The 72089-nt window shown below is 38.2% G+C and overlaps 1 protein-coding gene and 1 long non-coding RNA gene across 4 annotated transcripts; one reads left to right on the forward strand and one right to left on the reverse strand.

The window, feature by feature from the left end:
- Positions 1–16172: 16172 nt before the first annotated feature.
- LOC132157688 (uncharacterized) lies at positions 16173–19370 on the forward strand. The gene is made up of 3 exons (XR_009437594.1): positions 16173–16310; positions 17126–17232; positions 19234–19370. It is a non-coding gene; the product is annotated as an uncharacterized LOC132157688 (long non-coding RNA).
- Positions 19371–19558: 188 nt separating this feature from the next.
- LOC132158096 (catenin beta-1) lies at positions 19559–34734 on the reverse strand. Of its 3 annotated transcripts, XM_059567369.1 has the most exons (17): positions 34559–34734; positions 27390–27434; positions 27043–27267; positions 26478–26731; positions 26156–26394; positions 25738–25939; positions 24762–24906; positions 24574–24677; positions 24445–24471; positions 23695–24033; positions 23412–23570; positions 23114–23233; positions 22297–22447; positions 21873–21994; positions 21524–21584; positions 20538–20763; positions 19559–20310 (listed from the first exon to the last, which is right to left on the reverse strand). In XM_059567369.1, the coding sequence occupies exons 2-16, from the start codon at positions 27400–27402 to the stop codon at positions 20555–20557; spliced, it is 2370 nt and encodes a 789-aa protein (XP_059423352.1). In that variant the 5' UTR covers positions 27403–27434; positions 34559–34734; the 3' UTR covers positions 19559–20310; positions 20538–20554. The 3 variants fall into 3 exon arrangements, with proteins under 3 accessions (XP_059423352.1, XP_059423353.1, XP_059423354.1); XM_059567370.1 differs by lacking the exon at positions 24445–24471; XM_059567371.1 differs by lacking the exon at positions 20538–20763.
- Positions 34735–72089: the final 37355 nt, after the last annotated feature.

A 72089-nucleotide genomic window follows, 5' to 3' on the forward strand; every position in this document is an offset into this window, starting at 1 on the left:
GATTTCCAGTCAGGATTTAGACCGTATCATAGTACTGAGACTGCTCTTCTTAGAGTTACAAATGATCTGATCTTATCATCTGATCGTGGGTGTATCTCTCTATTAGTTTTATTGGATCTTAGTGCTGTGTTTGACACAATTGACCACAACATTCTTTTGCATAGACTTGAATACTTTGTTGGCATCAGTGGAAGTGCATTGGCATGGTTTAAATCATACTTATATGACCGCCATCAGTTCGTAGCAGTGAATGAAGATGTATCCTATCAATCACAAGTGCAGTATGGAGTACCTCAAGGCTCAGTACTAAGGCCGCTACTCTTCACGCTTTACATGTTACCCTTGGGAGATATCATCAGGAAACATGGTGTTAGCTTTCACTGTTATGCTGATGATACTCAGCTCTATATTTCTTCGCAGCTCGGTGAAACACACCAATTTGAAAAACTAATGGATTGCATAGTCGATATAAAAAACTGGATGACGAGTAATTTCTTACTGCTAAATTCTGAAAAAACAGAGGTGTTAATTATAGGACCTAAAAACTCTGCTTGTAATAACCTAGAACACTGTCTAAGACTTGATGGTTGCTCTGTCAATTCTTCGTCATCAGTTAGGAACCTAGGTGTGCTACTTGATCGCAATCTTTCCTTAGAAAGCCACGTTTCTAGCATTTGTAAAACTGCATTTTTCCATCTCAAAAATATATCTAAATTACGGCCTATGCTCTCAATGTCAAATGCAGAAATGTTAATCCATGCATTTATGACCTCAAGGTTAGATTATTGTAATGCTTTATTGGGTGGTTGTTCTGCACGCTTAGTAAACAAACTACAGCTAGTCCAAAATGCAGCAGCAAGAGTTCTTACTAGAACCAGGAAGTATGACCATATTAGCCCGGTCCTGTCAACACTGCACTGGCTCCCTATCAAGCATCGCATAGATTTTAAAATATTGCTTATTACTTATAAAGCCCTGAATGGTTTAGCACCTCAGTATTTGAATGAGCTCCTTTTACATTATAATCCTCTACGTCCGCTACGTTCTCAAAACTCAGGCAATTTGATAATACCTAGAATATCAAAATCAACTGCAGGCGGCAGATCCTTTTCCTATTTGGCGCCCAAACTCTGGAATAACCTACCTAACATTGTTCGGGAGGCAGACACACTCTTGCAGTTTAAATCTAGATTAAAGACCCATCTCTTTAACCTGGCATACACATAACATACTAATATGCTTTTATTATCCAAATCCGTTAAAGGATTTTTAGGCTGCATTAATTAGGTAAACCGGAACCGGAAACACTTCCCATAACAACCTATGTACTTGCTACATCATTAGAAGAATGGCATCTACGCTAATATTTGTCTGTTTCTCTCTTGTTCCGAGGTCACCGTGGCCACCAGATCCAGTCTGTGTCCAGATCAGAGGGTCACTGCAGTCACCCGGATCCAGTACGTATCCAGACCAGATGGTGGATCAGCACCTAGAAAGGACCTCTACATCCCTGAAAGACAGCGGAGACCAGGACAACTAGAGCCCCAGATACAGATCCCCTGTAAAGACCTTGTCTCAGAGGAGCACCAGGACAAGACCACAGGAAACAGATGATTCTTCTGCACAATCTGACTTTGCTGCAGCCTGGAATTGAACTACTGGTTTCGTCTGGTCAGAGGAGAACTGGCCCCCCAACTGAGCCTGGTTTCTCCCAAGGTTTTTTTCTCCATTCTGTCACCGATGGAGTTTCGGTTCCTTGCCGCTGTCGCCTCTGGCTTGCTTAGTTGGGGACACTTCATCTACAGCGATATCGTTGACTTGATTGCAAATAAATGCACAGACACTATTTAACTGAACAGAGATGACATAACTGAATCCAATGATGAACTGCCTTTAACTATCATTTTTGCATTATTGACACTGTTTTCCTAATGAATGTTGTTCAGTTGCTTTGACGCAATGTATTTTGTTTAAAGCGCTATATAAATAAAGGTGACATTGACATTGTGTGTGTATATATATTTATTTATTTATTTATTTATTTTTTGATTGTTATTTTTATTTTTTTTATTTTTTTCACTTCCAATATAAAGTTTTATGAAACACACACACACACACACACACACACACACTCACACACATATATGTATATATATATATATACAGTACAGACCAAAAGTTTGGAAACATTACTATTTTTAATGTTTTTGAAAGAAGTTTCTTCTGCTCATCAAGCCTGCATTTATTTGATCAAAAATACAGAAAAAAAATAATATTGTGATATATTATTACAATTTAAAATAATTGTTTTTAAATCTATTATACTTTAAATTATCATTTATTTCTGTTATGCAAAGCTGATTTTTTTAGGATCATTATCACATGATCCTTTAGAAATCATTCTAATTTGATGATTCGTTATCAAAGTTGGAAACAGTTCTGCTGCTTAATATTTTTTTCAGAACATGTGATACTTTTTAGGACACTTTGAATAAAAAGTAAAAAAAAGAAAAAATAGAAGCTATGTTTTTAAAATATAAATATTTGTTTACTGGTCAGTAATTTGGGGTCAGTAATTTTTTTCTTTCTTTCTTTTTTAAATAAAATCAATACTTTTATTCAGCAAGGATGTGTTAAATTGATAAAAAGTGATAGTAAAGAAAATATATTATTAGAATATATAGTATTAGAATTTGTTTTTTATTTTGAATAAATGCAGTTCTTTTTAACCTTTTATTCATCAAATATATTAGACAGCAGAACTGTTTCCAACACTCATAATAAATCAGAATATTAGAATGATTTCTAAATGATCATGTGATAGACTGGATGTTACATGTGACACTGAAGGCTGGAGAAATGATGCTGAAAATTCAGCTTTGCATCACCGGGGAATAAATTATTTTTTTTAAGTATATTCAAATAGAAAACTATTATTTTAAGTTGTAATAATATTTCACAATATTACTGATGAGCAGAAGAAACTTCTTTCAAAAACATTAAAAATAGTAATGTTTCCAAACTTTTGGTCTGTACTATATATATATATATATATCTATATATATCTATATAGATATATATATAAATATATATATATATATATATATATATATATATATATATATATATATATATATATATATATATATATATATATATATATATATATATATATATATATATTAGAGCTGGGCAATGGTTAAAAAAAATTACTCACGAATAATAGCTTGAGTTTAGCTTGAGTTGTGATTAAAATGTACGATTAATTGTGATTAAAATGTATATATTGGAGGTGAAAGGATGCAATTTGTTATTTTAGCTGTAAAGCTGATTAAATTATAATTTTTTTACAATCATTTTAGGGTTGGTGATGTGTTTTCATAGCAACTAAAATGTTAAATTGGATATAACCTTACAGAGAAAGGGTAGTAATTTAATGTTTACAAATTGGCCCCATTAATTTACATTGTAAGTGCTTTGCTGTAACTTAGAGTGATAATAGGAAAATAATTATTGTGGAAATAACCATTTATGCCGCAGTTGTTGTCAATTGAGCTTAACTTGTACTTTTCTAAATTGGCAATTTTAGAAAAGTTAAAGTTAATGGCTTTTATTTCATGCTGCATATTGCCGTCATACCCCTTAATATTATTAATTAATACCCCTTTAGACCATACTGACTGTTGCCTGCATCTGATGACAGCATTAAAAATCTGAAGTGTGATTGAAGCCATCAGTATAGTTTAGATCTCACACATATAGCATGTGATTCACTCCCTCCATCTCTCCAATCTTCTTATATTTTCCACTGTCCTTGTCTCGATTACTCTTTCAAGGTCTTTCTCTCAATATATCTTGTCAGATTTCATTGTTCTTGTCACACTGCAACCCTTTGTATCTGAGCTGCAAGATTCTGTGTCCAACTCCGGGGAAGGCCAACATTACGTCTTGCATTTAGTCAGACTGCTCCAGGCATGTTGGGCACATTGAATTGCACAGAGGGGCTGTGAGTCTATCAGCTGCTGAGAAACAATTTCAGCAGCTATTTAAAGTAGCTCCTTCTAGGTGGCTGTTCCAAAACATTCTCCTCATCCGCTATCTGGTGGACATTTGAGGGCTTTCCAGGGAGAGCTTGTTTGTGAGTCATGTGGCTTCTCTCAAATTAATTGCTGGCAGGAGGAAGAGATTTTCTCAGAACAAAGCTTTGTTTCCAGCTGGTCTATATATAATATATAAAAATCATAATTAAACATAATAACGCCTTGAAGATAATGGTATAAATTGTGGCTAGAGGAGGAAAACATTTGTGGTATAAAGAAGGAACATTAAGAGTCATTTTATTTTATTTTTCAAAACAAGCATTATTCAAAGTGTTACACAGTGTTGAAACATTTGACAAGCAGGGTTCTAGAGCCTAACAGTTGCATACCACAGTAATAATACAGAATAATAATCACAATTACAAAAAAATATATTTTAAACAGCTGCTAAATTTAATTTGAAAACAAGTTAACTCTGGTTTGTCATGTCATTAAATAGTAATTATATTCATAGGAGAGCTTTTTTAAAATGATTATTAATCTTATTGATTCTGTATGTATAACTACAAGAAAAAAAGTTTGCATATATGTATAGGAGAATATGGAGCTCATACTTGAGGAGGAAAAAGCACCTTAATCTTATTCAGAGACCCAGACTGAGCAGTTTGGTGCAGTTGCTAATATTTATATGGCAACAAGTATTCTAAAAGCTTGTAATGTAAATAAGTGAGATTTACATTTGCATTTAGTCATTTAGCAGACACTTTTATCCAAAGCGACTTACAAATTTTAGAATTTAGATTTTTATAACAGTATAGTCAAATCAAGTCAACTTTATTACTATAGAACCAGTGATGTCACATGGACTGTTTTAACGATGTCCTCACTCCTTTTGACTATGGTATTACCCTTGCTGTCTATGGAGGGTCAGAAGGCTCTCAAATTTCATAAAAAATATCTTCATTTGTGTTCCGAAGATTCCAAAGGTCTTATAGGTTTGGAACAACATAAGGTTTAGTAATTAATGACAGAGTTTTCATTTTTGGGTAAATTTTTGCAAGATGCAATTCAGCTGTAAATAAGCTCATATACAGAAGATGATAATAATACCATCATCCAGCTTCATTCAGTGCAACATCTGTTTGTAACATCAGGGGCCGGATTCAGTTTATAAGAATGTACTTAAGTGCAATTGAAAAAAAGAAAAACATTTTTTGAAAAAGTTCACAAATATGTTCTTAAGAACATCTTAATTTTTTTTTTTCTTAAGTAAAAAATGACAGTATTTATCTGACTCAATACATGGCTGAAGACGCACTGATAAACTTACACTTCAAGGATTGTCTTTTTGTGTTTCCTGCAGATTACCCTAATCATCATAATAAGCATTTTTGTCACAACCAGCTTGACTGGGCTTGGTTTCGCATTTTTAATGTGCAATGTTTTTCTTTAACAGTTGCTTTTAACAGTTAACAGTTTTGCTTTTAACAGTTAACAGCTTTTAACAGTTTTTAACAGTTAACAGTTGCTTTTAACAGTTGCTTTTAACAGTTGCGGGGAAGTCGTGGCCTAATGGTTAGAGAGTCGGACTCCCAATCGAAAGGTTGTGAGTTCGAGTCCCGGGCCGGCAGGAATTGTGGGTGGGGGGAGTGCATGTACAGTTCTCTCTCCACCTTCAATACCATGACTTAGGTGCCCTTGAGCAAGGCATCGAACTCCCAACTGCTCCCTGGGCGCCGCAGCATAAATGGCTGCCCACTGCTCCGGGTGTGTGCTCACAGTGTGTGTGTGTGTGTTCACTGCTCTGTGTGTGTGCACTTCGGATGGGTTAAATGCAGAGCACAAATTCTGAGTATGGGTTTGCGTATGTTAAAACATTTTGGGAATCTGCATCTGAAATAGCATGTATTTATACAGTTTATGTATCTCAGAGGGCATATGGATGCATTTAAACTGCAGATACAGATGTATAAATACGCCTTTTGTTTTTAACATAAAACATTGAATACTGATATTTGAAATAATTTAAAACATGAAAAAAAATAGTGTATATGTGAAATTAAAATCACCAGTAGGTGACAGGAAGTGAATGTTAAAGAGTGAGTCATTGTAATTCAACTGATTCGTTCAAAAAGATTATTCATTCAATAAGTGAACACCGTTGCAAAGAGACGCAAAACTATTTTCATTAGCGAAACTGAGCAAAAACAAGCAATATTATGTGTAAAAGTAATTTATTTCTTTATTGAACTTGTATCAAATTATTATTTAATGTTTTCATGCATCTGCAGAAAAACTGTACTATGAACTGTACTATGTACTATAAACTTTGTACTATGCCTACATTACATTATATAAATATAAAAAGCATACAGAAGCACTTTTGCCATCTACAATTTAGAATGCCAGAAATTATGAGTTTTAATAGACTAATAAATCAATGTGTGTGCACTCTGTGTCTGATTTGGCAGATTGGACATGATTAGAACAACACTTACCATATTATCACAGACAATGCTGAGTATTGCACACCCCAGACTCAACTTGAGTGGAAAATGAAATCATCCGTGGTTGTGGTTAACAAGGGGCGCACTTGTTTGCACGTGAGCAAATGTGTTTTTATGAGACTTAACTTGCAAATGCCAGACCACTGATTCGTCAAATCTGCTTCCCTGCAGTCTTTGTCCTTCGACTATTATGTAGTAAGTAATGAATATCTGTAGGGGAGATGTATCGGAGTAAAAGTATACATTTTAATTAGGAAATGTAGTGGAGTAAAAGTTGGCTGAAATATAAAAACTCAAGTAAAGTACAGATACTCTAAAAGCATACTTAAGTATTGTAACAAAGAATTTTTACTTTGTTACATTATACCACTGCACATCATTAGTTGTTAGTGTGTAACTAGTTCTCTTACGAGAGTTCTCTCGTACTGCGTCTTAGCTAAGACGCTACGGGAAAAGTCTCTTTTCACGAAATACTGAAGCAAAAAATTATCCTTAATTTTAATTTTTGTAAAGCGCATTTGCAGCAGTACACAGCCATAGGCGAGACGGCTCGCTCGCTCATTGGCTGCTCTGCAGCAAGTGCACAGCCTATCGAGCGCAGGCTGATGCAATATCAGACCAATTAGGACGCTTCGCGCCCATCACGCCACTTCCCGCCGAAACGGGTGTGGCCCAACCCTATAAAAGGAGCTCGAAAAGGCTGACTCACCTGATTTTTCATCTCTTCAGCGAAGCTCACGCATTGCTGGATCACGGAGGAAGCAAGCGCCGTCTGAGAAGCATATCAGCGGGACGAGCCATTCTGAAGCTGCTGGCCTCGCCGCCTTCCACTGCCGTTCCTGCTGCGCTGTCCGGCGCCTATATCCTTTATATCCTTGTGTGAGTTCGCCCTGCGATGCACACTCATAAAAGAGCTGCGTCTTTTTAAAGATGCCCTCGTGCGGCTCGTGCAGAGCCCCGCTCAGCGAAGGAGATCGTCACGTCATCTGCCTCTCCTGCCTGGGTGAGGACCATGCAGCGCTCGCTGACGGCGGCTGCCCTCATTGCGAGTTAATGCCTATGGTGACTCTGAGGACTCGCCTCGCGTTCTTCTCGAAGCCTGCATCATCCGCTGCGCCGTAGCGCCGTAAGAAGCGCCGCTCGCAGCGGCTACCGGAACTGCCTCCACCTCTGCCGAGCTCACCGGTTCCCTCCACTTCACCGGCCTCCCCTGCATAGCTTCCCGATGGTCAGCGTCCGCTGTCTGCCGCCGCGTCATCGCAGGAAGTGGATCTCAGGGCCGCGTCGGAGGAAGGCTTGCTTGCTTCAGGCAGTGAGGGTTGGGCGAGCTCCGTGGATCTCGCGCCTTCTGCTCAGAGGCCCAGCAGACGGGCGGATATTGATAAAGAGCTGATGCGAGTGCTCACGCTGGTTCATCTGTTTCACCAGCATTCTCCACACTGGACGATGCTAAAAACAGAGGCTACCTGTCACTTCCGCCGGTGGAACAGGCTACAGCAGCGCACCTTTGCCCGCCCTCTGCTGGACGGCGGACTAAGGCGGCGTTGCCATCCAAAGCCTGCCGCATGACGTCATCGTTGCTCACACGGATCTTCTCTGCTGCTGGGCAGGCTGCGTCTGCGCTGCACACCATGGCCACGCTGCAGATTTTCCAGGGCGATCTCCTCCGCAAGCTGGATGAGATGGGGCCTGAAGCGATCTGTCTCGCGGATCTGTCTCGCCGGTGTATGAGTTCCGCTGCGGCCGAGCTCTCACCCAAGCGCGCCGCTGTTGCAGTTCCAAGAATTGTGACTTCTCAGCATCTTCTGCAATGCGCAACCCTGCACGAGTGCCCGCTTGCCTGCACACAAAAGCCATTATCACGGCTGCCCAGATATTTCCCGAAAAGAGTGTTATTTCTGGTGTTCCGGCCACGGCCGATGGTGCTATAAATGTAGTGACGATGCCCACTGCTCAGTGCCCATGTCCGCATACAAGCACAGCCCTTCACACAGGGCTCGCGCCCATAGAAACGACTCAGATCGGTCACGCGCACTGCATATTGAACGTGCCCACTCCTCAGTGCCCACAATCACTATGTCACACGCGTCATGTGGTTTCTGTAAAAACGAAACCCGTGCACGCTCGTCCGGCCACGGCCGATGGTGCTATAAATGTAGTGACGATGCCCACTCCTCAGTGCCCATCTCCGCATGTAAGCACAGCCCTGCACACGGGGCTCGCGCCTATAAGATCGACTCAGATCGGTCACGCGCACCACATAGTAAAAGTTCCCACTCCTCAGTACCCACAAACACTATGTCACACACGGCGCGTGGTTTCTGTAAAAACGAAACCCGTGCGCGTACGCTCTGCCCAGGCAGACAGCGAGTCAAAAGCAGTGAATGTGCACATTTGCAGCCCACAGTTACTCGCAGACATCACGAGTCCTATGGGACCCGCTCAGCCCTCCCCCGATCGGTTAAGCGCCGGGATGGGGTCGAGGAGGAGCGATCTGTCCGCTGTGATCAGCGCGCTCCCCGCCTCAAATGCCACAGGCGTGACGCCCAAGTTACAGCACACCGAAGCACCGCCGTTGCCCAGGCAACAGAGTGCGCTTCGCATCCAGCCCTTAGCCATTCATGCAGATGCATGGTCAGCGCTTACAGGGGTTTCGGATTGGGTGCTAGGCATTATAAAGAGAGGCTACTAGCTACAGTTTTCTCGACGTCCTCCGCACTTTTTAGCGCGCGTCGAAACCACGGTAAAAACAGAAGTAGCACACCTACTTCGGGCCGAAATATCAAAACTGTTGAGCAAGGGGGCTGTAGAGCCTGTGTCTCAAGCTCAAAGCGAACGGGGGCTGTACAGCAAATATTTTCTGATGCCCAAGAGAGACGGGGGTCTCAGGCCCATATTGGATCTAAGACAGCTGAACAAGGCATTGGTGAAACGCAGTTTCAGAATGCTTACGACCAGGAAGATCCTCGCGCATATTCGCAGAGGAGACTGGTTCATGTCAATAGATCTGAAGGACGCGTATTTTCAAATACAGATAGCGTCAAATCACAGGCGATATTTGAGATTCGCCTTCGAGGGCCAGGCATTCCAGTTTACAGTCCTGCCGTTCGGCTTGTCCGTAGCTCCTCGTACGTTTACAAGGTGCATGGACGCAGCGCTCGCTCCTCTCAGACTCAGAGGCATGCGAGTGCTGAACTATTTGGACGACTGGCTAATTCTGGCTCAATCAAGAGCGAAGCTCGTGGAGCACAGGACCGTTTTACTCGATCCCCTCGAGAGACTCGGTCTCAGTGTCAACTGGGCGAAGAGTTCGCTGAACCCCAGTCAGACGATACTGTTTTTGGGTTTAGCTCTGGACTCACGTTCCATGACGGCGCGGCTGTCACCACAGCGCGCGTTGAGCATGCAGCGTGCGGCGAGTTCTCTCCGCTGCGGCGTGACTGTTTCGCTCAGAGAATGTCAGAGGATGCTGGGTCTCATGGCCTCAGCATCTCCGGTTCTGCAGCTGGGCCTGCTCCGCATGCGCCCCCTGCAGTTCTGGCTGAAGGCGCGGGTACCGCACGGAGCATGGATATCTGGTCGACTGCGTCTCAAGGTCAATCAAGGCTGCGTTACAGCCCTGAAACCCTGGACAGTAAACGACTGGTACCAATCAGGTGTAAGCCTGGGGACTTCCTCGAAAGTGAAGATGGTGTCGACGGACGCCTCCACTTCGGGATGGGGAGCGCTGCTCGAGGGCAGACCGTCCTTTGGCCTGTGGTCAGAACGGGAAAAGCTCCAACATATCAACTGTCTGGAAATGCTGGCAGTGGAGAACGCGCTGACGAGCTTTTGTCCTCGAATCAACGGCCACCACGTCTTAGTCCGTTCGGACAACATGTCTGTGGTGTCCTACATAAATCGCCAGGGCGGTCTTGGGTCCCGAAACCTCTACAGGCTGACAGAACGTCTCCTGGTTTGGGCTCAGTGCAACTTGCGCTCGCTGAGGGCAGTTCATGTGCCTGGGCTACAAAATCTGGGTCCAGACAGGCTGTCCAGGAACAACATTCTCACGGGAGAATGGTCTCTACACCCGCAAACAGTCCGGCTGTTGTGGGAGAGATTTGGCAGGGCGGAGGTGGACCTCTTCGCGTCCAGCGAAAACGCTCACTGCCCCGCGTTCTTTTCCAAGAACGAAAGCGCGCTGTCACGGAGATGGCCGTGCCGCCCGCTTTATGCTTTCCCTCCCGTCTCCCTCCTTCTGCAGGTGATAGAACGGGTGAAAGAAACGAGATGTTCAATACTACTTGTAGCACCTTTTTGGAAGAACCAACCATGGTTCCCAGATTTGATGCGGTTAGCAGACATCGCCCCGTGGCCAGTGCCGTGGAGGAGGGACCTCCTCTCGCAGGCCAGGGGCTCGATTTGGCACCCTCAACCGGAGTTGTGGTCCCTCCATGTGTGGGCGCTCAACGGTTACCCGCTGATCTCTCAGTGGGAGTGCTAAATACCATCACTCAGGCTAGGGCTCCATCGACGCGACGGCTGTATGCCTTGAAGTGGTCGGTGTTCTCCAGCTGGTGTACAGCTCGGGGATGTTCACCCCTTAGTTGTGAGGTGACGGAGGTTCTCTCCTTCCTGCAAGAGCTGTTGGATAAGGGCAGAGCCCCATCCATGCTCAAAGTTGGAGGCCATCGCAGCGTTTTCTGAAACAGCGGTGGGTAAGTCAATAGGAAGGAACGATTTGGTCATCCGCTTCCTTAGAGGAGCTAGGAGGCTGAATCCTCCCTGACCTCCGTCAGTCCCTATATGGGACCTCGCGACGGTTTTGGAGGCCATGAAGGGTCCCCCTTTTGAGCCTATCCATTCGATTAGCCTCCAGCATCTGTCGTTCAAGACGGTATTCTTGTTGGCTCTCGCTTCAGTGAAGCGTGTGGGTGACCTGCACGCGCTCTCGGTGAGCCAGTCGTGCTTGGAGTTTGGGCCTAATGACTCGAGGGTCATACTCAAACCTACGCACGGTTATGTGCCAAAGTCCCTCAATACGCCGTTTCGGGCTTAGGTTATTGCCCTGTCTGCCCTGTCAGAGTCAGGAGAGGATGGAGACTCGAGTCTTCTTTGCCCTGTTAGGGTTTTAAGAGTGTGTCTCGCTCCGCTGTCTTTCGACAGACTGAGCAGCTGTTTGTCTCGTTCAGTGGACGTTCCAAGGGAATGGCTGTTTCGAGACAGACTCTATCCAGATTTATAGTTGACGCCATAGCGTTAGCTTACGTATCAGGTTAGCTTTCGGCTATACCTGATACGGTATAGCCGAATCAGGGCCCTGATGGGAATTCTGAGTTCGTGAGCATTATGCGCTACCGACTGTTATATGGGCAGTATTACGTAAGACCCGCATTGCCACATTGGTCAGGCCTTGCCTCGACTGTGTGATGATTGTATTGCCGCATCTACGGGTGCTGCTAGATATGGGACGGAAGGCTTTCCCCCCCTCTCCTGTCCTGGGCTCTCTGTGAGTCCCTCGGGTGACTGTGCACTGTAAATCCTGGGCGTTGCTTCAGGTTTATTGGTGTGTGATCCCTGCGCGCACTGCGTTTTACATGGGGTTCCCGTAGCGTCTTAGCTAAGACGCAGTACTCGGTTACTAACGTAACCTCGGTTCTCTCTAGAAGAGGGAACGAGTACTGCGTTCTCTGCCGTGCATACGATTCACTCTGGTTCGCTTCGGCGATTAAATAAATGAGGTGAGTCAGCCTTTTAGAGCTCCTTTTATAGGGTTGGGCCACACCCGTTTCGGCGGGAAGTGGCGTGATGGGCGCGAAGCGTCCTAATTGGTCTGATATTGCAGCAGCCTGCGCTCGATAGGCTGTGCACTTGCTGCAGAGCAGCCAATGAGCGAGCGAGCCGTCTCGCCTATGGCTGTGTACTGCTGCAAATGCGCTTTACAAAAATTCAAAATTAAGGATAATTTTTTGCTTCAGTATTTCGTGAAAAGAGACTTTTCCCATAGCGTCTTAGCTAAGACGCAGTACTCGTTCCCTCTTCTAGAGAGAACCGAGGTTACGTTAGTAACCGAGTACGTGTTGTTGTATTGCTTAAATATAACAATTTGTAATAACCCAATAAAATAAAAAACAATTAAGTTATAAAATAGGAAGAAAATGGTAGTTAAGACTTTTTTTAAGAATGTTTTTTTAATGCGGCCCCAGGTGTTAATGTAAGTAAGACTCTAAATGTATTGCCACATGTATAAGTAAATTAATGACTGAATGAATGATTCTTTTGTAACACTGTTCAAATAAATATACACTTATACTTATCCCTCTGTCAAGCCTCTTGGAAGAGCTGCATCTGTCACTTAACAACAGTTTGGTTGCTAACCATGTGATTTTGTAGCATAAATTTGGATACGTCCATTTTAAATGGGTGAATAGGTAGTGCCTTGCGTATTGGGGAGGAAGGAAATGAACTAAGGATAAAATGACTTGTTCAGCCGGGTACATAACTCTGTTGCCTAGTAACGAGTGCATATTAAGGTGGGCAGGCGGGCTGGGGTGATGACATCAGAGATAAAGAGAACAAGCGTGTGTGTTCTCGCACAAGACATCAGAGTCTTCAGAAACGTGAAGATCCCACCACCCTTCTTATTACAGACCCCTCCTCATACTCAGGGGTATAACCCTATTTCTTTATCAAAAGTGTCTTTGAAATCTAGAAAAATTAATCAGAAGATTTGTCCCTTAGTGTCACAGGAGTTTTTCCAGATAGCATTAGTTTTTCAGACAGTGCTTTTGTGCAAAAGCTGTCAACCTGGTGTGTTTTGCCTGGTTGTGTTGGAAGTAAAGGGAGCATTTTCTGAATGTGCCGTCACAATCTGTGGACTCCTTGCTTATATGTGGCTCAGCATGAAAGAGTGTGTGAGACATAAACACAGAATAAGACAAACTTCTTAAGTGCCAGTTGATCCCAGTCTGTTCTGGACTTTGGCGTAGTGTCTGAACATGATAGTTCTGTTTCAGCTCTGTGTGCTTCTGTATAGTAACTTTATTGCAGCTGCATACAGTTTTCAAAATGACCTTTTTACTATATCTGCCAATGAACTGATACATTTTTCCCCTCATACTTTTAATATTAGTTGGTAAATATTTAGAAATAGTTTTCATTTAAAGGGGTCATACAACGTTGCTAAAAAGAACATTATTTTGTGTATTTGGTGTAATGAAATGTGTTTATGCAGTTAAAGAAAAAAAAACACTTTTCCATATAATGTACATTATTGTTGCTCCACTATGCCCGCCTTTTTGGAAATAAAATAATGACTTATACTGTCTTTTTACATGTTGCGTTGCATATCGAGCTGCATAGACATAAAACAATGTCTGCATTTGTGATCGGAGAAACAACAAACAAGTGCTTACACTGCTCAAAACTCACGTTTGAATCAACAGTGGCAAATTCTTTAAATATAAAAAAAAGTACTTACAGGCTGTGAGTCAGAAGCGCCAGAATGTCCTTGCAAAGTTGGAGCTGCCTCACTTTATAGAACAACCTTTGAACACAGACACATTGTAGGCTACTCTCACAGGAAACTGTCCTCATGCTCCATAAAATGCACTGTACACGTCTGAATATTTAGGTTCTGGGACAGTGTTGTAAATACAACTTAACCACTGATTTCTAGTTGTGTCCTCTTTTGGAAGGCCAAACAAAGTAGCTTCTCTTTCACAACTAAACACACAGCGTCTCCACAACATGGAGGCGGTGGCAACAGTAAAAGTTACGCCGCTTTTCTTTGCGTGAACATTTGGACAGTGTTATGGGGGCGTGTTAGAACAAGGCATTTTAGGAAGGCGTGGTTGACACTTTTATTTAAAAAAATCTCTTTGGATTTGAGACTTTAGTCTTTGCAACTTTATAGATCTTCATTATGCACTGAGAGCTTGTAACTCTCCATAGAAAAATAAAAACTTGAAATCGCATCATATGACCCCTTTAAAACAACCAGTATGCCATTTGGTCATATTCCACAAACAAGTCAAGCTACTCTAGAAAAAGTAGTTTAAGCTTTTTAAGAGAACTACATTTTCATTTATTAAATATCACATTGTATAACAAGAAATCAGAGCAGTATTTATCTTGTATAAAATTGTTAGGATTTAAATTAGAACAGCAGCCTCAGCTGAACACATTCATTTATACGCACAATGCAGAAAAGCACCCTGATTATTTAACTGAACTGAAAATGTGATTTTAAATTGATAAATTAAAGACTTAGTTCCCCCCAAAAATACACATTTTGGCAAGATTAACTTAGTCACACCAAACGTTTTCGTTCATCTTCAAAACAGTGAAGATATTTTTAGATTTCTGTCCCTTTGATACATTGAGCACATCAAATACAGTAAACTTAAACTGAATCTCAAACTTGATTGACAAGCAAGAACCATTTTGTTCTCACACATCAAGCTACAGTTGAACTAAATTTTTTGATAAACTACTCCATTCATATGGATTTCTTTCATTATCTCTTTCTTAACTTTTTGGTTTTAGTTTTAATGGACATTCAATGGATGAAATTCTCCACAGGAGTTTATTGGAGTGGTACTGAGTGATGACTCTGTTTATTTATTTATTTATCCCTACACTATGTATCCCCGACCTGTTTTTTAATTTAATTTATTTGTATATTGATCATAGCTGAGTGATAGCATTGCTTCAGGTATGTATTTCATAAATCTATATTATCCTGTCTGAAAGATGCACCACAGACCCTGTGAAGTAGTGTTTTGTTCCACTGTACGTGGCAAAAGAAAATACAAAAAAATAAATATATATATATATATATATATATATATACGAAACAAATTGCAAAAATAAATGTTACAATTAATTACTTCCCAAAATTACCCAGAGGGAGTTTTTTCTTATTTATACATTTATTGTTTTCTTATTATTGAAAAGAGTTGTGCTGCTTTATATTTTTGTGGAATAATTTTGTTGTACAATTTTTCAGCAGTCTTTGATAATAGAACATACGAAAACAGCTTTTATTTAAAATATAAATATTTTTTAACATTATACATGTTGTAACTTTCATGATTTATTCATGATTCCAAACTTTTAATTGGCTGTGTGCGTTCTTGTATTTAAAAAGGTTTTATGGTCTAGTGATTTTCCTGATGACTGTTATTAGTTACTTTTTTCACATACAGTATATATTTTTACTATCAAAAGATGGCAGGTAGATTTGTAGCAGTACGTGAGTTACGAAGGAAAAAGTTACAAACGGCCTTCCCAATTTCACAGCGTGTGTTGTACATCTGCCAGTGTGAGGAGCAGGATTCACCGAGAGCTCTTAAAAAGATGAAGTGTCTGTCCTGTGCTGTTCATCAGAGGGGGCTTTCACTGACCCTCATTCACTCAGATGAAGCATCTCATCTGTGAGACGCCATCGAGATGACATTGTAATGGACTCTGTCACACTGAAGTGCGGAGAGCCGCTAATTCTAAAAACAGACACGTCAAATCAGCGGCAAAGTACTCGAGTGTCGTACAGGTTACCATTCATGCTATTTTCAGCCTGTTATGATAGAGCCGAGCTCGTGGAGTGCGTTAAAGTGACTAAATAGGTTTCACGCTGCTTCTGGTTGACATCGTACGAAAGTGTGTCGTCTGTGAGCATGTTTCCTAAGGTACATTTCATCTTCTTCCCGTACAAATGAGTGCGGTTGGCAGCTCCTGTTGGGGTTCTTCACGTGCTGCAGAAACTGGCGCTGCCTACTAGGTGAGTTAATGGACATGGGCTCCTCATCCAGCACCGCATGGGCCCCCGGTTGAGTCTCTAAGTGTGACCCTCATATTTGATCCATTCATGTCGCCGGCTGAGGCGTAGGCCTCTGTTGAGAGCTTCCTTGAGCACAGGCCTCACCCTCAGATTGATACAGGCCTATTGTGGCTGCCTGTGGGGGCAGGACCCCCCTCTTCTTCCTTCTGCTGAAATGAGAAGGAATCCCTTTGAAGTTGCCGAGCCAAGCTCGGGAGGCAAAGCTACAGCAATATTAGGTTCTTGGCAAAGCAGAGACGAATTATTGAAAACAATGCATAACTGAATGATGAGCTTTCCACTCCGGAGGCCCTTTGAATAAAGTTTTAAGAGTATTCCAGCTGCGATTTAAGATCTGCTCAAGCAACATTTTTAGTTACTTCAAAAAATTATTTCCATTTTCCTCAAGTGTAATTGTGATTTTCAAAATATTATATAATATACAATATTCAAAGCCGAATGCATGGCCTTTCAAAGTATACTTTAATAGAATATGTGGTTGATGTTTGCACATAAAGTTTTATCAGCTAGAGTTTTATTAATGTGAGTCAAAATCATCACAATTAAAAGAACCAAAAGAATTAAACTACTTCCGTCTGTGTGCATTGAATTTATTTAATACACGAGTTTCACAATTTGAGTTGAATTACTGAAATGAACTTTTCCACGGCATTCTAATTTATTGAGATGCATCTGTATGAACAAAAGTGAATGTGACAAAAATGCAATTGCAAGCATCCTTTCATCTTTGACCTCTTTCATTGTGTTTTCACAAGATTCGTACCTAAGGATTCTGCATACTAAGTCCAATTCTGTGCTGGCTGTGCTACCAAGCAAGCTTGTGATGTCCGAAAGCAAAACATGGAGCTGTAATCATAACAGTGTAAGAAAACGATTTCAAGTGCTCACTGTTTTACTGTCTCTAGTGTTCATTTCTGTTGGAAACTGCAGTGATATGTACTTATTGATAGGTATTTTGCGTGTTGCGGAAAAATTCCCACAGGTAAGTTTTTATCATGAGATCAGTTCCGTCCATATATTAATAAAAGCCCAATTCTCCAAAACTTTTAGAAGATAAGTTTGTAAAATTAATGCATTCCCATATAAACACTAATCAGTGCACATAAATAGAGCATGTTAAATATCAATGGAAGCTTAAACGCACAAGAACCAGTGAAGATGTTTCTTGCACGTCAAGTACATTTGAGCTTCTGTTTACCATGTTTGATGTGCTCTGTGTATGTATTGATCAGTATGTGAATAAAAGCCTACATTAAATCGGTTCATTGTGTAAAGTGATTGTGTCACTTCTCAAAAAACTTTTTTTTACACTGCTTGACTCATTTGGATTATTATTTTAACAATGTCTTTATGAACCAGAACCAGCACTTTCATTGGAGAGAGAAATCTCTCAGGTTTTTTTATTTGCGTTGCGTTTATTTGCTTAATTTTTGGGTAAACTAACGCTTTAACTTGTATTAAACCATTTAATGTATATGCAGATGGAGTTGGATATGATATAATAGTCTTTTTAACCCCAGTTAAAGGCCATTTTAACCCGTTACACATAGGTCAGATTTTTTTTTGATTTTTTTTTAAATCAGCAGATAGATGCTTGAAGAAACAGGGCTTACTTTAATATATATATATATATATATATATATATATATATATATATATATATATATATATATATATATATATATAAAATCTGCTCCACAATACATTGTAAACTTGCATTCTGATCTGGCAGCCTTTCTAATATAGAACACTCACTTCATGATCCACTCAATTCGCAATGGTACTGCTTGTTTTAAAAAACATGATCTTTTCTTAACATTTTCTTAAAATGTGTCGAGTGGGTTTCATGTCGTAGAGCAATACTCTGCAGCGTTAGTTTCAACCGAATTCTGTCTTGCTAATTAGTTTTCTTGCTTGAGGGTATATCGGACAGACAATGATAAATACACCTCAGAAAAATCTATCTACTTGATTTTTAAATAATTCATGTGCAGTAGTGGCACTTAAAGGAATTGAATTAGCTTAGGTTCAGGTTACCTCTCAATTTTAATTTGGAGAAATATTGAAAGTTTTTAAATTAGTAATTAATTTAGGGTGAAATGCACAGTGTTTGCATCAATAATATATGTGGACACAGCACTGTTATCTTATTTAAGCAAGTCTGTACATGGCACTGCTCTCTAATTACCATATTTATGAAGTAAACAACCACTGTGAAAAACTTTTGGCTATAAGTTAATGCACTATATGTATAATACATTTAAATGATCTAGTTAAATTCTGGGACAAAAATGCTCCCATCTCATATACAGGTTAAAAGTATCAATTTCCAAGCATAAGCTGATGTGCTTCTTTATGATGTCCTTCAGCTAACGCTCAGTCCATGCTAGAAGACTGGAAATTGTTGCCTTGCATGTTTTTCCAGCTTAGAATGCATTTTCAGTCACAGCGAAGTTCATTTTTTATGTCAAAAAACAACATGGAGGATACTGATTTGTACAGAGCTGAAAACATGGATGAGAGTGTGCTTGGGGAACAGTTTGATGTTTATTTTGCTTCTGCATCCCAGTGCGTCACTTTTTTAACATTATGTTGTAACTGCGTCGTTCATCAGGACAGTGTAACACACCTGACATCATTTGCAGCATCTCACAAGTGTCCACACCAGATAAGCCACTGTGACGGACAAGGGCTTCTGGTTACCAACAAGCTTGAGACTTGCACTGTGTACTTGTCACAAGTGAATGGATTTTTAACACACAAGTTATTGACCACTGAACTGATGAAATTAAGTCCTTTGTTTCGGTTTTGGAACACAAAAACTCATGTGGAGTATTCAAACCAGTTTTTTCTTTTTTTCCAGGTGTCAAACAGACATGGCAGTGGAATCACTAGCTGCAGAGATTCTGAAGGGCTTTGGGTTCCAGGCTGAACTCAGAGCCACAGAACAGAGTTTCACCTGGTATTTAATGTGTGTGTGTGTGTGTGTGTGTGTGTGTGTGTGTGTGTGTGTGTGTGTACTCTCATTTTGTCTCTGTTACTGTGATTTATAAGTAGCATTTTGCTAGACACTATTGAACTCTTGTGACAGTGGTTGTAAAATGTACTCTGTAATTCAAGAATGATTGCTCTACTTAAGCTAATTTAAAATCACATTTGGTGTATTCCATGAATAAAAATGTCCACAATTATATAAATTTAAAGTCCATTTTATTGTTTAGCCAGGTCATTACCAAGTCTCAAACCAACAATCGCAGGCTACAATAATTAGGGGTTCATTTCAAAACCATTCTAAAGCTACCATCAAAAAAATAGATCAAGACAGGGCGGGTGGGGGGAACAAAAAAGTAAAACTGGCCCCAACTGATTGCAAACCCTTTGGAACATTTGTGATTTCTTTAAAGCAAGAGAGCTGATATTTGGACTTCTCCAATTCTTGGTTTTATACAAAAGCTACACAATGTTACATTTGATAAGAATACAATTCAACTGATTAATTAGTGTTCTACACCATAAACTCGATAAAATCTTAATGGATCATTACCACTATAACTCAACACTATGAGAGCGAAAGAGAGAGACAGTCGAAAGGAATACAAAGTTCTGCAAAATAAAAGACGAGTATCATAAAGCAAGCTAGATAAGTACCATTACAGACTCAAATATCCTTTGAAAAATAAAAAGTAATAAAAAGTACAGGCAAGGCTAAGGTTGAAAATTCCATCTTAGGATTTGCATTTTGGGCTTTCTTCTGTCAATCACACCAAATTCTGACCGACCAAGACCAGAACAAAAGTTACTTCCATGTGTTCCCATAGGAAACTCAGCTTGTATTAGTGTGTCAGGCACTTTCAGAGAAACTAGCCCACTCTCTTGAGCCCGCTCAGCAACTCTACAGGCCAAAATCACAATGCAGGTTCATTCAGATCAGACGATACAGCTGCAGCAGAGAGAAAAGAGGGGACAAACAGATTAGAATCCCACTCAAGGGGAGAAACATGCACACATATGGGACTGTAATGAATTCAAAATGCAGCTCAGATTAGTTCTGCTACCGGCGTGCTTTACTCCAGCCTTTCAAATCTCCTACACACAGTGCGGTTAGCACAGATCAAACACAACTGGCCATTTGCATCGAGTGTACTTTCGGGTGTCTTGGTGCCTCACCTAAAAAGTCATTGTATTTACAGATCGGTATCAAACCAGGCCAGCTGATTGCTGTCGCCCGGCGGGAGCCCATCGATCAGGTCCTGGGCGTGGCCGAGGTCGGGCAGGCCATCTACGGGGTAATCTGGGCCCGGGTGGTGCCCGCCCATCTCGTGCTCCATCATGGGATCCATGCCCATGGCATCCTGCCCGTAACCTCCAGAGTGGAAGGAGCGGTAGCTTGGGTCTGGAGGACGAGGGGAGTGGATGGGAAGTGGAGGGAGCACACACACACACACACGTACGTTAGAGGAAGCATTTAACTGGCAGCTCACAATTGCACAACCTCAGACCCACAAGACCAGCAAAAGACCTGGAACTCGACATTCTCTAGGAATATGGTGCCCTCTTAAGAGCTTGGATGGATTATCTAAAATAAATCTATCCTAGAATGGTAATAGCCAATCTCTATATTAAGAAAGATGCAAAATGAAAAACAAATATAAATTTTGTTCAATTTAGTCATTTCAGTATTATTTATACATTTAGACTGATGGTTAAGCACCTTTTTCTAACCATTTGTTGAAATCAGGGCTGGGGGAAATATTTTAAAGAGATAAATCCCACAAAAAATTAATTCAGTCTCATAAGGTTACAAACTCATATGATGGATTTTTTCCATAAACCACGAAATATGTTAAGCAGAATGACATGAATTAATCAAGGCACTATTCACTTTCTTTGCACAGAAAAGGAAAACGAGAGAATGGTGATTTAAACTGTCAGATCTAACCATTATGCCTAACATCTAATTTCTTGAGAAAGTCTCACAACATGGCAATTTTCAATCCTCAAAGAGTTCCAGGCCTTATTTAGTGCCCTGTCTTAATGGCAAGCGCCAGGCGTGTCTCTAGGTTTGGTGGGTGAAGGCTGATGAAGCAGTGGATTAGTGAGTATCACACCCAGATGCTGAGAGCGAATCTCATTTGTAAAAATGATTAACTTACCGTCCTGCCTATAGCCCAGAGGCTCTCCCTGTACACCTATGTCCAGCCCTAGATCTCCAGTCTGCAAAGACACATGAGAAAAAGATGCATAATTGAAACGCTCACTTCAGGCTCAAATTCTGCGTATATCATGACCAAATCAGTAACGCTAATGCTTTCAGAATGCTCGAGGCTCATAAAAACAATAATGCTTTGTTAGAAAGAATCCCCTGCCTAGTAAATTCACAAATATAACACCCACATCTGCCATAACACATTCTGTAATGTGCTGGGAATTTATAGACTTAATCTACAGCAGGGCTCTGTGCCAGCGTTGATTGCAGGATTTCGCAGAGATGAGCCCCCTTACCTCGTTCCAGGTCATGGGCTCAGTTCTGAACAGAGAGCTGGTGAGCTCCACAGACAGTCGTTTCTTGTAGTCCTGGGGCTTATCCTCAGACATGCGGAACAGAACTGCAGCAGCGTATGTGGCTGTGGGTGAGAGATAGCAACGTTAGTGTGACCAAGAAAACATTTGAGCCAGTCCTGCTCACCCCAGCCACTGCCTCCAGTGGAAATCCATGCATAGCTGGGAAAAAAAAATCTGCATAGTGTTTTGTATTCATACTTGCTTCTGTGTTTATTTTGTGTAAGTTTAACTTGTTTAACTCAAACTTTATATTGTGACATCGGGAGGCAGTGACAGTGTGCTGCCATTATTTATATGTAATTGGTGTCTTTCTACATTATTCTATGGTGGTTGTGCTCGCGCACACACACACACACACACTTACCAACTCCCTCGTTTCTGGAGTGGAGGAGCTCTGTGAGAGGAGCCGTGGCTCCTTCTGCCTCGATGGCCTCAGCTGCCTCCTTATCCTGAGCCAGCTCACACAGCACACCTGCAGCTACACGCTGGATGTTCTCAATAGGGGAATACAGCAACTGCAGAGAAAGAGAGAGACAGACATGTCAGACAGGATCAAACTAAAAGTTAAGGGTCATCCAAACTTTAATTCTTAATAAGAAAATAAAAAAAAAGAATAAAGGTCTTTGCACAGAGTCTGAAATTCTCATCCAAAATGTGCACACATTAAAAAATAAATATGGCCTGACACGGTGTCAATCACCGTTTAACAAGCATACATTCTAACCAAGTGATAATCAATAGACAGCTTAAAAGGTAAATAGAAAAAAAGACAGAACAAGCAATATATAGAACTAGACTGATAGAACGACAAACCAAAGAATAATCAATAGAGAAATAGAAACAGAAATAAAAACAGCCATAAAACAGAAAAACGAACAGAACACATGACCGAGAAAATGACAGAACAATATACAAAACAAACAAATGATAGCTATAGATTGAACAGTAGATAGAACAACCAGTGAGAGAGTTGAAAGAGTTTGACAGAACAAGCTAATTAAAGACAAATCAATAATTAATGAACAAATGATAAAGTTAATCTATAGATAAAATGACAGAACAAACAAACACTATATCAATAGCTACAGAAGTCAGCAAAATGAAAGATAACTTAAGCAGAGCATTTTAGACACTAGAACAGATGTCACAGAGACAGATAATGTGAGAACTCAGTGACTGACCTGAACAAACAGTGGAATAGTGTTGAGTCCTCTGATGACGATTCTGTTGTGAATGTCTCTTGCTAGAATGTGCAGAGCTCCAGTGCAGCCCTCCACGATCTCCTCCATACGCACACCCTCCTGAACACAACACAAACATGAAAACTTCATTCACCTATCCATCCTGCAAGAAAACTCCTCGATACCTTAACTTGTGTGCTTACATAGATTAATTAAGTATAAGGCTTTCATTTCAGATGAATGGAATTGCACAATTCAGCAGACATAAAATCCAGACCATCATGTGACCATGACTCACCACAAACTGCTGCTGTGTTCCACCCATGGAGGTGCGCCTCTGAGTGTCCTGATGGGCCCTGACCAGAAGCTGCACCAGGCGGGGAATGGCACCTTGCTCCCTGAGCGGGGCATGGTTGGCGGGGCACAGTGCCAGGTTACGGATCAGCCCGACTGTGGCCTGGGAGAGGAAACAGGCGTTTAAAAAGTGGTAAAATATACCTTAATGAAAAAAATAAAATCCTCTTCATGCACAATGAAAGCCACTGAAAGACATGAGTGATGATCTCATATCACTTCCATACCTTAATGAGAGGCCAATGTGAGGGAGGGTGGAGCAATTTGACCACCACAGGCAGCCCATAGTGCAGCCGCACTGCATTCTGGGCCATCTCTGCATCCTGATGTCTGGATGTGAGGTGACGTAGAGCGCAGATAGCAGGCTCTGTGATGTCCTCTCTGTCTCCGGCACGAAGTACAGTGCGCACAAGGGCCTCGATGCCGCCCACTTGGCACACCATCATCTTGTTCTTGTAATTGTTGCAGGTGAGGTTGGACAGGATTCCAGCAGCACACGTCACCACGTTGATGTCATCTGAACCGAGCAACTGGACTAGGGTGCCCAAGAGCCCCTCCATGCCCTCCTGTAGAACAGAAAGACTCAGAGTTGAGATGCACTGCTTTATGCCACCCAGAATTTGATCCATGACAAACTCGATCCAGGTTTTTTTTTTTTTGTCCCGCACACGACCACCCACAGCCATTCGTAACATTTTACTACACGTTACATGAGGTTGTAAGCCTACAGTGAGTGGGTAAATGGTTAAAGACACAAAATCATTCCAGAAATGTTTTGATAATTCAATAATTCTGATGCCACAACAACAGCTGGGTGAAATGTACACATAGCGCAGGCATTACAACCAAATGTAACATCCATTCATGCTCCATCGACACTTTTTTTCTCTCCACAATTTGATGTCCTTACTGTGGGGGGTCAGAGCTGGCTACAGCCCCTAACCCCCATCACAGAAAAAGGCAGCAATGACTGTTACCTGCACATCTACTTCTGCTAAAGACGTCTTCTCCATGGAAACAATGGGGAGACAGAAAGAGAGGGCTCATGTAGGAAGAACAGAAGACAGTCTAAAAGAGCTGAGGGAAAGAGACTGATGGATCAATACCTGTTTGGTGGCGGCGTCTGAGAGATTCCTCAAAGTCCACAAGCAGTTCTGTACCAGTCGCTGACTGGGGTCTGTGAGGTGAAGGCCAAGTGCTTGCATGCCACCTGAATACAACAAAGCTTTCATGGTCAACCAATCTTAAATGTTCAGCTCCAATTTTCCACTAAATTCAAGGTAAATGGACTCACCAGCCTCAACGATGGCAGGTTTATTACTGGAGCAAACTGACAGCACTTTGAGCACTCGACTGGTGGTCCACAACAGTTTCTCATATGTGTAGGTTCTCATGATGTTGACCAGAGCCTGTGGGCCTCCGCTGGCCAGAATGATAAGCTGAAAAAAAAGCAAGCAAATTATTGGAGTTAACCCAGGTTAACAATATACCATTGATACTGCACAGCTGAGATGGGTGTAATGTTAATAATGACCAAAGACGTTGTGTAAATGCAGCAATATACAAATGTACTATAATAGTGTTGGGATATAATACCGTAAGCTATATAATACCGTAAGCTAATATTATAACTTAGTGCGATTATGAAATCACAATGACTGATTTAAATATATGCACGGCATGTTTCACATTTACACACAAGCTCATGATCCAGTGTTCTCTGTCTGTTGGTTCAGAGTTAATGCTGCATCTGCTCGGAGTTTGGGTCGCTTGTAACATGCATTTGGCAACAACATGCACCAACAATCTTCTTGGTCTTCTCAGCTGTTGCCAACAAAAGAGGAACCTTAAGGTCTCTATGTGTTTTTACCCCCACCAAAACAAAAGATGGCCTGTTTAACTATAAACAAAATATATATTGTTTATTATTAATAGTATTTACTAATGAATATCATTATAAATATTAGTTACTATTATTAAAGCCAAATTGAATTTGGCTTGTAATTCAAAAAGAGCAAACGTAGAGCTTTTTTTTTTTTATCTCTATTGTTATCTGAATAAACAGCCCTATAATACAAACATCCAGTGCCAAAGAAAAACATCAAGGTGCAAATCAAAAACACTTCAATTCCAAATATAGCAGATATGTTGTTGCACTGCTAGATATGAGTGACAAGATTTGAAAAATAAATACAATTTGTAAACAAGAGTGTATCTGGCCAAGAACCCTGCTGTGATGTGTCTATCGTTGAGAAGTTTTTGCTTCTTACTTTGCTTTCCTGATTGCCGTATGCCAGAATCTGAAGGCAGTCTGTTGTGATGGCGAGGAATTTGACATTTGTTTTGTTTAACAAGGCCACCATTTTCTGCAGGCCTCCGGCCAAACGGACAGCCATCTTGGCTCCTTCCTGGTGCAGTAGCAGGTTGTGTAGAGTCGTAATGGCATAAAACAGTACAGAGTCCACTGGGGAACTGAAGAGACCACAGCAATATTAATTAGATCCAAACTACAGATAAATAATGGGATTCAAGCTTAAGCACACAGAGCAGTTCTCAGTATGACTCAGCCTGCTAGTCCTTGAATCCCAAACACACTGCAACTTTCCCCTATTCAAAAGATTCACTATACATCCACATGATGGTCGATATTTGTCTGTTTGAAAATGGAGAGCATGAAAGAGAACCAACCCAAGCATTTTGACAAGGGCAGGGATGCCTCCTGATTTGAAGATGGAGAGCAGGCCTTCTCTGTGGTGGGAAAGATTGTGCAGGGTGCCCGAGGTGCAGCGCGCCGTTTCTACATCATTAGTGTTCTGCATCGTCCTCACAATGGCCGACACCATCTGTGGGGATCGCATGATGGCATGACGAGAGGCCTCCTTCTTCGAGAGCTGGTGCACCATCACAGCTGCCTTATTTACCACCACCTGATGAAAGAAGAAATCAAGCCATTAGCACACTCTGACAGAGTCACAGCACTGGCTGTTTTTGACAGTCCATCCATTCCAACCTGATCCTCATCGTTCAATAGTTTGGTGAGTTCTGGAATGGCACGAGTGGCCAGCTCTGCATCGTCCTGGTAGTTAATGAGGTTGACCACGGCATGTTTGAGCATCTGCGATGGCTCAGCCAGGCGCTGGACATTGGTAGGGTGGGCAGAGTCGAACTGTGTGGAAGGTATCTGCATTCCCTCATCTAGAGTCTCTGGGAACATGGCCGCCCGAACTCTCTGTGCTCTGGTCATGGCATACTGACCATCAATGTCTACAGAGAAACCACAGTACTATATTAAGAAACTGTCTTTTGCACAGTTATTCAAAACTATAAAGATCTGTTATGTCTCTGAATATAATACAGTGATTGTTAATCCCACAATGAAAATATACAAACAAGCTAGAACAATGAGAAATTGTCTCAGCATTGTTCCTTACATAAACCAGTGTGAGTTCAGTTTACAGTTTGTTTTTAACATTAAAGACTTTTTTTACCCAACCATGCATTAAGTAAATTAAATCCTAATTTTTCCATATTCTTTCCATGAATTCTTAAAATGGGAGAACAGAATCACCACATACCTGCTACTTGGTCCTGGTTGAAGGACTGGTTAAAGCCCTGCTCCCACTCATACAGCACCTGATTGTCCACATCCTCATCCTCTGGGTTGCCCTTGCCGCTTAGGGATGGGGCAGTGGTTGTGGCCCCAGAGTGGATACCTGAGTCCAGGTAAGACTGTTGCTGCCAATGGCTGACCGCGGCCTTGCGATCCGGCTCCATGGCCATGTCGAGCTCCATCAAGTCAGCTGCACATAAAACATTGCAAAATTATATAACCCAATAGTATTCAAACCAAAACGTTAATTATTTTAGCTCGCCTAACATTTGTTTTACACAAAATATTTCACTATAGCTACATATAACTTACATTGGGTAGCCATGATTCTCTCACAGCCAAGCACAGCTTCCTAATCTGAAAAACAAACACAGCAAAATGGTTAATATCACATTCGTGGTGCCAACTTTTTCTCTCGTTCTCATATAGCACTCAACATTCCACAAAGTCCAGCATGCATCACACAGAACCCCAGTGTTCAGACTGAATGCTCTCTGTCTCCTAACCTGACTGCAGCTGGGATGAAAGAGTCAGGCAGGATGTGCCACACTTCACACACACACACACACACACACACAGTCACTCTTTATTATCTGTATGTCCCTCATGATACTCCCCGGAAAGAGCTTGGGGTGAACAATAAACAGTGCTACAGGAAATCAAAGGACTACGTTATAATTCAGGAATTTGGGGGTTGTTGTAGGCGTCACTCCATCTATCCTTTAAAAGTATCCTTTAAATCATCCACTAAAAGGTATATTAACAAAGATTTGATTACCAAAAGTTATTTTTAAGTATTTAAAACAATATAAAATGTCAAGATTTTTTTTTCTTTCGCTTTTGTGAGTGTAATTTGTGAGATTCCTGCTACCTTGAAAGTAAATTTGACTAAAATCTGTTTTTGACTAAAAAAATGTACACCAGCTTTTTCTAGCAAAATGTCTTTGACTCATAGCTGTATGGTTTCCTGCTATTACTGCAAATCAAAAGTTATTTTTGCATCCATTTAGAAGAAGGTTCAATGAAATAAATCTTTTTGATAAGCATTTCCAAACAAACGTGTCGACGGGCCACTGAAAATAGCCCTGAATATATCAGGCCTCGTGATATTATATACTACTTTCTGGTAAAAATATCTACGTAGAAAGCCTGGGGAAGCTTTTTCTACATTTTAATAAGTCACTCCATCACAAGCATGATAATAAAGCTTGAGCTATTAGTGTCTCTCCAAACATCCAACCTCCATCTCCACCTCTAAGCCATGAGAGTTTTAGTAAAGGAGGTGCTAAAGGTTTATATGACCTTCAATAATGAGCTCAGCCAGAAACCCCACCATCACAAACAGCGTCAATATGTGCATGACATTCTTTGTCGATTGCCCATCAACGTCAGCAGTTAACACCTACTGAAGCAATATTGAATTCAGTGTCTCAGTCTGGGGGGCCCGGTCTCCTTCCCTTTTGTGAGGCCTCCTCCAAAATTACCATAACACAAGCCCCAAGCCCACCTCCTTTATTCAGATGTAGAACACCCCTCTCCAAGTCAGCAGGCAGAATTCAACCCCTCTCAGAGACATCCAACATTCACATGTAGCCTTGAGACCAAAACTGGCTGCCCATGTCTCTCCATTGTGTTGGTCAGCAAAACATACTGCTCCTCTCAGTCAAACAGCTCTTACAAAACACAAACATGTTGCAGCATGTGGAAAGGTCACTCGGTAGAACATTTCGGCTTTTCTTGTCAACATTTTGCTGCTAGTCCAGGTGGAACCACAGGAGGCTTAGCTTTAATGACGCAGCAAGGTCTTGGCAAATATTCAGAGAAAAATAACCTTTCCTGTTCATTGGGCTCTAGTCTCGCACACACTTTTGTCAGGATGTGCCCCTTGAAAGCAGCCTCTTCAAGTTCAGGAGCTGAATTAGGTCAAGTAAGGAAAGGCTAGACTGGAATACAGATGTGTGTTGTGTTGCACAAAGTCTATTATGGATAAACCTCAATTACACACAGACATAATGGGGCTTGCCTCTCTAAAGACACCAAGTCAGTATATCTGATTTAAGAGCTATAATTATACAACAGACAACAAAATAGTGATGCACTGAAACATTTTCTGTTTCAGCCAAAATTGTTTTGGAAGGTGGACATTTTGCGAGACAGTGATATTTTATTAGCTGTTCCTGATGGTGCTTTGTGTCAGAGTCTGCTTTATGCACACAGCACGGATAAGCCACAACTAGTGATTGTTATATTGAATATTGATTTCTCGATCTGACTAAATCTTCATTTTGATGAACTAACATCAATTCTATGAATACTAAATCTAAAATGTATGCCATTTTCTGTTGATGTGTGAACAAAATGTCATTGCATATTATTTGTAGTCCATCTACCATTCAATAAATTGCAATAAGCTTTAGGTTTTGTTACATTTTAAATGAAAATTAAGAGTTTTCAAATTGCCAGTTTTATCACAAATTCACACAATAAGTGTTGTTTGGCAGCACACTGTTTGGGAAGTCGTGGCCTGGTGGTTAGAGAATCGGACTCCCAATCGAAGGGTTGTGGGTTCGAGTCCCGGGCCGGCAGGAATTGTGGGTGGGGGGAGTGCATGTACAGTTCTCTCACCACCCTCAATACCACGACTGAGGTGCCCTTGAGCAAGGCACCGAACCCCCAACTGCTCCCCGGGCGCCGCAGCATAAATGGCTGCCCACTGCTCCGGGTGTGTGCTCACAGTGTGTGTGTGTGTGTTCACTGCTCTGTGTGTGTGCATTTCGGATGGGTTAAATGCAGAGCACAAATTCTGAGTATGGGTCACCATACTTGGCCGAATGTCACTTCACTATAACTATCACCTGAACCGATCATCAATTCCTCTTTACTAATTTTGATAGCATGAAATAAACATGAATGAATATCAGAAGGTATGTTGAAAGGACAAGTATAACTTTTACTTGACTTGTTATTGAGGTCTTAACTATTTTGGCATCCAATTAAGGCTAAAAAAAATTAATAAATTGTATATTATTTCAAAAATAAATATAAAAAGCAATATAATAAAAAGTTTTTTATAAACTGGCTAATGTGCAATTTAAATTTTTACATACAACAAAAAGTGCATCACTACAACAAAACACAAACCGCATCCCAGCTCAACAACGAAACCAAAAATCAGGCCATTTGTTTTTACAAAGGGGAATATCACATGGACCAACACAGGTGCCAAAACAAACCCCCGGTCCAGGAGGAAAACGGAACTGACACACCAAAGTAGGGCTGCACGATGTGTCGTTTAAGCATCGATATCGCGATGTACAAATCCACGATAGTCACATCACAGGATGTGCGATGTAGGCTGTCTAGTTGATCCGTTATTCATTAACTGTACGGGCCAGCTACTCCCCTGCCCTTGACGAATGTGATTCGCGGATTAATTGCACAGCTTAACCATCATAGAGTGAAAGTTTATAATTGACAGGACTGAAAACCACATGCAAGTTTAACAGGGCAGAGACAGAGAGAGCGCGCGGCGGCGCGAGAGAGACAGAGAGAGCGAGAGAAAAAGAGAGTGCGAGAGAGACGGAGAGAGCGCGCGCGAGAGAGACAGAGAGAGAGAGAGCGCGCGCGAGAGAGACAGAGAGAGAGAGAGCGCGCGTGAGAGAGACAGAGAGAGAGAGAGCGCGCGAGAGACAGAGAGAGCGCGCGCAAGAGAGACAGACAGGGAGAGAGCGCGCGCAAGAGAGACAGACAGGAAGAGAGAGCGCGCGAGAGAGACAGAGAGCGCGCGCAAGAGAGACAGACAGGAAGAGAGAGCGCGCGCGAGAGACAGGGAGAGAGAGCGCGCGGAGAGAGACAGACAGAGAGTACATTAGAAGTACCATCAATGTTTATAGAAATGTATATGGATTTATTTTGCACGTAATTTTTTTTTTCTTATGAATATATATGTATTTTTGTTTTGTTTGTTTCTATTCTGCTATGTACAATGCTTTAGGAATATGTACCTTTGTATGTCATGCCAATAAAGCAATATGAATTGAATTGAGAGAGAGAGAGAGCCGTTTTCAAACAACACGAGCGCTGTCTTGCTCTCCCTCCCTCGCGCATATTAATCAATTGACACGATGGTGTCGATGTTTAAATCATTTAAAATGAGAATGTAAGTGTGCTCACCCCATTTTTGTTTGTAAGAAAAAATATTGCAATATATATCGCAGAAAAATAAAATATCGCAATGTCATTTTTTCCCAATATCGTGCAGCCCTACACCAAAGCCTACAAAAAGTAGGCTTTGGTGTGTGCACCTTGTGCAGCTCTGCGTCAAACAGTCAAAATGACATGGTCAGCTCTTATGTTATATATATTTGCCAATAACGAGGACAGTTCCTCTAGGAGGCAGCTGTCAGTATTGTGAATGCAGAGCATGGAAAGTGTGTTTGATAAGGGAATGTGTAAAACAGTGCTGCTGTGGCACTCTGCCTGGGGCTGCCGAGAGTTTCACAGCAGTCAGCCAGTCGCTCGGTCTATGGTTCACAACATCTGGATTCAATTGGAGAGATAAACCCAGCAGCATACAGGCCTTAAGCCCCCTGCGGTATTACTGCTCGCTCTCGCACGCAACACGAGGTGCCAACTGAGCCTCAGCCTCCAAGAAATCCCACACACAAGCTACACGCAAACAGTCCTCTTGGTCACAGTCAGTTGAGATGATGCATGGAAATAAGTCCTAACATACCACTACATGTTAGTCTGGGTCATTGATGAGGATGTATTTAGACAATCTTTTTTCCCTTCCAGAGCTCAATTGCTGGGTTATAAAATCAACTGAATGGACAGTGTGAATACAATCATGAAGAGAAAAGCTTCTGGGTGAGCTCTTCTGAATCTTATTCTAGTTGAACTCCACTAGTTTCTTTATTTCACAGACAGACTGGCTTGGGCATGAAAAAAACCCAACCGTAATAACCACATGCGTGTGTTTTTCACTGCCTGGCCAACATCTGAATCCAATCTGAATGTTTTGGTACCTCTACTTGGTGGAATATGGGTGGAGTTGGCCACATAGAAAAAAAAGGGTGGGGGGGGGGGGGTTCACAGTCCAAACAGAGCTCTAACAGAGAGGTTTCAACAATGAGCAGCAAATAAGAAGTCATTACTCAAAAGCCTGAATCTGACTTGGAACCTGGCACACAAATCTGTTATGCATACGTAGAATTTCAGACTCAGCGTTCTTAGGAAAAGCTAACGTCTGCATCACAAAACAATAGCCTGGACTAAACCCACCATTCCTGTGTCATTAGTCACTTCAACCCTCCTAGCTGGAGCTCTATTATACCTCAAAGTTTACATAAAACTTTGCATTAAAAATCTAAAACCAAATTGTTGGTTTCAACTAGCCCGATCCTAACGTAGTATATAGATAAATTAGTATTGCACATACACCTGGGCTTTGCATCAATATTTAAAGTTTCCAACAAATGACCCATTTTATTTTATTTTTTTAATCAACCACCAAAAGATTTCTCAAACACAGTGCCTATTCCATACTCAACGACAGGCTCCTCCAAAGAAACCCGAGGAGGCTTGAGAAGACTGAGGCATTTGTTTGCAATCCTTGGCATTTGGACAGCATGTGAATTTAAATACCACCCAAATGGCTTGGGCTAAGTGTCTGTTGTGACCAGGGGCACACAGCTTGGATAGCAATTTCAACACCCGCATTCAATTTCAAAGATATGCCCATTGTGTGTAATATTTCAAAAGAACTGAGGTGCTAGCTCCCAGGAACATCCTATACTACACATCTGCTCCAAATGTGTCAGTTGTGATGAGAGATGCTCTAACAGCATGAGTCTGCGCACATGTGCACGTACACAGTGTATTCTGTCTTCATATACCTCACCCAGATCCAAAAACATACTGTAGCCCTCTGTACAACTAAAACAACTGCCTCGGACGCTTCCATTTGGAGAGCTTAGGTATGAAGACTCAAAGTAAGCAGTGGGAGAACACTGTGTCAGACAACAGGTAAAAGGAAAATAAGGAGTCACACAACAATTAGGAAAACTAAGTTTTTCTAAAAGTTCTTAATTATCTAAACAGTGGTCAAACTAAATGTCCATCAATGTTTGACAACTATCACACGCATTTTACTAACTCTAAAAAGTTTGAATTAATGTAACTTTTGCAAAGTAAAATGTACCTTTTTCTTTCCAAGTTTATTCTAAATTTGTCAAGTAAATTTCATGCATGGAAGTAAACCCCATTTAAGTCAATAAAATAATGCGTATATACACTGATGTTCAACAAGGAACTAAATGAGACAATAGAATGCCTATTGTCAAAAAGTGAGGAAGATAAGCATAATGCCTTTAGTTAGACTCCATGACAGAGGTGGAGGAAAAGGCACACGTTTGGTTACATTTTAAGCCACGTGAATCATTAACAAATCTACTGCCAGTTGTGCTTAAAGGGGCGGCTGCTAAAAATAAACAAACCCTTTAAAAATATATATAAACCCATACTTTTACAGATCGTCAGACAATTGAGAAGGTAAAAAAATGCACTCTCTGCAATGCATAGTGAAATAATGCTCAAGTCAGTTGGGTGTATTGTTAAGAAGAGCTGGGGAGTGATGTACGGGTAGTGCATGCGCCCGTCCGTGCGCACAGAGGATCCCCACCCCCATCAGCACGAGCTCCAGCAGAGTCCGATTTCACTCAAGCTCCTCCTTGACTTCCTCTCAACGGCTAAACACTTTAAATGCCTTTGTTTGTTTCTTACGGAGACTTAGATATGGGTCATATTTAGAGTAACGTTACTTAACAACAGCGCATGCCTTTATTAATGTCATAAGTGTTTATAACTCAAGGGTGATGGAGCTGGCCACGTATGAGAGCAGAAAATGTTACCGCAAACTTAATATCCACCAAATATTAGTTAGTCACAAAAGAAGCTGACAACACACTGAGTTCAGTAATACGCAAAACAGAGCTTGACGTTAAAGAGCAAACTACAAGGCAGCTAGTTGAGTTTAGTTAACCACAGACTAACTTACAACCGACTTAAACACAGGTTTGAGATTGCGGCAAGACTAAACCAACTTTAGTAGTTGAATTTTACAAAGGGAATTCACAGAGTTAATGTAAAGAGGAGGCAGATATCCAGTTGAGTTCGGGGAGGATTTTACGTGGTCTCCACAGAACACTTTTCCAGACCAAAAAATGCTAACGTTAACCAAGCTAGCACCAAAGACACAAAATCTCTTAACTTGAAGCTTTAAATATTTTTTTTCTGTTTCGTTAAAACGCGTACATTATTACGGACAATCCGCGTTTATATGTGTGAATGTAAGTGTAATTTTGTCGTGATTTTGCAGTAATTATATTTCCTCCGGCAGATTCACCTTCTCTCTCCACACAGCTGCAGAAAGACATTCCATACGATAACGAACCACACATTTTATCGGCGAAAACACTCACCTGTGTCAAAAGCTGTATATTCCCCTTTCGTTTTTCAGTACTTAAACACGAATAAATGCGACAATCCGGGGAGAAATTGTGAAGGAAAGACCCACGGCGCGCGGCAGCTCCTGCGGAAAGTGAATGTGTGCGCGAGGACTACACTCTCGCGCAGCAGCACACTGGGAAAGATGGCGTCACTCCATATGTGCGCGAGCCATTATAAAAACTCCTACCTATGCCATATCCTGCCGCCTTCCGGAAAACTAGACCCCGTGCCGCTGTTTCTCTATTGAAATAAAACCAAAAGCCGGTTCGGTACTCAACAGTGACTTACTGATATACAATTCGGTAGTGTTAACGATGGCTGCGAGCTGAACGACCGAAATGTGAGATCATTTAGGGAGTAATGTATGTAAAAATATGGAATCGTGCGCAGGAATACCAGAGCTGCACGGCTGTGGTGCGGCAAGGGGGCGCACCTATTCATTAAGTTTTATGAATATCGCAATAAAGAGTGCGTGTAGTATTGACGAGAAGCAACGCCACAAGATAACCAGACTAAAATCATGAATAAAAATTGCAGTTTGTCTGTGGAAATAAATGATTGTAGACCTCCCTGGCAAACGGGAGCTAATATGGGCTTTTAGGGACGGAGGAAGTTTTTTCAATCTCTCTCTCTTCTGTAGAACAATGATCGAAAAACTACTGGATTAAACTGCTGAGACATTTCACTGACACATGCGAAAATGACGATCTGTTTAATTGTATACTGTATTTACTATAGATTAAAACAAAACAAAAAAATCTCCGAGGATATTTTTCGGCTGCAGCTGAAGTGTTGGGTTCACAAAAGCAAATATTAAATGTAAGACGTTTAAACCCCTTAAATTACGATGCATATTTAATAAATGTCCTTTAACGTGCATATTTTGCATGTATCCAAAACACAATTGGTGTTGTGACTGTGTGGCTCCATGGTGAAGCTGTCATGTTCAGACTGGTTCTTACCTCAATTCTTCCCTGAGTTTCCATGGAAAAATAGAGAGAGAGGAGGGGCTGAGGAAACACAACAGTGCCAAAACACACTTTAACCATATATGGTTTAATAAATCATCTTTAATTGTAACAGTTAAACATTTTGAAGGCATTTTGTATACCTTACGACAACATTGGTCATTTGATCCACCCTTGTTTGGACCCCTGTTCAGCTTATCAAACTCTTATTGAGGATGGTAAATATCACAATTAAAAACAGACAACTATAATAGATATGAACAGCAATCAAGATATGTGGGTTGAAGGGATGACCCCTAAAGTCTGTTATACTTTATTTCAAAGTACTAAAGTTAATACTGACTGGCCCAGTGGTTTTCCTTTAGTCAAATGACATTAAAAGCAGAACAGATAAAAACAAAGCTGAGGTAAACAAAGCATCTCATATTAGTCCAATATTTGCATGCCAACTGGATTCAAAATAACCTGACTGAAGAAATGCTAGAATTCACCTCTATTCGCATGTCATTCAATATAGTTGTGTTTAGCTTTTAATATTAAATAAACACTGACCCCATCAACGTAACTTTTTCATTTCATTCCATGGATTGTATTGTTAATGCATTTCGAATTGAATAGAAAAATTGAATGTTGCCTTATTTGCTTTGCCTTTTTACATACTGAAATCTGTTTAAAGCTTGCAATTAAATATTATTGATTAAATTGTGGAAATAAAACTGCTTAAAAAATACAAAGCCAACCATAATTGAGAGTAGAATATATTTAGTAGAATGTTTTTTTTTCTCTCTCTCTAAATTGAAAATAATGCACAAGCAGTTGTTTCAGTGCATTTTTCTCAACAGACGTAAAATATGGTGGAAATTTGTTCATACTCAACTAACATTTTCGTTTGTTTGTACTTTATTATCACAATCACAACTAATTATATTATTTAGAATTAGTATATAATATATTATTGTATATTAATTCAACAATTAAACATAGATTCAATCTGTATTATAATAATCTCTTCTTCACAAAATAACATGTAACATAACCCTGTCTCCCTATATCCTGTCTCCACATGATGTAAGCGTAGTGAAAGAGGCTGTTAATATATACATATCATAAATGAGTTATTATTGTTTATAAACCAGCTTGAATTACATGTAATCCTTGCTCCAGCTTCCATCAGAGGGATTGACTTTATTCTGTTATATTATGCATATTTAAAAAACAACAACAACAACAACTTCAGCTATTTGCACTTTGCTCCTTTACATAGTAGAATCAGCATGTAATAAATAAGGTCCAAGAAAAAAAAAGAACAAAAGAACTCCCTCAGTCTTTCTCTTTCACACATACAGACATATCAGGATTACATATGCATCTCCTGCCTTCTCTCAGTAGGATCAAGCTGAGAAAAGAAGTCACAGGTCTTGCGCATAGCCAGGAGTGCTGCTTTACCTAAAGGAGAGCCGAGGTCACGTCCCGCGAAGCTTTGCTCTCCTACTGGAGTGTGTTCATGTGTGTGTGAGAGAGAGAGGGTGAAAGAGAGAGAGATATAGTGGGTTTATTTAGAGAAAGGCAGTATTTTCCCTCGGGAAGCCAGAGGAATTGAAGCTGTGTGCTGAGGGGAGGGGCACCTTTCTCTGCACGTGAATGAAAGGGGCGCGCTAAAACCCACTTGTGTGCTGGCATGATTGTTTACCATGACCCCGACTTCACCAAAGGTCCTGAACCGACATCCTGGCTGTCACAGTTACGCTGGGCAGGAGCCAGCCATGTCCTGCCCTGGTCCACGGTACCGACATGGAAGAGAAGAAAAAAGTCCTTGCAATCACTCATGTGACAAAAGTTAAATAAATAGATAGATAAATAAATATAACTGTGGTATTTGAATAACACAACAGTGATGTTAAAGTGCTCTACACTGGTAACAATTCTTACAACAGCACATAAGATGAGGAAATATTACGTTGAGACAATACAATTTTAAGTTACTTGTGTTAATTATGAAACTTGTTATAAACTTTATATGATTTATTAGCATCACATATAATTCCTGTGCCTTACAAATAATTTTAATGGGTATGATTTCATGAATGTTGAACTTTCCATGTAAAAGCAGGTTTATTGGCATAGGTTTGATAATTGTATATATATATATATACTGTATATAGAAGAGTCTATATATATATATTTAGAGTTGTTAAGAATTATGAAACCACAATATAATATAATATTATTGTTGTAGATAGAATCAGTTCTGCAAATTAGACAACTAGGACCAGATTTTTCTAATCCAGGACTGCAAAGATGAAATCAGTAAAAACATGTAAAAACACAAATTGTTGCAACGACTGAATAAATAGCAAAATAAACTAATAGAAATGCTACCAAAAGAAGAAACATTTAGCGGTAGCCTTTTATTGTGTTCGGCAATATTTGTTGGTTTGCCTAGTTTGGAAAGGAGCATTAAACATAAAAAGGCATTTTACATATCACAGAGCATGTCTTACATGTAAACACATCTATTTTAAATGACCATTATTATTTATTATAAACATATATATATATATATATATATATATATATATATATATATATATATATATATATATATATATATATATATATATATATATATTAATATTGTATAATTTGTGGAGAAATTGTTCTGAATAAACAGCTCACAAGATTGTCTTTAGAACTATTTATATGCCACAATTTAAAGGAAAGATTTAAAAAAAATAATAAAAACCTTTTTTTAGAAAACAAAGGAAATAAAATAGCATTTAATATTAAAAACAACATCTAGGAAGCATGTTTTATAGTTAGGACTTGAATTTAAGAGGAATCTAAAACAATCTCTGCAGTATTCTTAGTTGTAGAAGGTCAAATAAAAATACTGACCCATCTACTACGCTTGTCGGATCCTTTTAATTGCAAAATACCATATTTGATGCTTAAACAATGAGTATACATTTCAGAACTTAAAAGCATTTACATAAATTCTTACAGAAAAATTAGCAACAGTCTCAGTGTTTTATTTAAATGCAAACATACAAACAAATAGCACCAACAAACACTATTAAAGCCTCCTTCAGTCCTGAATAAATTGCAACGGTCTAAAACTTTTTCATCTTAATAGGCATTTCTGTTTAACTGTTAAATCACTGAACTCCAAATACACCACCAGCCTCGGACATCTCAGTGTATTCTCATGCACATAAACAAATACAAAGCGTCTTTTCAGTGCGCCGACTCAAAATTCTCTTCAAAGGCTCTCCGCTTTGTAAGGTTGCACAGGCAACAATATCTGTGTGCGGACCAGCCCCTTTTGTGTTCTGGTTCATTGTAAGGTTCAAAAACACAGACTAAAGACTTGCTTTGCCACCCCCATTACATTCAACCCTCTACTTTTATTCCAACTGGTGCTATTGAAATCTCTAATACCGAATAAAGTTCAGGATCCCCAGATCAATGCGGTGTATAGTGCATTGTGATTTTAAAATGGAAAGCTCCTCGTGAACACAGCATTAGAACTTGCAGAATTTTAGCCGGGCACTGAATAAATACCTCTGCATTCAAAAAATTAGAAAATGTTGAAAAGGAAAGCAAAATGAGTAAAAGAAAGCAAGAGAAGAGGGGTGAAATTTTGCCTTTACAATAAATAAAAGTCTTCACTATTAGAATCATCATTACAGTCCGACTGACTTGTTTTTTCATTACATTTATAATAAAATTATTATTATTATTATTATAAGAATAGAAAATGAATTTGATTAATTCTTAATATAGAATAAAATTCTGTCTTAATTTTGGGTTTGTATTTTACTCTCTGTATCAGCATCTTTATTATTATTATGAAATTCTTACAATGGTAACTATGGTAAATTAAGCCTTGGTTAATGTAAAATAATAACAACAACAACAATAACAATAACGCTATAGATAATTCAAATGTAATATATATATGTTCAAATAAATATTTGTTTGTTTGTATTATCACTGTTTAATATTTTAACACGTACAGAATTATTTCAGACAATACAGAATTGCTGCAAAATTTCACCTGTTTTATAACCTGCTATTATTGCTGTTATTATTAATGTTGTCGATGATGATGATGTCAATTGTTTTTGCTGTTTCTCACCCACATTTATTAGTCCTGACTGTTTTCTTTTTCTATTAATCTCCCCTGGAGCAAAAGAAAAACAAATCAAAGAACTGTTAAAAGATGAAGAGTGTAATGACATCAATAAACACCAACTAAAAACCGTATAAAACACATCAGAGCGCTGAACACATCTCCATCAATTTTCTCTTTTCTTCCTGCTCTTGCTTATGACGAGATCAGCCTTTTATCCTTTCTTTGTTTGCAGAAGTTAAAAAGGGGGGGATACGTCTTTGAAGACAAATCTGAATATAAAGAAGTGACTGTGCAGTTTGTTTTAGACAAATAGAGGATTCAGTCATGATGTAGATTTGTAGATAGAGAGAGATGTCTAATTTTAATGTCCTGGTGGCCTATCAAGCCTCATGAAATGATACAAAAAATGGCTGCTGCTGGTGTGTTATGATGCCTATGAGTTTAGCCTTGTACTAGACAGCGTATGATGCAGAAATGTTTTTATTTATATATATATATAATGATTATAAGGATTTATATATAACGAATCTAAAGATTAAAAAGGCATTGAATCCATGTTGGATGAAATATGAATGGTTAGAATAAGTCATTTGAATTTAGTATTTATAGAGAATATCCTTATACATATACAATGTGTAAAAACAATAGCCACAAACAAAAAAATGCACAGGATTATTTCTAAACATCACAAATTTAGAATTTTAACCAACATTGTATTAAAGCTGAATGCCGCAAGACAGCTTCTATTCATAGCTTAAAAGATTTAATTCCATTAAAAATGATCAATGAATTTTTCTGTTAGTATAATTTCATTTCATTTTTTGGATAGTGGTTAAAAATAACTACTATCAGACACCTTGATTTGAAAACACAATCATCTGCAAGGAAACTGAAACATGCAACACATGAATTCAGAGGAAAACACTGAAAAAAAAAAGCTGAATCAAAGCCAGCTTAAAAAAACATAATAGTGCTGAAAAAATGTGTCCTTTGAGGGAGGGTGAAAGAAAGAAAGCAAAGAGAGAGAAACGGGTGGAATATAATCTCATCATGCAGCGTCCACGGTACCTATTTACACCGAATGCAAAGAGGGCACGTCTGCCTGCGCATCCCTGCTGCGTGGAGTGAAAAGCAGGAACAAATCAAAGACACAGCTCATCTGTGTTTATATTTTCACACAATGAAAAACCTACTCTTTGTATAAATACACCCCCTCCCATCTTTTATTATTGTATAATAGCACCCCCCCCCCAAAATCCACAAATCCATCTATCCTGTCTTGTCTTTCTCACTACTTTCTCATGGATAATTAACATTTCTTTCTTCTTGTTATTTTATTTTTTTTAATTACTACTTTTACCAGGCTTATAATTCTGTTCAGATTTTCAAAGTGATGCTAGATTTGTGTGACACTGTCTCTTCTTGGTTTTCAGCAGACATCGCCTGGTGCTTTCTTATTGTTTCACTTTACAGACAATCGTGGATCCTGCAAAGGTCACATCAGAAACGGTCTTCACGCCACACCTGTCATCTGATGTTCACGATGATACCCGTCTATACGTGTCTTTTGCAAAGAACCATGATACTCTGTAGCTCAGTGACTCCCTGCACACACACACAGACGCACTTGCATCAGTCAGTCTAACCCCCCCCCCCCCCCCCCCCACCCCCCACTGCCCTCCATCTCCCCTCTGCAACATGCACAATGCTTCCTTCTTTCTCCACGCCAAACTCAGCTCCAGCTCAAAGTTTACAACATCCCTAACACAATGATTTGCATTCTGCCCACTGGAATCGCGCCGGGATATTCTAAATTTTTCAGCCGTTCGTCACATGCATTTTTCAGACGGACTGACAGAATACAGACAGCACTGGCGGAATGACTGCTGCTTGTGTGTGTGACGTGTGTGTATGTGTATTTTTAGGAAAAGAACATGGCATGTGTGTGTTGCAGGAAGACTAGTCCTGATCTAGCCACATTGTTCCGAATCCTCACCTCTGCATTACCAGCTATATGATTCTGCTGGCACACACAAACACAAACACACACACACACCAGCTCGGAAAAATGCTTGCACAAATAATTTTTGGAACAATACATGATGTAGTCTTGTTAGCATTGCAAAAAGACTGTTTTGTCGACACTTCCACTTTGAGGAAGCTTGTAACAGGCTCAAAGGTATAGAACAGAAAACACAATATTTACACCTTCTGAACTTTTCAGACCAAGTCAAATGAGATCAGACAGCCGTATTCTAATTCATACAACAAAATAGGATCATTTTGAACACGATGCTCACCTTTACTTAGCTCGCTCGAGACTACTAGCATGTCACATCCGTCAGGCAACGCATCGAACGGCACCTACTGTATTTCTCCAACAGTCCACAAGATCCTGCTCTATAAAACACCGTACAAGAGGAACAAGCCTCAACATTTTTCATCTTAGATCTACTGCAAGCGAGGACCGATGTGACCACTGCTCCTCGTGAGCTCAACTTTCATGTAAGCCGGCGACAGATGCAGCTTTTGGGTCTCTTTTGGGGGGCCTCTCCCCAATATTTTAAGCCCAATTTTCTATGGTTTGATTTAGGGTTGATGGGCTTGATGCCGGGAGTGAGACAGCAGGCTCAGCGGGGGCCATTAGCCATGGTGTGGTGGCCGACTTAAAAAGAGTTCAAGCTCCCGCAAGCGAAAGGAGGAGGGAAACCCCCAAGTCTTCCTTCCCACCTTCTCCTCATCAGTAACCTGATGATGGTGCTCATAGCAATCATAATCTTTCCCCTCCATCAACAGACTTCTTGGGGAACATTCAACATGTTCTTTATTTTTTGTGTTATATGGACAGAACTTCACATAAACCATTTAGTTCATTTCGTTCAAACAGTGTAAGATGTATTTTAAGAAGGGTCTCATATTGACTGGCTTGTGATGCAGCAATAAGAGAACAATGAATTACTGTAAATAAATTGTGTTTGGGCCTAGCGTTCTTTTAGCTCTTTAATACAAACACTTTTTACAATTATAATCCATATATATGGAACTACAATATCAGTTCCAGTACCATCAGAATCTTACACTAAACTGTCACTGCATTTCCCATGATTCTGTACAGAAGAAGACATTCTGAATGAGTGCACAGTTACAGAAAAAGTACAGTCAGATGGGGATATAAGTATTTGACATAAATACATTTGGAATAATGACCTGTCCAGAGGTATGTCATGCTATACTTCACCCCCCCCCCAAAACATTTTCATCTTCGGGACACAAATGAAGATATTTTTGATGAATTCGAGAGCTCTCTGACCCTCCTATAGACAGCAAGGGAACTACCATGATCAAGGTCTAGAAACATAGCAAGGAGATCGGTAATATAATTCATGTGACATCAGTGGTTCAACTGTAATTTTACAAAGCTACAAGAATACTTTTTGTACACAAAGAAAACAAAAATAATGACTTTATTCAACAATTTGTCTCCTTCGTGTCACCCCGATGCCATTTTGAAGCCATTTTGTTTGCGTACAGAAAGTATTCTCGTAGCTTCGCTAAATTAAGTTTGAACCCCTGATGTCACATAGATTATTTTACCGTTTTTTTGCCACATTTCTGGACCTTGATCGTGGTAATTAAATTGCTGTATATGGGAGGGTCAGAGAGCTCTCGGAATTCATCAAAAATATCTTAATTTGTGTTCCGAAGATGAACTGTGATCTTATGGGTTTAGAACGAAATATGGGCGAGTAATTAATGACAGAATTTTCATTTTTGGGAGAACTATCCCTTTAAAATTATTTTGAGCAGTTTTAATAACAATTTGGATGACAACTAAAAGATTACATAACATATTTGTACAGCAAGTATTATTTTATTTTGAAACATTATTTCAGAAACTGCATGAGCATTAAAAAAAAAAAAATATATATATATATATATATATATATTTTTTTTTTTTTTTTTAATAAATGATTGCCAGTCATAATATCTACATACACTACTATTAAACATTTGCGGTTGGTAAGATGTCTTTAAAATAAGTTATGCTCACCATTTATTTAATTTAATATAGTAAAAACTGTAATACTGTGCAATATTGTTATAATATAAAATAAGTGTTTTGTATTTTATTACATTTTTAAAATGTATTTTATTCCTGTGATGGCAAAGCTGAATTTGCAGCATCATTACTCCGGTCTGAAGTGTCACATGATCATTCAGAAATCATTCTAACATGCTGATTTGATACTCAAGAAACATTTCTTATTATTATCAAAGTCGAAAACAATTGTGCTGTTTAATATTTTCGCAGAAACCATGACCTCCCCTTTTCAACATTCTTTGATAAGAGAAATTTCAAAAGAACAGCATTTATTTGTGCAACATTATAAATGTCTTTACTGTCCCTTCTGATCAGTTTAGTCTGAATAAAACTCCAGAGTTTTGAACAGTACGACTCATTTACCTAGATCCACACAGATTAAAGTTAAAATCTTGGTGTTTAAAGAAAAATGTTTATTAATCAGTTTTGGTCTCTCTGGCCTGTCTAATAGTTATCAGAGATCTGTAATTCACATCAACCCTGGATAATAGACATTTACTCATAACCAATAATATAAGCTAAATTGCCATTACAATGTACAGCCTAAATTTTTTATTAAATACTTCAGTTAAGCTTAGGGAATAACTTAACTATGTATGGCCACTTTACTACTTTACTAATGAACAGAAAACCTTTGTTTAAACTTCCGTCTTTTAGATTCAGATGAGTCAGAAAAGAAAGTGTAGATCAGAATTCCTTTAAAGAACAGATTCTGATTCAATGCCACATATAATAGCCAGGACTGATTCAAATAAAATGCACCACAGAAAAAAAAGAAAATCCCTGTCGGTTGTTAAGTATCCCTTATACTTTTTAATGATGCCAAGTAACTTTGTTTCGGCAGGTTTAGCCAAACACTCGGTTAATTCTTTATAATGACGGTTTCTGTCACTCTAAAGAGTTTGAAGCTCAATGTGTCTGATTATATGTTGGTTTAGACCTTGTTGTCTGCCCAGCCTCAATCTCAGCAGGGTGCCTCCAATTACGCCACTGATTAAGACACTCTTGTGCGAAAAACCTAATTGCCTTCGTGCTGCAGAGAGATGCTGTTTTTTTTGTTGTTTTTTTCACCATGGACATAAAACAAGGGGCACCGAGAGTGAAAAACAAGACTCTCTCTCTCCTTCACTTCATATTTTCCCCAGTGGCCGAGGTTATTTTGAAGAATCCCTCACCGAGAACAGCTTAGCAGAACGGCACTTTGTACCTGTTGCCACCATCTTGTTTACCGATAACAAGCTGGCACCGAAACAGGGCAGAGAATTCACTTCTCAATAAACATTACAGCAGCATCTTCTCTCGTCGTCTTCAAATTCAATTAGAAATCTAGAATTATCTACACAGCAGCTGTGAAGAAAAGCGTATGCTCGCTTTTGTTGCATGTGTTTTTTTCTTGCAGGGTGGAACGCCTCTGTTTCTCCCCGCTCCCTAAGCCCTGATAAGACCAGTTGTGTGTGTGTTGACGGCTAGCAGGATGGGAAGGCTAGTTGGTTGGGGGTTTGAGAACTGGTGACATTTGTTCCTGGGTTCTGTAGAGGACTCCCTGCTGTGTTGCGCTGGGCTGAAGCAGAGCTTCTGAAGCTGGCCAGCCAGGCTTCCAGGAGCCTTAACTAAGCCCCCTTCCCCCATACACACACACACACACACACACAAAGTGTACACAAACATGGACACACGAGCACTTTCAGAAGCGCACTCACTAACACACAAATCCACAATGTCAAATTACAAGCAAGTGGCACACGTAGAAGCTAGAAAACATCCATGCATAGGCGCAGAGTTTGATTGATACGTGTGAGCAAAACTATATGCTACATGATTCCTAGATATTCCTGTTTTTCCTTCTGCACAAAAGCATTGCAGTGCAAACTGAGAAAGAAAAAGAAAGAAAAAAAGCAAGCACTGCACACATTGACTTATTTAATATTTAACAGTCGCTGAGCTAAAAGCAGGCTACGTTTGGTATTTAAAAACATTTGACATCGCCTGCATGATTACAAAAAGAAATCAAGGTTACTTTGTGTTTAAAATGGAAGTAAATTGATGCAAATATTAAAATAATATCTCTTTAAAAATACAACCTATAGATATGTGTGGTAATATGACAGAAGAATTCATGTACACTATTATTCCTGCAGGATCACGTGGCGCTGAAAACTGAAGTAATGACTGCTGAAAATCTAAATTTGAATAAAATAAATCGAAATAAAAATAGTAAATTGTGATCCTATTTTACAATATTACCATTCACACTGCATTTTTAATTAAACAAATGAAACCTTACTGACCCAAAACATTAAAACTTTCTTTTATAAATTTTATGCTTCACATTTCAGCTTATAAATGATCCAAAATTGGCAGCTCCATTCTAAATGCCTCATCAATCTTATTTATTTTTTTAATATATTTTTTCATTCATTCATTTTTTTTTCGTGGGAATCAACATTATGCTGTTAATAAAGCTTAACATGCACTGAACTTGAAAATCCATTCTGTTCAGTTATGAAGCTAAACATCTACACAACACTATAGAGAAAACAGATGTTAAGTACAAAACTGTCACATTTTAGTAACTCTCCCACTCTCCCTGTCTTCACCCTACTTATGTGTAGCACATTGGCACTTATAGATGAGAATTTTTTATTTATAACTTCAATCATTCAAATATACAATTTATTTATACAATCAGTCTTAGACATCTTCTTTCCCCGTCTATTATGGTTCTGTTGAATCATTGGTAATATGCACATGCTCATACACCTCAAGTATTTCATCCTCACAGACGAGTGCCCTGTGACCGCTATCATTCAAATCATCTCAATATCATTATGAAATAGTAGCATCAGCAATCCTGGCAATTCCAGTTCACTGAAGACTCCAGGGAGATTCCACATAGATATAATCACACAAACGCAATGAATCATTGGAAATGAATATGACCATGATGATTAAGATTTTAATGCATTTAGCCTACTTATACAGAGACATCATTATGGATGTGCTAATTTTAAAATATACAGTTTTAAAAAGATTTTCATTCGAACTGTAAGAGGCCTGTTTGAACACTAGCTTGGGATTCATCAATAAAAGAACAGTGAATTACTGAGAATTGATTGTGTCTGCTTTTTGAGTCTTTAATACAAAAATACTGTCTAGTCATTTGAACAACAATATGAGTGGCAAATGAGTATCTTCAGTATTTTCTATCATTGCATTTCCTATTATTCTGTTCAACAGCAAAAAACTTTACAAACACATTAAAATATGTAAATAATTTTCACTATAACTCTATTCATCTAAAGAAAGATTTATATGCTAAATAATAAAAATACAGGGCAACTCAACTTTTTTTTTTTCAAGGGTAATTGTGAATTGTAATCCTTATTATTATTATTATTTTTTTTAATGAACCATGATAATTTTATATCATAGTATGTCTGACTGTGGGAATCTTGAATTCTCCAAAAGGTTCCCTCTCTTTTCTTTTGCTGCGGTGTCCCTGGTTCAGCCTGGTTCAGCCTGGTTCAGTGTTTTCTATCGGCGAGATACCTGAAGTAATTATATGTATGAAAGCTGAGACACCAATTTATCAATAGTTTAAAGTGAACGTGATAACGCAAACATCAATAACCAGAAGCAATGAAACAGAAAATTAAAATTCAGAGTAAACAAGCGCAGTATGACATTATTGCTGTATTAGACCGAGAGCTGCAGGCCAATTTAGTCAGCTAGTTTAACAGCAGCCCCAAATGGGATTTGATTTGCGCGTGCATGTGTGTGTGTGTACACGAGAAAAGGAGAAAGCGAGAGAGAGTGACTTTGTACTGCAGGTGAGTGAATATCTCATGCTCTCAGCCCCTGGACCCCCTGCTGTTTTCAATCAATACCATTAGAATGCCTGAGTCCGGTCACCCTGACTGTAATCTGCTATGTCTCTGTGTGTGTGTGTGTGTGTGTTTCTTAGCCAGCCCCACTCCCTGCTATTATCAGTTTGATAAGCTTTGGCACAATTTAACACAGATTTAGGCGACGGTTGATTTTTAAGGTTTAGAATTTTTGATTATCAGGAAAAATAAGGAAAATAGCAGATGGTCATGAATCAGTGTCAAAACACAAGACGGAGAGCTGCCTGATCAGTATAAAAGAAACATGGCGATTGGAGGATGGGAGTGAACTTTAATGCTTTTCCTTAACATATGAAGCTCAGGTATACTTTAAAAACACGACGCCTCTCAAAGTCATATTTGGATTTTATTAAAAAGTGAGATAAGGTCATTGAAATGGCTGTGGCAAGGTAAAATGATATAGAGACGCTATAGAAAAGTATCCTATTTATTAATTCTTTCTTTCTTTCTTTCTTTTTTTAAGTGAGTAAATAAATGTACAAAAAAAGAGAGATTTTGTATTTATATCTTAATAGAATGTATTGCATTTTAAAAAGGTTTGCAAAGTAAATATTTTATGTTTCCACAATATGGACTATTTGATTGAATTACATTTGATAACAATCTTAAACATGACGTACATTCATAAATGACTCAAAGATGTACAATACATATTTGATCACAATTTGACTATTTTTAATTTTTCTATATTATATTGGAATAGTAATTACAGCTTCTAGTATTGGTAAATACATTATGGTCTGCAATACAGCAGGAACCTAAATGAAGGAAGAAAGTCTGTATCTGTCCGGTGGATATATGCAAATTTAGATTTTAATTAAATCGATGTAATTACTCTGTCAACCCTAATTGTAGACAGCTGCATTGGCTCTGCAGATTAAAAAACAACAACAACAAAAAAACAAAAACTATATGCTTATATAGTTGTGTTCAAAACAATAATATATGGTAATTGCAGTTTATATTACACTATAATTACACAGTAAGTACAGTCATTACAAGCAAATATGTATTCTTATGCTATATACTTGTGGCAAACATTGACTTCACTGTTTGCACAAAAACTCCTTGTTATCAGTTATCATTTTTGACTATTTTTATGAACAGTTTAATAATTTCCTAAATTATGTGTTTTCATTGAGACATATGGATTTATTTTCATGGAGAATTGCAGTCACCTCTTTTATTCTTACATTAGGACCAATATAATTTTACAATATTAATAATAGGTGTAACCATATTTTGAAATCCAAAAGGATTATTTTTATATAAGAAAAAACAACAACAACTAGGTTGTAAGCAAAGTGCACTTCTTCATTCACATCCAACTATTGTTTAAAATATAATGCAACAATTCTCTAACAATTATTCCTGTTTAAAAAGCAAAGGTGAACAACAGACACTTTGTCAGGTGCTGCCTTGAATCAGTGATAAAGACAGAGCGTTTTATATGAAAATTGGATCTTGAAAAGCATTTTAAACTTTACTGCATATTACAGCTCCAATGTTAATGGGTAATTCACATTGCTAAGTAGGAATGCTCCAGCATTTATTTGTGATTGCTGTGACAAATTAAGCCTATTTCAGGCAAAATTAAGTGTATGTAATGTGGTGAGAGCCGTACGGCAAAATTGAACTACAGCTAGCCTCATCATTGAAAGTGTGAATAAAGCACTTTGGATGAATGGGCCATCAAGTACTGCTTTAATTGGATGGTTGTGGGGAGTCAAACCGGGGTTAAACGTATTTGCTGTGTACACAAATATGAAGCTGGAAATTTTATCTATACTGAAAGTGAGACCTGGCCTCTAAATTAGAAACTTTAAAATGATGCTATTTTTCTGTTGGCACCAGTGTTTTTGTTATTATGTAGATAACACATTCTCCTACATTTTAATTTGTATTTATTCCAAAAAATAAATATATATAATATATATATATTTCTTTTTTTCTTTCTCTGTAGCTGTGACATAACAAAGAAGTTATTTTATTTGGATCTCCTGTGTCCATTTTCTTCCTATTGTTTGTCAGATAACCTTTGGCACTGGTTCTTTTCTTTCTTTTTTCAGGACTCAGAAATTTTGATGCCATTTTTCTTCTGACAGGACACGGTTTCAGTCCCTTTTCCGGGAGATGTTAAGGAGATTTTTTACACCTGTTTCATGTTTTGTAAGGGAAATGTATACTGCAATACTTTCAGCAGTATATGTCAAATAACCACAATGCATATAAATGATTGTGACAATAGAATATTTAAGATGTTTATGAGGATGAAGGAGGAAATAGATGTATCTGCAGGGATACTGACAGTGAACAGAATGACTACAGTGAAAAAAAAAAAACTAGTTTAACATGCAACTAGTAGGCAGCATGTCAGATTACTTAACAGAAGTGGAAATTGTGAAAATTATGTAAATTTAGTAGCTTAATAGCAGGGCACATATCATTTTTAAACATGAACAATTTATTTGTATTTAAAATTTGTATTTAATGTGTTTACTTTAATAACATTTTATGGAAGACAGATAATTTACATACATTTCTATATATATTTTCAGCTTGAGTTTATTGAATCGCTTGCAATTTTTGATCAAACCTTATTTGAATGTGTCCTTGTTAAAGTGTAATTCCAAAAAAAATAAGTACCGAGTAATATTAACTAAAACATGCTTACTATAGTTTTAGGGTTAATGTTTAGTTAGTTGCTTGTAATTATACATACATTTTACTATAAATATATATGTAACATAAAAATGACACATTGAATCAAAGTTTTACCATATATCTAAAATATTTCCTGCTTCTCTAATAGTAAACAGTGTATAGAGAGCATAAACATCCTGACAGCTGACACACGAAAGCTATTTTTTCATACACTACCAGTCTTCGAACTGATAGGAACTCGCTTGATTAGGATTCACTACAGTAAATACCAAATCTTGATGCAAAAAGAAAAAAAAAGTTTTTCTTTTTTTTGTGGGGGGTATTGGGTAATGAGGTACTATTAGCATTAGCTAGCGTGTCACCTTGGCAGGTAAAATATAATTGGGTGCTGGAGCGTGTCTGTATGATCGGCCCATCGTGCAGTGCATGCACATGCTGCATTATTTAGCAGCGCAAGGCACAACGCAGCTATGTAGCAACCTCCTTTCACAGCCCATTAGCCAGCACTGATCCCGCGCTGGCAACGAGCTGCCCCATTCACAGCACACTAATTATTTTACATCAGTCACAGTATTTTTCCCCCAACAAATGTGACCAGTGATGCATAATTATGAGCAGTGGGGTTCAGAGAATGCCGAGGGTGCTGGGGACTTAACTATAGCTATTTTAGAGAGAGCACAGATACAAGCTGAGAGAACAATCTGGTCCCCACCTAACTCGGCTAGATACACCAATGTATGAAAATGTAAAAACCAGCCTAGCAGATGTGCATTTAAAAGTCGGGAATTTTCTGCACCCACTTTTCTTGTCTTTTTTTGGATTACAGTTAGTCCTTAGAGATCTGTAAGTAGCAATTTTAGCTAAAGTTCTCTAAGAACTTTAAAGTTTTTTCTTAAATCTGGAAACAATATGAAGTAAAAACATCACATTCTGCACATATTGACCTTCACCAGCGCTCTAAATACAACTGATCGAATTCTGTTCCGCTCACAGCGACCTAATAACAAACCCAAACACTCATTACAGCTTGTATGCTAATTAGCACAATACTTGTTTTATGCGACAAAGACTGTTGAAGTATCATAAGATAGCATTTTCACCCAACATACCTAGAGTTGACTTAATGTCGAACAGGACACAACAAGCGCCATTCAGAGGCCATAGCTGGTCTGGCTCGGTCAAAAATGTCCACATTTAATCGCATCCAGAGGTGAAAACCAAGTCCATATCTTCAGTTTAAATGACGCAGGTGAAACACATCATTCTTCTTAAGAGGGAGAGGAAAATTTAGGTTTTCTACTTGCTTGCCTTGTGATATTTCTGAGCCGTCAGCAATGCAGAAGCTGCTTTTCTCTCCCCTAATTCTGTGGACTTGAAGCTTTGAAGCCCCCCAACTGTGCACAGTATGGTCTTTGAAGCGGGGAAGAAATTCAGAGATTTAAAAAAATGGATAAAAAGCAGGGGGAACATGCTGCTCCTCACACATACCATTGTCTACATTGATCTGTTTTTAGGTGCCATGTTCGCTTCTGGATACAGGAAGCTTGATTTGGACAAATCCTTGCCTGGTAGCTACAACAGCCAAATATGAAACAGGAGCGGTACTTTTGTGCAGTTGTTTTTTTATTTTTTCTACAGTATAATTAATTTCTGTAATTACATTTACAGTGTTTAATTACACTGTTTACCCATTCCTCACACCTTAACCCACCCTTAAACCTACGAATACCAACAAACCTGTCCCTAACCTTACCAGTATCCCACCTAGCATTAAAAGTGTTTTGCAATACAATATGAACACAATAAGTACATTGTACTTATTTCTTGATGTAAGTACATAGTAGTTAAGGCCACCTATTGTACAGTGGGACCACTTTTCTGAAATTCTTTTAAATAGGTAGTTCTAAAACCAAATAATAATAAAGATGAAACTGTGCTTTTAATATGAAATAACAAAAAACAAGACAATTAAATCAAATTAAATAAATCACAAAAATCTTTGGGTTAAGGGTTTTAAATCATCAGATGTCATGAAGTATATGAATAGCAAACTGCATTTTGTTCCATAATACACTTTTAGAGATCGCCAAGATTGATAAAGGACATAAACCAACAAGTACTGAGATTTTCCTGCCTTTTTCTCCCCAGTGAATGCTAGTAAAGCTCCTCGAGATCTTGTGAGAACTTAAACCAATATGCTCATAATGCTCATTGTTAGGAAGGCGTAATGTTATGCAAATGGATTTAGCTGAGGGGCCGTCTTCAGTCATTTTGGGTTTGTGGCTTTGATAACCTCCATTACTATAGGATTAGATGAATGCTGATGTTTTGTCAGTCTCCTTGGACTCTATAGTCTTCAACTCAGGACTAATCCTGCAATTCTGATTGTCTGAATAGACTGACCCATCCATCTAGTATCTTGTCGATAACATTCAGGAACGCTGGACAATGCAGCCACACTCTGACTTGAACTGAATCTGTTCTGGTAATACACAGCTCAACAAACCATAGTTTACAGTTTAATATACAAATTGGATATTAACGCCCACCTCTGACAAGGAAGGTTTTGATGGCTTGTTTCAAAGAATTTCTGTTTTATTGTTGTTGCTTTTTTGAAAGATATAGATTAAGTTTATCTCTTTTTTCCATCCACTGACCCCCTGTTGTTTTCTTTCTTTGAGCTTCTGAAACATCTCCAGATTTTTGGAGGTGATGGTCTGTCTGCTTCTCTGGCTGTTATGTTAATTTATTTGCTCATTGATTTTTCAACATGTATGTATGTACACACGTTTCTTGGCTGATGGATCGATTTTTTGCAGCGCCAGAAATCTGTTCTGCATTTAGCCGTGTCCTGTGATCATATTCCATTTTAACCACTTCAGATGCACTTTGGGCCTTTCTGATTGTGGAGAACTGAATGAAGGAGACAAGGTTGTTTTACCATGTTTTTTTTTTTTTTTTAGCATCTCTAGCAGGAAAGCAGGCAGCTAGTGAAATGCATAAATTGTATTAATAAACATTCAAAAACCAAAATGAAAAAAAAAGTTAATACATCATTCATTACCTATTTATTTCCATCTTCTGGATGGACAGACATATCTATATGGTGATTAAACAAATATTATCCTAAAATAATAACAATAAACAGTATTGAATGTTAAAGATCTTTGCAAATCCTTCTAGAGAAAAGAACACATAAACCTTACAGTATAAATTATATATGGTATATGTTGGAAATCAAATCCTTCAAAAGGATGTGTCTATAATGATTAAATTTAGTCTTGTGTCCAAATTTAACTCCATTTTCACTCCACTTTGACCATACCCTTTAGGTGGAGGGAAAAAGGCATTAAGAGTCATTGTTGAACTCCAGGAGGACTCTCTGGACTCAATAACTTGATCAGTGAGTTCTCTCCAGGGGCTTTCGGTGCTGCTGGCAGCACTTAGGACCCCTTGTAGCCAAGACTTCTTTTTCTGCATTGACAGAATCCCAGACTGTTCAGAAAAATACGTCTCAGAAACAGGTATCAGGACAAGAGAGACAGAGTTTGGTCCGTTATACAATATAGCACTGTATATAGTACACACTTGAAACAAAGAAACTAATAATATATAATGAGACATGCACAAAGTTATATCATCAAGGTGTATAATATTGTGGAGAAAGTCTTCTAGAAAACATTTTTTGAATTATTTCAGAATGTATTATTTAAACGTGAGGAATGAGGATTTATACTAGGGTACTGTATGTTGATTCTTGATTTAGATAGTTGAAAAGCAAGCAAAATAAATACCATTGTCTAGCCTCAATGCATTGTATTATTTCGATTATATGTGTTGGCATCATGCATAATATCCTTACTGAGTTCTGTATAGAATGCATACATTTTACCCATGAAAAACTAAAATAAGATTTAGAAAAGAAAAAGAAAATGCACTCAATTTTTTTTTTTTCACAAATAATCTTTTTATATGCAAACATCTGGCTGTATTTCTCAGCTCACTGTGTATGCCAAGGCTGTGGTATGATATGTTTCAAAGTGACTGGGGTTATTGTGGCGGTGGCTTGCTTTATATGCAGGTTTATCTGTCCTTGTTTTTATTTCTGAAAACTATTGTACTGCACATACTGACAAGGCAATTTGCAATTATACTGCAGCTACAGGCCATTAAGACTTTTAAGCACAATCACATTTCCAAGCCATACATAAATAGCAAAGCACTGAGTGAATTTAAATATATAAATTGATTGTTGCAGAAAAAACAAAAACAAAAAAACAATCAATTTTAAATCAAGGATGCTTAAATGTGTGAGACTGTGGCTATAGGTTCTTTTAGAATCTGCAAACAGATGATTTACTGGTAGCGCTCGTGTTGTATAATATATTTATTCCATGCACCGTCCAGCTGAAATGACCCAGTAATTATAAACTACCACAGTAATTCTACTGCTAAAAATGGACCTATTCATTATTTAGGACATTGATTTATTTTCCCCTTTTTTATGGTAAAGCAAACAGCGAAGAGTTTTGATTGCACTGATCCACAATTGCATTTTAACGCTCTGAATCATTGGATGTTGTGATGTCCTCAGGTTGCTGACAAACTCTTGACCCAGCTGAGGAATGGGAAATGCTCAAGGCACTGCTTAAATTCCCTAAAAACTGCAGTACGGCACGTTGAAAAGTCTGGATCTGATGTCTGTGGCTTGGCAGAGACTGGGATAATGATAGACTATTGTGGTCCATACAGCTGGAGTGTAGTTCCCAAAAGTGCCAGTCCTAATTTTCAATGACTACTGTCAGAAGTACAAACAACAGTCCATAATTTATTTATTTTCTAAACCTTCATGGTCTTTTTAGTTGGCTATCGAGGAATTGACCAAAAGAAGGTGCTGACAACCAAACTGCCATTTAAAGCAGAACTTCTCTTCATCTGTGTTAAAGGTCAGAGGGACTGTTAGTCATCAGCCACACCATTCTTAGTCTGAGGATCTCTTGGACTTTTGTGGTCTATCATATCAGCCAGCTGAGCTGATAGACTCCTGCCAACATTCCCTACAAAAGGGGACCTCTGACTGTAAATGCAGTGATTATGAAATGCATTTACCATGACAATAAGAGGGAGCTTTGTTGTCATAGCTTAAATGATCAGTCTATATAGGATTTAATGTGACTGGATTATCCTGGCAAACTTAAATTACTCCAACGAAAGCATTTTATAGATCACGGTAGAATTGGGTCTACACATTTTTTACTTTTACAGTGCTCACATAATATTGGTCAAGTTTAAAGCTTTGTGAAAATGGGTCAATGACATATAATAGTGTCCATGATAATGAAAAGAAAAAGATCTTTCTGAAATCTCGCTTGAAACATGTGCAAGGTTCTTAGAAATGTAGACTTTGTCATGTTGGTTTCATTATGTTTCTGAAAAACTTGTTTGAAAAAAAGTTTGAATTGAAGGCTCTACAGTTTTAACCATTATTGTCAAACTTTTTCAAAATGTACAAATTCTTCAAATTCGGAGTAATATTAATTAACTAATTATACATTAGTGAACAGTTAGGGGTAGGATTAGGGTTTGGTTTAAGGTTACTTGCATGTAATTATACATAATCTAGTTTTATTATAATAGTAAGTACATAACAAGGGCACCGTAAAATACTGAATTTAAAAATTTAAAATATACAACCTTAAAATGGATTCTAAATGCATTTTAAATAAATCAACAGATAGGACAAAAACATGAGTGTCAAATCTGACCCAAATATGTTTATCCAACATATTATATATATATATATATATATATATATATATATATATATATATATCATAATCTAGAGTTTATTCAAAATTTGTCATTACAAGAGGACAAACTGTATTTCTAGTATTTTCTCTGTTCATTCACAATTTGATGTACACTGAGTGAAGGCAGTCAAATCTTGCTGTAGCACGCAGTAGACAACATGGAAAAGATATTGAAAAGCACAGTGCTTCCCACCACAGGGACCAATTTGAGGCCTGTGCAACATCCACTACCACACACACACACACACACACACACACACGGATATGCCAAAGCTCATCCCTGACAGGTGGGACTCTGACTGCTGGCTTTTTCAGTGGTTTCTCAGGGGACCAGTGCGAGTGTCTGCCTCCATACCTCACACACACAGCCAGAATATGACTCTGAAAGTCTCTGACACTGAGCTGTGGCTCTGGGAAAAAGTGGCCTTCATTAGTTTGACTCTGCACGGAAAGATCTGAAGGCATCTTTTAAAATGAGCCTATACTGTTATGTTATAGTATATAGCTAATGTGATAGAGGATGTGATTTAAGGGATGTTAGCATAGCCATAGATGTAAGAGTTGTGTCATTAGTAGGTCAGTGCTAGAAAAAGAATATTTTCTTTATTGTACAGGCCTCCAGCAAATAATTTATTTTAGCTGAAAAAAAAAAAAAAAAACGAAATCTAGGAAGTAAAAAAAGTCACAAAAAGTTTTAAGAAAGGCAGAAACTGTGCTTCAGGCACTCAAAGTAAATACGTACATAGATTAAATTCGGCAGTTAAACAAATTTCTAATTGCAAATAATAATAATAATAATATTTAATGGACCTGAGTGAACTTGTATATGCAATGAACAGATGTATTTTTTTTTATTAACAAAGATTGATATGTACTGTAACAAATGTGTTACTCATTGTTAGTTAATGTAACTAATGGAACCCTACTGTAAAGTTTTACTGAAGACTATAATCTGATTGGATGAATTATGTTTAAAACTGCTGTAAAATATCTTTTAGACACGTAACAATAGACACTAAAACCACTAAAATCACATAGAATCAATGGAATTGATTGAAATATCTAAATGATCCACATCATTAGGAATACCAGTTCTACAATAATTATTGATTGCTATAGCAACCCTAAGCAGTCTGCAGCTTTGTTAATGAACTATAATACTTGCTGGAACAATTAATTATTCTGATTACTATTATAAATAAATCATGTCATGCCTGACAACGCCTCTCGACACTGGTAAAATCCCTTTAATTCACATTTCTTAATTTTTTTACTTGCAAAGTTGTGCTTCTCAAGATGCTAGTTTTGGTTAGTTGGAATATTTTCAGACAAAATCTATGTACACAATAAGTAAATTAAATTAAATTAAATTTATGCATTTATCCAAAGCGACTTAGAGTGCATTCAGGCTAACTATTTTTTCCTATCATGTGTTCCCGGAGAATCAAACCCCCAACCTTGCGCTTGATAGCACAATGCTCTACCAACTGAGCTACAGGAACACTGAAATAAGTGCATTATATCAAATGACTAATTTTAATGCTAGTTTAAGACACTTATAAAGTGTGTTTGTTTAAACTACTATTATTAAACTACTTTTATTATTAAGCCTAAACAACTGATCAGATAATAGAGCAGATCTTAAAGGGGAGTACAATGGTGTTCATGTATTCAGAGTTGGAAAGAGATGGATTCTCATGCTAAACATGGCCAACGTTTTAAAAAATAATTTAGAAGAATGACTGAGAATTTCTGTGCTGAAAATCTTACTTCCGTGTTGGTACAAGTTTCGGCTGTTTTTTTTTTATGATTTAATGACGTAGACGAGAGTGGAAGTCCTTATATGAGCATTTCTCTCGGAAAAGCGCACCCTCGCACTCGTTGACCAGAGGAGAGCGAGAGCGCGCACATCAATGTGCTTCCTCGAGAAATGGTCGGCAGCGCTGCATAGGATTTGTTCGAGAATGTCTCCAAATAAGTGTGATTTTGGATGTGAGGGAAAGTTTACCATGTTCAGCTTCCCAAAGAACCCCACGTTACATGAAAAGTGGATGCAGTTTGTTTTTCCGGGGCAGAAACGGCATGTATCAAGTGCGTTTGTGTGTTCTGTTCATTTCAGTGACGAATGTTTTATAAACAAGGCCCAAGTCAACGCTGTATTTGCACATCGTTTGCTATTAAAACATGGATCCGTCCCTGTGATAAAAGACCCCATTCATGTAAGTAAAACTGCATCAGATTTCTGTATTTTTTTGGAAATCAGCACATAAGTGAATATATGTTAATGGAAACAACACAAAACATCAGTATTATAGCTCCGCTCACGGCACGCCTCCAGGAGCTCGGCTTTTTCCGGAGAGAATCGGAAAGCTGTATTTTTCTTTTATAAATATGATAAAACTAAAGACATTTTGGATATATGAAGGATGCAGAACTACTCTATAGGTACTCAAGATTAACATGACATTAGGTGAAACTGTGTATGTTATATACTGTATAACAAGCAAGGATTCCTTATATATATATATATATATATATATATATATATATATATATATATTAAAGATTAATTCCTGGATATTGAGTATGGACTTTTCCACAGCAGGGTGCCTAAAGAGAGAGAACACCTTGTCAGCTATTTGTCATGCAAGGTATACGACCATCAAGACAACTCAATCTCGCTATTCTCACAGTTCCTAAATCACCCAGTGACCCTGAAACGGTGAACACCTCTGTAATAGTCAGTCAGTGAAGTGTGATGAGCTCTGAAGCTGGACCCTCCTGAGCCAGTCTGTGATTAATTCAATGAGATTCTGCCTCATGCAGCACATTCTTGATTTGCAGTGCAATCAATGAGTTGTTATGGTCTATGCATTCGCACCTGTCCGGACACAACATTACATGCTTCCATTTGCAGTTCTGAATATATAAAAAGAGATTTAAGGTCATTTGAGTACCACTTTGAAAAAAAAATGTTTTTACATGACAACAACAACAGCAATAATAATAATTATTATTATTAAATAAAAAATTAATAAAATATTTTTAGCTGAACATTTTTGCCAAAACAGACCTGTTGTTTTACACAAAGATTGGATGGGAAGATCAACAAATACATTAATAATAAAATAATCAATAATTATTTAACTTAATCCAAAAGAAAACCAGCATTAAGGTCAAGTAATCTTCTTTAGTTGTGACACATTTTCAAGTATTACATTTCAACAAAAGTGGTAAAAATGGCACACATATAACTATATAATAAAAAAAAATTCTGTAGTTCTGCTCGTGGAACATGGCACAATGCCAGAGATGTTTTTAACTATTTTACCTTTTTAAAGTTGCATCTGTATAGTTGCAAGTTCTTCTAGGAATAGTTCCCCTAAAAAAGGAAAACTGCTGAAAATGTACTCACCTTGCTGGCACCCATTCACGGCAGCGCATCCATTGATGAGTACGTCATTTATTGCTAAATTTCTCCTAATCAAAGAAACAAACTCGTCTACATCAAGGGGTGAGAAAAATTTCAGTAAATTTTCATTTTTGGGTGAACTATTCCCTTAGTGTTCACACTGCACATAACAAAATAGTTACCTTCTAATAATTATACATGGCTATAAATGCAGTTTCTTGGCACCATGAATTTAATTTGAAAAGCTGCTGAGATTATTGTGATAAACCAAACAGAGACCAGAAATCATTATTTCTTATTCCTGGTTTAGTATTATCTAGTGCCACTTGTTTTGTAATGTTCGTTTTTTTTTTTCAAGACAGTATCAGACTCTTTTCGCCCATATGTAAATTATAGTGTGCAAATGAGTTGACCGGTATAACCTCTGCTGTGCAGATGTACTCATTTAACCTCTTTATCACCCTCACGTTGTTCAAGCAACCTGAATAACCTTCATTATTCTTTCAGTATGTATGTCTGTTGTATAGTTTATATTGTTCATTATTTAAACATGTTTGGTACCATGACAATTTTTGATTATGAGATCAAGTCATGACCAAAAAAAAAAATATATAAATAAATAAAAATTACGGTGACTTATATATATATATATATACTTCCACCAATACTTAATGTACTTGCTAAAGAAGATTGATTTAACTTAAAATATGAGTTTGGATAAACAACCAGTCTAACTGTCAAAAAAATAATGGGCACCACTACAACTTCTGATGTAGTGAAAAGTCAAAAATGCTTTGCAGCTGGTAGCATTATTATTATTTTAAGATAACATATGTATGTATTTATTGATCTCAGTGTATGACACACCCACTGAAAATATGTCAGAGCTAAAGAAGAACTAAAGAATGGTGTCAGAACTTTTGTGTCATCTAGGATGAACTTAATGGTAGAAAATACACACGAAACACACAATATAGTAAGCTTTAGGTGAGATAATTAAGCTTTAGTGTCCCACTTTACCTATGTTCACATTGCATGATTTTTAATACAAAGAAGCACCATGTACAATTATGTATAATTTATTCATTTTCTATAAAGATTATATATTTTGAGGGCAGAGGGGGAGGGGGGAAATCACACTTTTCCATAGATGGCTATTGCATTTACTTGGAATCTACACAGAGGAATGCATTGTATAGTAGGAAATCAAATTTATTAGACTATTGTTTATATTTGTGGAAATTGCCAATAAATCACACATATGGGCAGGGTTTCCTAAGTGAAAGGCGGCTCAGATAACTGGAACAAAAGAAAGCTTCAGCAGAGATTTTGCTAAATGTGTTGTAGGCCAAATGTGAAGAATCATGCAGTAAAGGGTAAAATATGCAATCTAGCCACTGTAAGAAACTCTTTTTTTGTGAATGCAATGTGGAACAGTATCTTGAAACGAATGATGTCACCCCCTTAATTTACAAAGCTGTCCGCAGTGTGTGTATATCCATCACATAAATCTGCATTTGATTGAGAAGTGCACTTAAAATACAGGAAATACCATTACACTGTAATGATGGAAAACTAATGAGGCCTTTCAAATAAAATGATAAATGATTTGTCCCATGAAGTTATGAAATCAAATTATGCCATCTGAGTTTCAGGAATTAGCCAATGAAGAGACAAACCTTTTTTTTTTTTTTTTTTTGATGGTTAGAATAATAATAATAATAATAATAATAATAATAATGCTCAAGTTTGTTGGGTGTAGTAAACTATTTTGTAAGGCCCTTTGTTATAGATGCTGTCTTATAATTTAATCATTAAATAAACTGAATTAGGAAATAGTCTCCTTTCCCTATGCATACACAACAACTTGACTAAAAAATGGCACCCCTTACCCCCCTCACCATTTTAACATCAATGCCTAAAGTAAATGTTTGTCTTTAGTAAAGATGAAAACGAACTGTTTAGTTAATTACAGCAAATTTGAAATAACTAAAATTTTTGTTCTATTTTTTACTTATTTAGGGAAAGTTAAGGAAGCAGCAGTGTTCTTTAAGGATTCTCCAATTATTCTTTAAAACTAAGTGGATGAATTACAAACAAAAAGTGTCTATATGCCAGCAGTCTGCCATGCTGCAGACAGCAAGTTCAGTCTCTATCTCTAATCCCCTTTTAAGCACATGACGCACTGGAGCCAGTCGGGTACAGTGTCAAGTCGCAGGGCTGCCACATTCTTCCCTTTGTTCCAATCTTCAGAGCTCAGACACTTAGGTGACTTTTTAAGGAGATCTCATGTTTGAAACATTGAATTATTATCAGCGCGTAATAGGAATGGAATTCTCTGCAACTTTCCCTTCTCTATAATGATGCAGGCTCCTCTGGAAAGCCTTGTCTTGCGTATCAGAAAGAAGTTTTCATTTGTATTCTTGAGATGTTGGAAAAATGGAATACAAATTGAATATCAGCTGGAATGAAGGATGTTTGTAGGTTGAGGGGGCACACACTGCTAATTTGAGGAAAATGTTGAATGGTGCACTCATTACCCAGGACCATCATACAAGAAAACAATATAATGAAACCTGCCAGCCATTCAGAGGGATCAAAAAACAGCATGCTCAAAGATGCCTATGATTTTAGAAAGAAGTTTTACTTATACCCATCTATGTCATTGACTGAAACTTTTATGCAGGATTATCTTGCCCTGAGGCTCCTGGACCTGTTGGCAACAACTCAGCACTTGAGTGAGTCAGAAGATGGAAGAACTTCTTCAAATCCCATAAACGCTTAACTCAATATGATATTAAAATGGCTGTTCTGTGCACATGGTGCATGCACCATTCTAAATGGCAGTAGATTGGGATGACACATGGCACTTTTTTCGTGGTGTTTCTTGTACAGCTCCATCTGCGCTTCGATTTCCCAGAAAGCCAGGCGGGGCCCCGGAGCCTCGGTTTGGTCCTGTAATTATGTGAGCCTGGTTAGCCACATACCATCCGTCACTGCCACGGCTCTTGACAAACCCATCATTTACTGCACGTCCACATGTAGACGCAGGAACCGCAACTCTGCAGCAGCAGGGACACAGATGTCAGGGTTGGTGAGGGCCAGGGCCCTGGTGATGGTGCTCCAGTTGGGGTGGAAAATGTAGTAGTCCTACAGGAGCTCCTGTTGGCAGTTAGCCTGTTGGACTACAGGCTCTTCTCGACCTTTGTGTGGAAAAATAAACTGCAGACCCCAAGAGTCCATCGGAAAGCCTGGTTCAGCACTGGAGGCTGACAAAGACGGCAGAGCAATGCTATTCTTGGTCAGAACTGAGCATAACTAACAGTTTTATTGTGGGATGCATGCTAATTTCATTCTACATATCATGGGTGACAGTTTTAGCACTGAAAATATATTTTCAAAAATAACTTAATGTAATAAAAGCCACATAATATGTTTTTGCTGACAATCAGTTTTACTGAGTTTCCGGTGGAAGGAATTTCCATCTGTCTGTTATTTAGAGAAAATGTGAAAGAGTGCATTTGGTGTTGTAACTCTTTTAATTGAAATGAGACACTGTTCATAAACTAGATTCAGTGCCAGGGGGCTTCATTCATTTTCTTGGATCCTACATGATATAGCTGCACTTGTGCCAAAAAGGAAATCTTTTGGGAGGAAAATTAAGATCATGTTTACAGTGGTGGGATTTACATTAACTGCTCAAATGAGCAAGGGCCCCGTAGAAGAGATAATTATAAGATTATTATGCTGTGAAAATTTTAATTAACATTCAGCCACAGGACACTGAAAACCTTTTAGCCTTTTTCTGCATCAAAAATTATAAGGACAGCTGTCAGTGGCAGCCAGTATTAGACAATAACAACATGTTTCAAGACAATTCTTATTGTTCTTTTCTGTTAATTATAGGCAATAAAACTGTGACATTTACAATGAGAAATCTACAGTTAGAAAAACAACAACAACAACAAAAAACCCAACATATTAGGTTTTACTGATTTAACTTAAATTTAGAGTAAAAAAGCAGGCTGGTAAAATGATAATATATATAGAATGTGTTTCATACATTCAAATAATTCAAATACAAACACACATGACACTAAAATAATTTAATAATTGTTACTTTAACAACAGAAGAGGTAACAAAATCCTGATAAGAAACACTTAACACTTAGACACTTACTTTTGTCAATTACATTTTTTCACCAGTAAGGTACCTTAACTTTGACCAATTAACAGGTTTACCTTAGCTTTTTTTTTTTTTTTTTTTTTTTTTTACAGTTAAAATGAAAATACTCTTTAATTGCCCAATGCATTAAAATGCACAGACACACATTATTGATTTACTTTAAAAGAAAAGTGACAAGCAAAAGTTTTGTATATACATGTTTGTGTATGTGATTGAGTGGATTAAGAAGGAAGGCCAGGTGGCGGCAACATGTTGGCCCCAAAACACCACGCCTGCGTTGAGGGACATGCCCAGTCATTTCAGCAGATGGGTTAAAAGACTCGTTTAGCTAACACATGGGTTCTGACAGCACCTCAGGCCCAGTCTGTCCCTTATCTGCAACTAGTTGAGCCAGATCAACCAATGGAGGCTGGTCTCTCCAGACAGACGCTTTTTTGCTTGCCCCTAGGTGAGTGTTGGCTTCTAGGACAAAATATCTAAATCAATGCCAAAGCCTCAGTGTCTCATCTGGGTCAGATTCCTGTTTGGGGAAAAACTATATGAACAATGGAAGCAAACGATGAGGGAAACATAGAGGAGGCTTGTGCATGGGAAATAGTCAGGTGTGTTTAGGTAAAAATGTGTCATTCAGTTGGGCTCAGGTGATTAGAGTGGATTTGAGGAGCCTCTTAGGAGAGCTTAAGTAGGACAGTGGTTGTTTGTGAGGGTTGTGGTTGAATTTGAATTTGGGCTGTTTTTTGGGCAGTCTTGAATCCAGGTGAATACTTTAATTCATGCACCACAAATTCAAGCTCGATGCAGATTTCCATCCATTTGAACTGCAATAGCTAAATAAAGATGCTGATTATCTCTTATCTCATATCAGCCTGAGAAAACAGAATCTTTATGGAAAGGTACTCAAGAACTTGATGCTGCATGGAACTGAGCTACAGGATGTTATCATAGTCTCAGTATGACTCACATGGACGTCACTGCTGCAGATGACGCCAGTCAAAGATGTGGTGTGAACACTGTTTCTACAGACACTCATCAGTGCCTTTCACAAGGAAATTCTGCTTATCCTGTTTATCTTGTTGATCTTCACCTTTCGAATAGCTTGAAGATGTAAAAACTTAAATTCACACAGTTTACTTGAATGCTCATATATGATAAATAATGTTAATTTATAGAAGTTAAATGTGTAGAAAAAAGACTATAAAATATCTAATCAGTGCTTACCTAGAAAAAATAAGATTTGCTATTTGCAATTGTTGAAGGCCTGTAGTATTAGAAAGAGGAACATTTTCATTCTAGAGACCATTTGATTGCCCAATAATTTGCATATGATATGAGGGCAGGACTATTTTTTTCTGGAAAAGAAAGATTATACAATTTGTTTATCTGATAAAGATGAATTTTGTAAAAGTTTAGCAGTATACTAGCATATACAGTAGATGTTTGCAAAAGTGAAAGTGAAGTGACATTCAGCCAAGTATGGTGACCCATACTCAGAATTTGTGCTCTGCATTTAACCCATCCGAAGTGCACACACACAGAGCAGTGAACACACACACACACTGTGAGCACACACCCGGAGCAGTGGGCAGCCATTTATGCTGCGGCGCCCGGGGAGCAGTTGGGGGTTCAGTGCCTTGCTCAAGGGCACCTAAGTCGTGGTATTGAAGGTGGAGAGAGAACTGTACATGCACTCCCCCCACCCACAATTCCTGCCGGCCCGGGACTCGAACTCACAACCTTTCAATTGGGAGTCCGACTCTCTAACCATTAGGCCACGACTTCCCAAAGCAAACAGATATAAAATAAAAGCCCATTTATTAGTCCATTTAGGACTTCCAACGTCATCTTCATTCAAATTTAACATTTTAACATTTTCATTATTGGAAAGAACCCCAGACTTTTTTGAAAGTCAGCAGGATGGCAATCAGTGTTGTTCTTCCTCTGGTTGCCTGGTTTGCACGCGAACCTGCAGCCCACATTTACAGAGGACCAGATTAAAAGAACTGATAAACTAAAAGCATTCACGACATCTAGCAACAATTACACTAATTCTATGTGAACAAGCTGTTCTCTGGAAATCTGAAATCTTGTTATGTGATACATTTACATGTTTCTTTTTAATTTTGTTGTTGTTGTTGTTTTTAATCTAACTCTTTAATCTCTTGTTGTTGTTTTTAAGCTAACCAAAAGCTAATTTTATTTCAAGATCCACACACACACACACACACACACACACATATACACACACACACAAATCATAACTGTGAAAAATGTTGAGTTACAGTTCAACTTTCAAAAACAGCAAAAGTTTTGGCTTTTAGTATGGCAATTGCAATGCCAAGATCACCAATTACCATCTGAAATGCATAGACTAAACATTGAGTTAAACGTGAGTTACTTTAGTTAAAAGCATCTTCATTATGACCTGCCCTGTTTTAGGAAATACATTGTGTTTGATTTTTTAATCACACTATTTTGTATAATCAAAATGAATTGAAAAACAACTTATGGCTAGCACAATGATTTTTCTTACCCCCCACCCCCCTCCCTCCCCCCAACAGTTGTATTTAAATCCTATCTAAACATACAATCTGCTGGCATTCTAGCAGTTCAAAATATATAATAGATTACCATTTATATTTGTTTGATGCAAAGGCTGTTAAGGGTCTCAGTACCGTTTATTGGCGAAAATAGTCTCTTGATATTTTTTCCATTCAAAATATTCCAGGGCATTAAATGTTCAGATGTTATCTGAAAACTTGTTCTGATCCCTTAGAGCAAGTTATCAGAGTGAATCATTGCTTGCAGGTATTTTCAGACCATGTAAATTCATCAAGATGTCATACAATAAGGTCACCATTAATCCCCTGTGCTGTCTATATCCTGCTTCATGATGTCCTGTGAATGATAACACACTGTGAATGCACCATCAGAAATGATCAGGAAGAGATGAAAACACACGAGCTGCTTTCAGTCCCTGTGGGTCAATGTGACTGAGGATTATCACAAAGTCATTACGTTCCTCTTGTCTATGGAACGATCATAATTGTAGTGAAAAAACTGACTTGACAATCAAAATCTCACAGCACTTGCTTGTCAGAAGAACTCTGTGCTTCTGTTGAGTTTTGAATTGGATCTTGTAGCTTGACCTGACAATTGATTTAAGTATTCATCTAAACATCAAGAAAAGATCAGTTTTTACACAGTAGTGCTGCCTAAATTTTTTTCTTTTTATTATAATTTTTTTCTTGTTACCTGACCTTCAGATATTGTATTGTATTGTATGTGCTCATGTAATGTCTTTTTATTCTGGCCTTTGAAAATATCATAATATGAATATAATATAATATTATTAAGTGAAACGTTAGTTATACGTTTCCTCCAAAATAAACATTAGTTCATCATTTATTCGTGCTAATGTTATTACAAACACATAGCTGTCTCTTTTAGACAAAAAATCTATTTTAAAGAATGTTCACGCTGCTCTTTGTCATACAATGACAGCATATAATGAACAGCAACATTCAAGCTCCCAAAATAAAAAAGGTCTCATTTAATATTGTTTCTTTGATGTACTTTTAACAAAAATAAATAAACAAGGTTTCATAGTTAGGTTGTAGGATCTATATTGTATATACACTTTACAAAAAAGTAATTGTAGATGTACTAACATGCTGGTATTTTAAAAATATAAGAGCAATGTAAAACATATATAGGTGCATATGTATAGTATGTAAAAATTTAATTAAAGATACTTCATATAAATTGGACTGAGAATTAAATAGCACCATGAAAAGTTTCATAAAAGTGGTCCACCTGAATTGTGCAGTACATTTCATATCTTCTTAAGCCATAAGAAAGAAACTGAGAAACCGAGTCACAGTGCTAAGTTTAAAAATGCACTTGTTATCTCAAATTACATTTGAAAGAAATAAGCAAATGACAAATAATAAATTATAAAGCCATCATATAACTTGAGATGATTTTTGGAACATAGTCCAAAAGTCATAATAGTTTTGAAACTAGATTTGTTTCAAAAACTAGAGGGTCACACTTTAATTTGGGGCCATTAAGTATGACATTTTCCTCAATAAACTCACAGTTTGTGAGTAAGGTAAGGTAGTACCTTAGTAAGGTAATTGTTAAGTTTATGTAGGTAGGATTAAGGGATCTAAAATATGGTCATGCAGAACAAGGCATTAATATGTGCTTCATAAGTACTAATAAAAAGCCAACATGCTAGTAATATGCATGCTAATAAGCAACTAGTTAATAGTGAAATATGGAAAAGAGCGGCGTGGGCATTCCTAAAACATATCCTTTTGTATTCCGAAGAAGAAAAAAAAGTCAAACATGTTTGGAACAACATGTGGGTGAGTTGGAAAACATCCTAATGAAAAGAAATCTCTGCTGTCCTACTTTAGCACTGTTCTGAATTGCCTGTCAGTTGACAGGAGTGGGTTGATGTGCTTAATTTGAGGAGATTGTCTAGAGTTTCCATGGGGGCTGTCTATAAAACTTGTGTCGTGGAAGAGTTGGATGAGTGACAGCTCGGAGGTGGAGGAGAGGCATCGGCTGGAGACTCATTCCCAGTCACAGGTGTGTGTCAGAGCCAGAGAGCCCGGAGCCAGACGCTAAGGGAGGGAGCACAGGTGGCAGAGAGCAGGGAGAGGAGCTGGGGCAGCAGGCTAGCATGTGGCACTGATCCAGGCTCTGCTGCAACATATGCCGGGGTGTGAAGAGAGCAGGGCACAGACAACGTGACCTAGTGTGTGGGGAGAGAGGACGAGACTGCATGCCTAACTGTCTCTGTGGGAATGACTGAGACATTGTCCTTAGACAGTTGTGTTTCAGAAAATGAAGGCACTGAGAGATGGGCAGAAATAGAACCAGTGGCCAGTCTTTTTCTTTCATTATAATGTTATACACAATGTTGGGAGTAATTCACAAATAACTCAAGTTACATAATCAGATTACCTTTACCCCTATTCAGATTACCTTTACCACCCTATTCGTCTGCAGTCCAGAATGGCAGCACAGCAGAAACATTTGTTTTAGTTGTGCCCTTTACTCATTTCACCAAAAATAGAATGCTTTTATATAAAAAATAAACAATTAAGCAAGCCCAGCCCAGATGTGAAAAAGCAATGCAAAAGTAACATAACACATTACTTTACATTACATTCCACACAATTCGTTACTTTTTAGGGAGTAATGCAATATTGTATTGCATTACTTTAAAACATAACTTCCCCCAACACTGGTTATACATAATTAATAACAAAGGCAACTAGATTTGCATTTCATGAAATAAATACCAGCGCTTCCATGGAGGCAAAAAAAATTGTTAAACTTTTATGTATGCTTAGGTTTTCAACTTTATTTTCATATAAATTAATTCATGCATTAGAGCCACGTTGCCTTTACATTAACACAGCACAGTGTAAAGGTGAATATAAAAAAAACTAAACAAAAGCATATATAACATAGAAAATTATAAAGTATGCAATTCAGTATGCAAATATTATGTTGATGACATTACTTATTATGTTTATTTAGTTTCGTTTTACAATTTACATAAAGTATGGTTTAAAGTCACAACCAAATTTCTTAAAGTGTAATGTTTAGAAAAGAAAAAGAAAAAGTTTCACATTTAAATGGTCTCTTTTAGTATGGGTGGTATTAATCATAGACATTTATGTTATACCCATAACCAAACTTTTAAAGCAATATTAATCACACAGTAATACTAAAAAAAAGAAAAGTATTTATATCAATATATTATATTTGTATGTAGCACAACAAATCAAGGAAATGCTTCCTTGTTTATCTTACGTGGACTTTCTAAAGTAAAAATCAGTAAATTGTGCAGAATTACAAACAATTAACCCTAAACCAAATTCAAACTCTATAGTAAGTACTGTACATTTTGTGAAATATCACTCAGTATGTAATTACACTTTAATAATTACACCTTTACACATGTCGTTCATTGGTAATTACATGTGTAATTACATTGTAATAGGAACATTTGAAAATAAATATAATGAATGCATTTAGAGTGATTTTATGCAGTAGTACTTTAAATAGATACTATATCAAATACTATATCTAAGGACATGGTATGTACGTGGTATGTATGTATTGGTTGTACACCAAAAATTAAGTTGTATATTTTTATTGGTTTACCACACAAATAAGTCTTCAGATTAGCTTGAAGGCTCAGGGTGCCTTACAGCAGTATGTTAAATATTCATGATACTAACCACACAAAGGCAACCAGGCCACCACTGGCGATGCCACTGTGGTCTTTAGAGGAATGTCAATCTACAAACAAGACCTCCCAAAAAACTCTGCTCCAGGCTTCAATCTTTGTGTGTCTCTCTCTCACGCTCTCTCCATTTCTCTCCACCACACATCCTAAGGCTCGCCCAGGCCCGGCTCCTTGGGAGCTGCTCCAGCCTGCCAAGTCAACGCCAGCTTGCATTATTATCATATTTCATCAATTATGTAAACAATGTCCTGCTGAGTGTGCCTGCAACAGAGCACCATCAGGTCCCGCCCCTAAACGCATGCAAATGAGCTTGCCTGCAGGCGTGAACTGACCTCCGCCTCTCCCCGTCTCCGCAGCCTTCTGTGATTCGCTCTCCTGCGTGTCAAGCAGCCCGGAACACTGGACCCAGGAAACCTCGAGCAGCAAGCCCCATGGGCCAGCTCTGCCAGTGTTTGTATACCCGCAAATGTTTCTGAGCGAGCTGTTCGTCTTTTCAGTGTTTTGAAAATTTACATTTCTTGACATGAACTTGATCCAGTAGTCAGTGAGCCAAGGCCATTGCATAGCCTCTCTACAAATTTTATGAGCTTGAGGAGGAGTGTGTTTAACAAATATTTATTTTATATGAGGGGGAGGACTGGAGTCGGTGCTATAGAGCTGTGATTTTCGACTGGTTTTCCTTCAGGTCTCTGATTTTACATTGGACACCGATTGCTGACTAAAAACACAGAAACCTAAATTATTCATTTTATGAAAGTAAAAATTGTTTTTAAAACACTGAAATTCGATATTAATTTAAATAAATGAAATATTTTGCCATCAATAATTCACCACGCAAAACACATTGTGCTTATAGGAAATATAGGATATAATTTGATGCATTTGTTGCTGTTTGAATAAATCTGCAGCTCATTTTTGGGTCTCATCCCACCAGTTGTTTGAATCCTTGATTATAGACCATATAGTTATGTCCATTTCTTATGGAACCACCTTTAGTCTAATTTAAACAGTTTGCTTTACTTTTCTGCAAGGTGCCCTTGCATTTCTTCATATTATCTAAATTCACACAATTTTTAATCACCTCGAGCACAATAAGAGCAGAATTTTCACTTCTTTTTATTCTCTCTTTCACAAGTTGCCACCAAAAATGTTACTCAATGACAATTCTTTTATCATTTTGTGAAACGGTTCTTTGTCTATAATCGGCAAGCCTACTCAGTTTTCAATGTCAGAGGCAAGGACATGCACTGGCCTCCAGGACTGAATGGAAACTCAATGAGTTTGAGCTACACATATCTGAGCTTCATTAAGCAGAAACTATAGAGCACTGAAAGGAAGAGAAGAGTCAGGACTTTCACTCAATGGAATCTCATATCTGTCTAATCCGTTCCCTCTCTGCTGTTTTGATGATATCAATCTACTCTAGATAAGATGACTGATGCTGCTGAGCAGTACGTCTCCCCAATAATTGAATAAATTAACAAATTAATCATTTTAGATTTTAAGATCCTCAATTAAAGTTTTTGCTTGGGAAACAATGTTTGTGTATTCATAACTGGATCAATGTGTCCATATGATGGCCTTTTAAATAATAGTTTATTACTGGTCTGAGCATTTGGATGTTTTTTTTTGGGGGGGGGGGGGGGGTCATGTAATTTACACATCCAAATAGATTCTAGTTTCAGTCTGTTGTAACACATCGTACAGCTTTGAAAGGTATATAATAGCACTTAGAATACCACTTCTAATGTTCTTTGTAATATCATTTTGGAACTTTATAATTAATTCACTTTTAGTGTTTGGGGAAAAAAATGGGCAGAAATGTTTTTAAAAACTCAATTGGTGTGTTCGGAAGGTCATGAAGAATTGCTTACCTATTCTAATGGATGTTCACTTTTGTAGCCAGTTAAATTTACTAATCGCATCACTTATTTTTGGCCTTATGGACAATTACGTGACAGACAGACGTGATGGATGGACGGAGCTTATTCTGTAGGCCTAGTTGTTACAAATTGTTAGTTAAACTCTTGACTCCCTAATGCGGAATTTG

The sequence above is a fragment of the Carassius carassius genome, chromosome 15 (assembly GCF_963082965.1).
Source record: "Carassius carassius chromosome 15, fCarCar2.1, whole genome shotgun sequence".
Classification (NCBI taxonomy): Eukaryota; Metazoa; Chordata; class Actinopteri; order Cypriniformes; family Cyprinidae; genus Carassius; species Carassius carassius.

What these genes read in the sequence shown, in the direction of transcription:
- LOC132158096 (XM_059567369.1), bottom strand. An exon ending in TAGCAGAAGTAGATGTGCAG is followed by an intron (nt 24,034 to 24,444) that starts GTAACAGTCATT and finishes TCTGTTCTACAG; the next exon opens with GAGGGCATGGAGGGGCTCTT. An exon ending in CACATTGGCCTCTCATTAAG is followed by an intron (nt 23,571 to 23,694) that starts GTATGGAAGTGA and finishes TTCCTCTCCCAG; the next exon opens with GCCACAGTCGGGCTGATCCG.